The sequence below is a fragment of the Capsicum annuum genome, chromosome 5, assembly GCF_002878395.1.
Source record: "Capsicum annuum cultivar UCD-10X-F1 chromosome 5, UCD10Xv1.1, whole genome shotgun sequence".
Lineage (NCBI taxonomy): Eukaryota > Viridiplantae > Streptophyta > Magnoliopsida > Solanales > Solanaceae > Capsicum > Capsicum annuum.
Window position 1 is genome coordinate 217,837,276 of NC_061115.1, and position 72,089 is coordinate 217,909,364.

General features: G+C 33.4%; 2 protein-coding genes across 4 annotated transcripts; both read right to left on the reverse strand.

The window, feature by feature from the left end:
- Positions 1-10,455: 10,455 nt before the first annotated feature.
- On the reverse strand, positions 10,456-13,013 carry LOC107870233 (putative pentatricopeptide repeat-containing protein At2g02150). Its single transcript, XM_016716691.2, has one exon. It carries the CDS (start codon positions 12,881-12,883, stop codon positions 10,619-10,621), a length of 2,265 nt encoding a protein of 754 aa, XP_016572177.2. The 5' UTR covers positions 12,884-13,013; the 3' UTR covers positions 10,456-10,618.
- Positions 13,014-26,269: 13,256 nt separating this feature from the next.
- On the reverse strand, positions 26,270-34,790 carry LOC107870234 (protein INVOLVED IN DE NOVO 2). Of its 3 annotated transcripts, none has more exons than XR_001674057.2 (9): positions 34,554-34,790; positions 30,286-32,896; positions 30,023-30,204; positions 29,497-29,583; positions 29,113-29,391; positions 28,545-28,754; positions 27,323-27,590; positions 26,450-26,894; positions 26,270-26,344 (listed from the first exon to the last, which is right to left on the reverse strand). XR_001674057.2 is itself a non-coding variant. In XM_016716692.2 (8 exons), the coding sequence occupies exons 2-7, from the start codon at positions 32,852-32,854 to the stop codon at positions 27,363-27,365; spliced, it is 3,555 nt and encodes a 1,184-aa protein (XP_016572178.2). In that variant the 5' UTR covers positions 32,855-32,896; positions 34,554-34,790; the 3' UTR covers positions 26,270-26,894; positions 27,323-27,362. The 3 variants fall into 3 exon arrangements, 1 of the variants encoding a protein (XP_016572178.2); XR_007055585.1 differs by having other exon boundaries at positions 26,270-26,374; XM_016716692.2 differs by having other exon boundaries at positions 26,270-26,894.
- Between the last annotated feature and the right edge of the window lie 37,299 nt (positions 34,791-72,089).

The following is a 72,089-nucleotide window of genomic DNA, read 5'->3' on the forward strand; positions in this document are numbered from 1 at the left end:
ACCTTTTTTTATTTAAATTTTTTTCGTTATTGATGTGAAAATAAAATTATAAAGTGCATATAACTTAGAATTCTACTATTATTGTCTTGTTATATAACACAAAAAGTGGACCACATTGGTTAGAAGAAGTGTAGACCAACTATATCTTAACCACTTCTCCTTTGCTCACCACCACTATTCTCTTCATCCATCTCTTACCTTTTCGTTTTCCGGCTCGATGTCTGATATTCGTATTGAGATTAATAAAATTTGAATTTACGAATAACATGACTTAATCTTTTACCTCCGCACTTTCAATATGAGTTTTTATCCCTTTTATTATTCGATATTTGGTATTCAGATAGGAGTTCGACTAGATTTAAATTCGTGCGGAGAAATCCCACGTTGGGGGTTAAAGCGCTTCCTAACGAAGTTGATTTCGTACCGAGGAGACTCGAACTCAAGATCTCTGATTAAGGATAGAGGAGTACTTATAGCTCGACCACGACTCTTATTGTACGAGTTTTATCTATTTTCAAAGGTTCTGATTCGAAACCTCTAATTAACAACGAATGAATCTTAATTATCTCATCATAGTTTACTTGTTATTCAATATCTATATGAAAAAATTGATGAAATTTAACTTTGTGTATTGGAGGACACATCTTTTGTATAAGAATTTTATCTATTTTCAGCGGTTTGAATTCGAAATCTCTAACTATGTGTGTGAAGAATGTCCTCATCTCTTACCTAGTATAGGTTCTTCCTTCCACCACGTGTATATTTTCTTTTTTATTATTATTCTTATTAATTAAATTAAAGGTTCACTTTAATAATTCCTTTTAAAAGAAAAAACTAAAATAAAGATTCTTTCTTATAATTATATATAAGTCTTCTAATTGATCAAATCGTATTAAGTATTATGTATTTTTTAGTTTTTTCAGCCTTTCAAATTTAATTGAAAATAAGTGTTATTAAAAACATAATTAAGAAAATAATAACCTCCCTTTTAAATTTATCCATTATTAAATAAATAATCTTAAATAATTATTTTCAAACAACTATTCATATTTCTTGATTAATGATTAGAAACAATAAAGAAATTAAGTGAGATAATATTTTTAATTAATCTTATTAAAGTAATTTGTATTGTTTTTTAATGGATGTCAAAATCATAAGAGGGAAATAACCCCACAAAAGGAAGAAAAGGATAGGAATAAGATAAAATAATAATAATAATATACCCCACACTTAACAAATTCATTTGAAATCTTATCGAAATTTTGACCCACTATTTTAGCAATTTTTGTAATTTATCAATTATAGAATTTAGAAAGCCAAAGAAAAAAAAATCTTATAATAAAAAAAAAATAGAAGATTCAATTACTATGAATTTATTGAACTAAGATATCAGGGAAAAGAAATTCTTCAAACATGACGAAATTATCAGTTACACATTAAAAATAAAAACAAATATGAAGATCAATTAAAAATAATTTACTTACAGTCGACTCAACACTTTTTGCCAGTGTATGTGTGAAATAATTCAATGAAATAAAATATGAACAATTAAAAAAAATTGTTTAGTGTTTCTATTTTCGTTAAAAATTGAATTTGAATTCTCATAATTCTTAATTCATTTCATAATGATATTGCATTTTTTTAGTTTATTCAGTAATTTATATTCACATTGGAAAAAGTCAATTAAGTTAAATTCACACCTCGTAAGTTTATTTAAAGAGAAAACTCGTTCTACAGTAACAACATCTTTACATAACGCAAGTCAATTTAAGAAAAAAATGTTACCTAATGTTTTTTCATATTCATAACGTGAATCTAAAACATCAAATTAAAAACGAAGAAACTTTATTCTGTCATAACACCGAATCTTATCAATTTATTATTGGATTGTTTCATGTAGTATAGTTTATTTATAATTCATCGTACTACTTCTATGATGACACAAATCCCTATCTCCATGATTAAAAAAAGTATTAGGATAAACACAAATTAAAATAAATATTATAATTCTTTCCATATTAGTATTAGAATATTTTAATAGAGATATAATAATTGTACATTTATACTATTAATATATTTTATCTAGGTATAGTAAGTCGCTTTAACTATTTTATTTCGTCTTAAGAATAATTTTGTAAATTCAAAATTAAAAGTGAATGTATTTTTATTTTTTTTTGTTCAAATTATATATTTTGCATGCATATATAAAAAAAATAAATTAAAATATAGTCAAACAATATATAAGAATACAATAACTCGTTTAAAATCTAAATTTTGAATTTGCTCTGGATTTTATTTATATTGAGTATATTTAAGTAAAACACAAAAAAAGAAAAAGCAATGAATTTAAAGGCACATGGTAGTTGAATTGACTTCTATATACCTTTATATCCTAATTTTTTAATTTTTTTTTGTATTTATTCCCTCCATTTCAAACTAATTGAACATCTTTTTAAAAATATTTATTTTAATTTAGTTGTTTCTTTTATAAAATTAAGAGAATTTTATTATATTCTTCCAATACTACATTTATTATCAAATTACTAAACAAAGCATATATATTAAAATATATATTTTCAAGCACAATTAATAAAACTAATTTAATAAAATAAATACCTAATAAATATTTTCGTAAAAGAAGTGTCAAATCAAAAAAGATCAAATACTTTGAAACGAAGAAAGTACCTTTCTTACTAATTATTTTGAGACTTCTGATTGGAGATGATAGAATGCTTATTACTTTACTATAAAAATTCATCCACACAAATACAATATTTGTATTAAATCATATTAATTTATTATGATCAAGTTACAAATTAATTAATTACTATTTTTTGTGCTAAAATTATATTTAAAATTATGCTACATGCATTTACTAAATTATGTGGTTAGATTTTTACTATCTTTTTGGTGGTCATTGAAAAAACCAATGAGCTTCATGGTCTACACCATTCAACCAATAAATTTTTTAGTGGCATATAGTTTTGGACTTTGGAATATTCTCTTTGTATTTTAAGAATATATAACTTAAATATTTTTTATATTTTTGTAGTAGGCATTAGGCCATAGATCTTAAATATTTTATTATTATTTAAAATTTATATCATTTTTGTACAAAAATATATTTAAAATAATATTCATGTTTGAATGTACTTAAATACAGTTTCAAAAGTAAAAGTGAATTTAATAACATATTATAAGCAATTTTTCAATTTTAAAATACAATTTTAAGAATTTTTCATTACTAAATACTAATTTAAAATAAAATAAAATTTTATTTCTGAATAAATAAATATTTTTTTATGGTGAAATGAGTCATAATATTTTAGAGGCTAAATAGGACAGGTGAAGCTTAGCAATACCAATAATAAAAGAAAAAGAAAAAAAAAAGAAACTTTATAGTTATTGAAGCAATGGGATTTGGTCCATTTGGAAAAGCATAAAAGAATATTTGACATGAAGGTCTAAATCACAATTCATGAAAATAGCCAAAAAAAATATATATATATATATATATATATATATATATATATATATTTAAATAACATAAATATACACCTTAATTTATTATATTTACACAAATTTTCACTCTTACAAAGTAATTATAAACATCTCAACTAATTATATATCTTCGACGAATGTATTAGGGAGCTAATAATGTATCCTGACAGATTCAAAATAAAAAAAATTGTATTAAGAGCTAATTATGTATCTTTACAAGGAATAAATATATCTTCGTTTGATGTATTATGTATTTTTCGACAGACTCAAAATTGAAGAAAATGTATTGGAAACTAATTATGTATATTTACAAAATAAAAAAATATATCTTCGTTGGATATATCAGGAGTTAATTATTATTTCGATAGACCCAAAATCAAAATTTCCAATAATTATACAAATTGTCGGAATTTTCTACAACCAAACTCTAAACTGTCAAGATTTATGTTGTTTTCACTATTTTTTTTTTTTTAAGTTTTTCGCTATGACATTTGATACTCTTTTCGTTTCATTTTATGTGACACCCTTTGTTAATATGTTAAGACTCAATAAAATCCAAATTCACCCATAAAAGAATTAGCATTGGGGGTAAAGCATTCTTCGACTTAAGAAACTCCATATTCAAGATTCTAACTCGAGACTTCTAAATTAAAAAAAAATAAAAAAATTGTACCATGCATTCACTATTTTTCATTTGGCAATCTTTTGTTGGTAAACTTACTAGACACAAATTTCAAATTATCAAGAATATCAATCCATTTAACTATTTAAAAATTAAAACTTGTATTTCAATATATTAATTTTCTACTAAATAAAAGGGCAGTTCGGTGCACTAAAGCTACCGCTACGTATGGTGTCCGAGAAAGAACCCCACCACAAGAGTGTATCGTACTATTAATGAAATATTCTACTATTAATTTTCAATATATTAATTTTCTACTATTAATGAAATATTCTATTTCTTCATTATAATGCTTTGCTCAATCAAATATCATCATATATAAAAATAAAATTTTAAAACTATTTTCAATATTTTTTAAAAATTTAATTATTGAAAAGTTACATCCACCCATAAGCCTAAAAACTTCTAGTAAAAGAAATGAGTGGACAAAAATGCCTAATGCCTATTAGTTTGCTTTACTGGTCCTCCTCTCCTTGCTATTTCCTTTTCAAGATAATATAAAAAAGTGCATTCGTCCGTTAAAATTTATTGATTCGATTAATTCAGATTCACGTTAAATAAATTTAGTGAGTTGCTATCCAGACAATTTTTTTCTTTTCAACACTCATATTATATTCATTTTCTTTATTTCTTAGCGATGTTCGATATCTATATAAGAGTCCAACTAGATTCAATTTTGCGTCAAGAAGTTTCACATTAAAAATTAAAAAAGTAAAGCATCTAGTATCCCTAAACTATGATTAAATTTGCTACGATATATTTCAACTTCACGGGAATCTTATTACTCTGAAATTAAATTTTACCGTACTTTTATCAATCTTTTTAGCTGACGTAGAACCTTTGACGTGAACCTCATTTTATGTAATAAAAGTGCTACATCAGCATAAAAGGATGACAAAAATATGTTAAAATTGAGTTCGGGAGGGAGGGGGAGGTAATAGGAACCATGTGAAGTTGGAGTGTATCGTTGAAGTTGAGTTTAGAGAGGTACTGAATGTTTATCTCAGATAAAAATGTTTTCTAACAAATACAACACTTTGTACTCGACACAAACCTTTTTTTTTGTTTGTTTTTCATTCCGTGTTCGATACCTGCATTGGAGTCTCGACTAATTCGGATTGTGCATTGCAGGACCCATTCTGAAAGTGACGCTCCCAACAGAAATTTTTTCATACCCGAGACCTCTGATTAAGAATGAAGTAGTCCCATCACTACACCACGAATCCATGATGATGACTCGAACCTTATACTGCTGGAATTGTAGCATATGTAAGATAAGATTAAATGCAAAGTCTTGGATCACTCACCTACCAGGGGGTTTGGGGAGGGGGTGGGGGTGGGGGTGGGGGTGGGGGAATCACCCACCTACCCACGACATTTTTTATTACTTTTACGATTTGCTATATTTTTCTAAAGTATTTTTGTTGAGTAAAATTCACAAATAATCACTTATTAGATCTTATAATTGCAAATTATAATCACTATTACAGAGTTTCAAATTTTACAGGCGAATCTACACCGTGACTATTTTTCGACTACATAATTAAAAATAGTCAATATTATTACTTACCAAAAAAAAAAAAAAAAAACATCCCACGGGAATTACAATGTTTGGTTTGAGAGATTATGAAAAATAATGCTACTTGGATAATTAATGCAACTTTTGGTATTTAGTTGTATAGAAAAAAAATAATCCCCAGATAATTAATCAGTGTTTAGCTAAATATTTGAATAATACACATTAAGTCAAGTCATACGAGACTATGTAATGGAAAATAACATAAATGTACACCTTAATTTATCATATCTTCATTGGATGTATCGAGGGCTAATAATGTATCTCAACACACCAAAAAAAGAAAACAATGTATTGGGAGCTATTTGTGTTTTTTCTTTTTACAAAAGAAAACATGTATCTTCATTTGAATATACTATATATCTCGCCAGACCCAAAATCGAAAGAAATATACCGGGAGCTATCTTCATTGAATATATCGAAAACTGATTATGTATTTTGATAGACCCAAAACTGAGATTTTCAGTAATTATGCAAAATGCCGAAATTTTCTATAATTAAGCTTCAAACTGCCAAAATTTATGTTGCTTGCCCTTATTAGATAATCGTGCTGTCTGAATCAACTTACGGGCTTCTCAACTAATTTTATAAGGTAGTTGCTACTTCGTATCAACACAAGTACCGAATAACTTAGTTCATTAAGGCTACACAAGATGGTAAAATATAGTTGATATACTAGAAGAATAGTATCACATTTTCTTCTTTAAAGGGCAACCCGATGTACTAAAATTACCTCTATGTGTAGTGTCTGGAGAAGAGCCCTACCACAAGGGTGTATCGTACGCAGCCTTATCTTGCATTTCTACAAGACGCTGTTTCCAAGGCTTGAACCCGTGACCTCCTGATCACGTGACAATAACTTTACCACTTACTAGACCAAAATGTTTAAAACTTTGATAAGACTAAACCATAGAAGATCTGGTTAATCATTTGGTACACACCTTTATGGTTGACCATAGAATTATTTGTTGCAGCCAATCTTGATATAATTTCTTCAGTTTGGGAACTCTGGAAAGATTTTCTAGATTGTTTTATTTTGAGCGTCTATCGGAAACAACCTCTCTATCTCACCGCTCCTCTGAGGTAGTGGTATGCACTTACCGTCCCCAGACCCCCACTTGGTGGAAATATACTGGGTATGTTGTTGAGAACTGTAGAAGGAAGGCAATAGCAGTAAATTAGAAAACTCCGATATCTCAACCAGCTGCTATTATTCAACAAATTACGGACTAGTTGAACGGCTGTTCTCAGCTTCTTGACATCAGATCATCTTGGACGTTTACTAATTCTCTTCAGGATGCGCGCTACCTTCATCAAGCTTGTAAACTCGCCATTGACTCCAAAATCACTGTTTGATTGCTTCAATGAAAAATAAAGATGCCCTTAAAATTACCCCTATACAAACATTATACAATAGCAACAACCATTCATCAAACCCAATCATTTTGGGATTGGCCTTTTTCTTTAAAAATAACCGTGGTGTCTGGGCTAGCTTACGCACACCTTGACTAATTTCATACAATACCTGCCACCTCCCACCTCCCACCAGCACCAGGTACCAGGTAACTCCGTCCACCAAGACTAAAACAGATGAGATTGGCTGTATGAATACTCACTATCCATGACGTTCCATTTGAACTCGTCTCAATCAAATATAACAGGAGATTATAAATCTATAACAAGAATAAAGTTTTACTGAAATTGAAGAACATAAATGACTTTCTTGCTGATAACTGAGGTGTCCGAGTCAGCTTTCGTCACATCTCGACTAATATCACGAAATACATGTCACCTCTCGCTAGCAACAGGTACCCGGTAATGTAAGAACATAAATGGTAGGACCTTTCTATTGCTAAAGTAGTTCGCACATGTTTGACTTCTGCCCAATGGCAATATGTTATCCCATCAAACCTAAGTTGCACGAACTCTTCACTTTTGATGCCGCACCCGTGTCGAATTATCCAAAAATACACTAGAATCCGACACGCACCCACAGACATTTTTGAAGAGTCCGAACAACATAGCATTAAACAAACTTGATCGTAAATAAGAAGATAGGATAATGATCTCTCTACCAAATGCCAATTATTGAATGTGTTGACTTCAACTTATGTTTGTGAGATCAACTCTTTGTCTGGGTGCTCAACAACTACTTTTTCTGCAACAAAGACCCCATAATGCTGTTGCAATCTCTATTCAAATTCATCAAATCAATCTATAAAATTGAGCATAACACACGCGAATTTAGAAAAATACCAACCTGCGTTAAGCAGCTCGAGCTTGAGCTCGTGCTCCTCCCCAGCTTACGCTCCCTATTTCACAATTCTCCACTTTTATCGTCTGTCCCGGGGACTATATCAATGACATGTTTGTGCTCCTCTAAGATGAAATGCAACTTTACAAAGAACAATCCAGAGAAAACAGGAGTTTCAGTTGGGAGATAAATGCTATGAAAATGATATTTCGATATTTCTAAATCAGGAATTCCGCTATAATCATTTTTGTTTTGTCTACTCTCTGTGCTCGAACTCATATTTCAAAGTTTGTGAAGTTGCTGCCGACGAAAATATCATAGCAAGAGAAATGCTAAAAAACGTTAGGTAAAGCACACGGAAGCATCCAACATTCAGTCGAGTTTCATTTTCTTTTTCCAGAGGTTTAGTAACATAGTAACTCCGTCCTGCAGAGTAGCTTTCTCACCAGCTTTATAATTCCACAACTCCGAAACGATGTATCCTCCACTTGGGTTATATAAATTAATTCATCTTCATCGTCTATTACAGCCTGAAACAGCGTAACGGATTTTAATATAATAAAACTCAGTATAGAAAAAACTGGTGAAAGTAGATCAAGTAAGAAATTGAAGTGTGTTTTGTTTATTTTTTATTCAGAAAGTAACAAATGCATATGATCAACATTCTTGAATATTCAAATCTATAACGATGCATGATACATATATACACATATAAATATTATTAGATCAACTAGTATGAGATGCATGACAACAGATGTGTGATAGATTACAACAACATACCCAATGAAATCCCACAAGTGGGGTGAGGGGAGAGTAGAGTGTACGCGGACTTTACCACTACCTTGTGGAGGTAGAGAGGCTGCTTGCGGAGGACCCTCAGCTCGAGTACAACAAATCGAAGCAAGTATGAAAAGGGGAAAACGATAGTGAAGAAAACATAGCAACTAATACGGAAGCAGTGACAACAACAAAATAGTGTGATAACCGAAACAACACATGATGATAGAAATCAAAAGCCAGACACTATAATACTAAAGTTAATACTATGACAGACATCACCAAGCCTAATCCGATCGGTAAGCAAGACAATACTCCACTATCTACTGACCTTCTACCCTAATCCGCGACCTCCACACCCTCCTATCTAAGCTCATGTCCTCGGTAGGCTGAAGTTGCGCTGGGTATTGTCTAAGCTGAAGTTTGCGACAAATTGATATACGTAATTTGACTTCCAATAATATACGATAGTAGCCTAGATGTTTATGCCACGGATGAGGAAAACGAACTAAAATCAAGTAGCAACCAGACTGCAATAGGAACAAGAGAAGACACACAGACATCTCTAAGGTGTCCACCACATAGGTCAAGTATATCGAATAAATTCTCACAAAATGATCAGAATCCGAAAGTACACATCACAACATATCTGTGGTAGAAACTAAAACAAATGGATGCAAAACTACTTCTCTTCTAATTTAGTAATATGAGTTAAGCAGATCCAATGCCATGAACCAGAATAAGATAAGCATACCTGATGTTTCCCGTTTATGATGACTACTTTAAAGGGATGCCACTCAGGTCTCTAAGGCACTCCTCCCACAACGAACACAACTCAGGAGCTTTCTGCTCAGCTTCTACGTCATTATATCTCCTCTTCATTGCTTCAAGAAACACTCTCGACAAGCCCTATAGAGAAATTTAACTGTCAATTCCTCAGATCTTGTCATTAAATGCTGAAGCCAGCCGAACTCCTCGACCCACCAAAAAGAGATTTTGATCCAGAAAGAAACAAAAACCAAAGCAAAAGGGAAAGAAAATTCTCAACATTACTACCCTGACAACAAAATTATACGCCATTCATTAAACCATTTTGGGCTTGTGGTATAATGTGCATCTATCTTCAAGTATACGGAATGAGCTCATAATGAAGGACATGAGTTGTTCTACTGCTCCGCCTACCTAAGCTCGCCAAAACACGCTACAATATGTCATTAATAGTCTTCTTATTTTTAATGAATCATGCTATTTGCAGTTTTAATAAAACACACTCAAATATCCTGTAAAACGACAAGCCATTGTAGGCCTCCTTACATACATTAGCCATTTCTTTAAGTTCTTCCTGCAGCTCGTCATTGCTCTTTTGCTCCTTCAGAATCAAGGTTTGGATCAATGCCACAATTAAGCAGTGCGTCAACGTTTTCCAGAACTTCCTGATCGCCCTTTTCGTCAATGTGTTTCATAATCACTCGCAATCGCTCATCTTCTGTTTCACCTGCTGGTTTTGCATCGACTTGTTTCTCAAGCTTATAATTCTCTTATGGAGTTCCTCCTTTTGTTTCTGCAGACAACAAAATGACACCTTAACGACATGTTATATATCACGTGAACATAAGAACTAAGATAATGTCAATAACAAGCAAAAGAGGAACCTGAAAAACATACCTTCCGTTCTGCCAATTTTAGTACTTTCTGATCAGCGTTCTTTTGCTCTTCAACCGCAGCAAAAAGGGATGTTTTTAGGATAGCATTCTGGAGGAACAAGAAAGACTTCATGATAACCATCTTCAACTCAAATAAAGATAGTCACGTAAGAGTCCTTGATTCCTTAGCCTTTAACTATCGTAAGGCCTCTTTTGATCATTTGATTTTGCAATGCAAGAACTTCTTCTAGATTGCCAATCTCTTGATATTTTCTTATAAGACATGAAAATACAACCTCATCAGGTTTAACACCCTTCTCAATCATCTCATCAAAAAAAATTCTCGCCCGAGGCACCTCGCCATTTTTTGAAAGCCCACAAATCAAAGCAGTGTAGGCATGAAGGTCAAGCTCCAAACCACTTTCGATCATTCTCCTTCGTAAATCTAAAGCATCTTCAATATTTCCTTGCTTTAGATTTCCATCTATCAGCGATGTATAAACTATTTTATCTGGACATATCCCTTTGTCGAGCATTTCATTGAACATTTTTTCCGCAGCTTCTAGACATTTATTTCTACAGAAGCCATGAATTAAAGCTGTATACACAACGACATTAGGCTGCAAACCCATTTTTGGCATAGAATGGAAATGGTGCATTGCTTCCTCGACAAATCCCAGCCGACACAAGCCATCGATCAATGCAGAATACGTCACAACAGTAGGGGAAATACCTCTTTCCTGCATTTCACTTAGCAGAGTCTGTGCTTCGACGGATTTTCCAGCCTTAAAGTAAGCGTCGGCAAGTATTGTGTATACGACATAGTTTCCCTCGATTCCAAGACCCTTCATTTTATCGAATAAAGCTTTGGCTTCTTCAAACTTATCGTCAGAGCAAAAACTCCATAAAACTATTCCATAGAGTAATGCGTCTGGTCTGATATTATTTTCTTTCATTTGTTCCATAATAATCAAAGCATCCACTAGCCTTTTCGACTTGATATACCCATGGATAAGAGCAGTATAAACTTCTAAATTCGGGACAATCCCATCCTTCAACATGACCCTAAAAACTTCTTCAGCTTCCTTGATTTTCCCCTCGTTACAAAGTCCATCGACTAATGTAGCATACGTCACGACGTTTAACTTAACTCCTACCTCTACCATCTCTTTAACAAGCTTCAACGCTTCGTCAACTTTACCAACTTTAAAATGAGCATCAATCAACGAAGTATAAGTAAATTCGTTAGGAGCAAGACCAACCCGTCTCATGTCTACAAAGAACTTAATAGCTCCTCGTAACATTCCTTCTTTAGCAAAAACATCAACAAATATGCTATAAGTAACCACGTTGGGCTTCAACCCACTTTTCTTCATCTCATTCAGATACTCAAATGCTACCTCCATCCTTCCACATCGACAAAAACAATTAATCAATGTATTGTACGTTACTACATCAGGTCGACAACATTTAGATTCCTTCATTTCATCGTAGAGAGTAACCATATCTTCAAGCACCCCATGTTTACCAATTCCATCAATAAGAGAATTATACGTAACAATATCCGGCTCAATCCCTCTATCCTTCATCTGCATAAACAACCTTTTCGCCACATTCAAATCCCCATCCTTACATAAATAACCAATCATTATATTGTACGTATACACATTTGCAACAATTCCCAACTCATTCATATCATCAAACAACTTCAACGACAACTTCTTATCACCTAACTTTGTCATTCTATGCAAAAGATAATTACAAGATCGTGCTTTCGGTAGAACACTAAAACCTCTTGTCATCCTTAAAAAACACTCATTCGCCTCCTTAAGCAACCCCAACTCAATCAACGCACTAAACAACGCGTCAAAAACCCCATACCCATTACCCCCCGCGAAACTACAAATAGTCCTCGCTGACCAAAGAACATCTAATACATCAACTACATGTACTACATCCCCATTTTTACCAACAACACCACGCAAAGTAACCAACTCTTTTAGAACATTATATGTATCACTATACATTCTAGAATAAAACAAAATGTGAGCTACTATACAATAATCCTCAATAGTTAAACTCTTTTTCACCGAAGCCCATTTGAAAAACTTGAACACTAACCTCGGTTCATTTCTCAATGCTAGCAAGATTTTGTTAACAAATGATGATACATCAGAATCAATGTGTCTAAAAATCCTAAAATGACCTTCCCATTTCTCTTCCTCTTCCTGTATGATTATTTTTTTAATCAAATTAGGATTGAAATACACCTCCTCAGCCTCGTTTAAATTGAAAGAATCAAAACTATTACTGTTATTTGTTGTGGTGGTGGAAAATAAGTATCTGAATAAAGAAGATTTGTTGGATATGGTACGATAAAATTGGCCACGAGCAAAAATTAACATGGCTTGTAGAACATAGAAGAAAATTGCTTCGCTAATTGACTCCATTCATTGCTCACCTTGCAGGCTCGTTGAGTGAAGTTTTAGGGTTTAAGCATAGGAGAGAGAGAGAGAGAAAAGGCCCAAAATATTTCACTTAGCTTTTGGGTTTTAGAGTTTAGACTTAGGGTTGTTTGGTTGGGAAATAGTTATTTTAAAATAATTAATTTTATAATTAATTATTTTGGGATAATTTAGTCCATCATATGAGATAACTTATTTTATCAGAGATTGTTTGATGTGAGGTAATTTCGGGATAAAATAATAATCTAAAGATAAAAATTTTAATATATATTTGATTGTAATATTTGAGATAATTTATTTCGGGATTAATAAATAGTATCGGGATAAATTATCCACATATTTGGTGGGATAACAATTCCACTATTATTTATTCTTGAAATAAAATTAGAAAACGATAGAATTACTCCCAAACTCTTTGTCTCACATACTAGAAAATATCTGGGATTTTACGGCTTATTGAGACAAATGCGTATAATTAAAAGACATGAAATATTTTATGTGGTTAACTTAACTACTTAATAGATGAATGAGAACACATGTAAAAGAAAATTGAATGAAAAATGTATAATTGAAACACTTTATCAACAGTTGAGGTATTGAATTAAGCAAATTGCGTTATTTTTTGTCCTGTAAAATGTGTTACTTTTTTAAAAAATATATATTAGCGCGATTTTCTCCATTTTACTATCACAATTCAACCCGTACTGTGGCCTTTACTGTATCGCACTTCAAAGAAAGTTTTTATTATATTTAATAATTATAAAAAAGATAATAATGTATGATAAATGTGCTTCAAAACTATGTTAGTTATAAAAAATTCTCTTATTTATTTTTCATGAATATGGCCAATAAATTCCCTATCTTATTTGACAATTACTAAATTTAGAAGTTAAATGTAGTAATTGTTGTCAAATATATTTTGTTAAAAAAAAACATTAAAAGGAACAATGAAAAAAGCAATTCTACGTCAAACGACATCATAAAAACTTACCAATACTCTTACCAATACAATTTTCATAAAAAGTTAGTTTAATAATTATTTTTATCAATACACTTTTCATAAAAATAATTATTAAACTAAATAAGGTAAGAGTTATTTTTGTAAACACACAATCTATTCTTAAAAAGAATCCCATGCATATTATTTTTAATACCACAAACCAAACAATCACTAAAAAGTAATATCAGGATAACTAATCTCTGTATAACTAATCACAGTATAACTTGTTTCCCAACCAAACGACCACTATGGTATAAATGATGGGATAAGTTATCCCGGTATTAGCTAATACCTCCAACAAATATGGGATAAAATAATCTTTTATTTTATTTCAGGACTACTTGTCCTTTATACTTCACACCAAACGACCCATGATTGGATAGATGAGGAATAACTAATCTCGGGATTAATTTTATGATGAATTTATTTTATGTTTGGTTGGGATAAAATGCATAGCATAACTCATCTCGAGATTAGTTATTTTGAGATTATAGTGTTATTTTTGTTTTTTTTTGAAAGGTGCATAACTAAACTCAGGATAGCTAATTTCGAGATAAGTTAATCCCAAGATAATTAGTTTCAAACTAATTATCATGAGATTAATTATTTCGAAATTAGTTAACTAATCACACCTTCGAGAAGGATAAAAATAACACTACAATCTCATGATGACAAATTTCGGGATGAGTTATTCTATGCATTTTATACTAACCAAACACGGAATAATTTCATTCTAAAATTAATCTTGAGATTAGTTACGCATTATTCCTCCTACCAAATGACTCCTAATACGCGGTATAAGGTGGCATAATAGTTTTTTAGAAAAAAGTAAGATTGTTTTATTTTATATTTGATTGGAGGTATTCGTTAGTCCTGTATTATTTATCTCGCTATTTATACTAAATGATGGGATAATTTATCTCATATACATGATAAGATAAGTTATCCCATATCTCAGGATAAATTGTTCCCAATCAAACGAATATTGGTATAGGGGATAACTAATCTCTAAAATTAATTTTAAAATGAGTTTATCTCGCTATGATCGTGGAACGCCCCGAATCTGATACCGAAATGCTACACGGTGCTCATGACCCCGAAGGACCACAAGCTAACCCATGACTGATAACTGTACCTGAACACTGCATAATATACTGTATAAATGCGATAATAAAGGTTTTAAGGCCGTAAGGTTCAAAACTGAGACATAATATCTAATAAAAAGATAACATCTGGGTGGGGTATGAAATACCCAAAATAACTGAAATAACTATCTGAATATGATAGTCTGGAAAGCCTCTAACAAATTGAACTGTCTGAATAAGGAGTTGATGGGACATGTCCCCAACTAACTCCAACTACTGAAACAAATTAATTAATGAGATAATAAAGTAATGGTCATGTCCTCGAAGTATGATGACTCACTGCTAACTCTGACTGCTGAGACTGGAATACTACTGATGCTCTAAAGCTCGTGCTTCTGAACCTATGGTATAAAACACCATAGCGTAAATGCGTCAGCACGATTGAATGTACTGGTATGCATGTGAGGTAGGTTGGATGCAAAGGGTTCACATGCATGAACTCTACTAACTGACTGAATAACATGAACGTGAGAATACATGCATGAATACATAATAACAACTGAATCTGAGTACTGATAACATGAGATGCTGATAACTGTATAACTGAAATAACTAATACCGAGCGACTGTATCTGACAGTCTAGGTTCTGATGGAACTAGCTGAGTTCCGTACTGTTTTGAGTTGACTGTATCTAACAGTCCTGAATCCTGTAGAACTATCTGAGTTCTATTACTGAGATTGAATGAATGTGTCTGACAGTCCTAATCTGTAACAAAACTGCGAGAAGTAGTCATCTAACCGACATGCCCTAAATAACGCAATATAGCTGAATTGGGGTCCAATCTGTAACCCCAATTGGAAGGGTGTCAATACTGCGCCACTAATAAGGACAATCTGTGAGTAATCCTCATATAATAGGTAACTCTAGTGAGAACGGTAGGAACCCTCGTATAGCAGGTTAAGCCACCTTATCTACCCTCATATAACAGGTTATGACATCTCAACCTATGTTGGCTACGTAGTTCTGGAACGCAAGGATTGCTTCTAAGAATCACATCCTCATATAACCGGTGGGTTTTCGTCCCTGGGTTCACTCGGTGTTAATTTCTACTCCCATCTGAATAGACACTGAACATGATTAACTGAACTGAACTGAGTTAACTGAGTTCCGTTGACTTACGAAATACTACTGAGATTATTGAATTTCTGAGATCTCTGAGATTACTGGGATTACTGAGTTTACTGAGTTTTCCTTAGTTATGAGACTGACTGAATTCTATGGATCATGGCTTGACTGAGAGTATCTTGAAAACATGACACTGATTCTAGGCACACAGCTAAATTTTCAGGTACAAGTACCCCCAGGACTCAATAGAAGGAAACTGACAAGGCATGACTTTCTTGAATACATGACCAACATCAACAATCCATAATACAATAAGTTGGATATTTCATGAAGTACAAGTTCTAAAGCACCACAATAGCTACACATATATCCATAATTCATTGACTAAGACATTCTATCAAACACTTGACATGCATAAACTTGTACATGAATGAGGATTTCATATTATCATACTAGCATGATACTTTTCCTTCACATAGACATTTAATCAAACACATGGGGAGCATGCTTTGGTTATACAATCATCAACACATCTAATAATCATGGATACATCAATCAATGCGTAAATTTAAGGGTTTATCATGATTATTATGCAAATCACCACATCCTAGGGTCAATTATTGGAATATATAATTTAAAACATGAATCAAAATCCCACAACATCATGAACATGGATTTCAATTCAATTTAAATCATGAACATTCATAAATACACAAATTTTGAATTTTGAAAAGAGATTCTTGAGCTTCATGGGTGAAAGGGACCCATGAATCAACACATGACACACCTTGATTGAATTTCTTGGACTTGAAGAACTTGGAATCTCTTAGTTTCTTGAAGAAGGGTTTGGATCTTGTTCTTGAGGATTATCTTTGAGAGGAAATCCTAGTTTGATGTTGTAGATGGATAATGTACTTATGAGCCTTGGTTTGATATAACTAGGTATAAAAAAGGGTGGTAAAAGACCAAAAAGCCCTTTTAAAAACGACTTAAAATAGCTGAATGAATATGCGATGGTGGGTGCGACGGTCCGTCGCTGGGTCGACTGTCCGTCGGTCCTGACCGTCGCACCTGGGTAGACTAGGGGTTCACTGCCTCTCTTACGACGGCTTGGGCGACGATCCATCGCTAGCTCGACGGTCCGTCGGCCCGAGCCGTCGCCCTTAGGCAGAATGTGGTCTCACTGCCTCCGCTGCGACGGTTTGGGCGATGGTCTGTTGCTAGCTCGACGGTCCGTCGGCCTTCACCGTCACACCTGGGCAGTTTTGACTGCTTTCTGTATTTGGACATAACTTTCTACCCCGATATCAGATTTGGACAAAATTGGTATCGTTGGAAAGCTAATTCAATTTTTCACTCAACAAAAAGTGAAAATCTTAAAAATTCCATGTGTACAAAAATGGATTCATCTTTCAAAGTAAGTTTCTAACATTCTTGAGATGATTTCAAGCTAGGTAGAAGTACGGGGTATTACAGATTGGGATAAAATACATGAATAATATATTTCAAAATCAATTCTTTTTAGATTGTAGTATTATTTTTATTTCAACTTAAAAGGTGGGATACCTAATCGAGAATAACTTGTTTCCCAACTAAATGATCTCATAAAGTCTATCCCTTTTCTTTTAGAAAAAAAGGTCAAAAATACCCGCTCTATAGATAAATATCTGGCACTGAGGTGACATGTCATGTGACGTCTACGATAGCTCATGTGAAAAATTATTAAAAAAAGGGTAGTTTGGTACGCAGAATAAGATGAGATATCTCGTGTTAAGTTTGGTAGTATTAAATTTATACCATATTTAGTTGATGGTATAAATTTATCCTGGGACTAACTTATACTATCAACCAAACATGGTATTAGGATATTCAACATGAGATTACTTTATACCACCTCCTAACGAGATTAGAATTTTGGAATGTTTTACTGAACATACCAAACGACCCTTTAGATTGTGTTTGGTATGAAGGAAAATATTTTTCAGATAATATTTTTTAATTTTTTCATGTTTGATTGAAGTAAATGTTTTCAAAAATATTTTTCAAATGAATTTGTTTTCCTAAATTTTAAGGGAAATGCTTTTTCTTCAAAAATTAAGAAAAGCATTAATCGAAACTCTTTTTCAACCTAACATTCCAACTTTTCACCCTAACTTGAGTCTCGGGTATCAATTTTTGATATTAACTCGCGATATAACTCCCGACATTGACTCTCGGTTATCGACTCGGGACCCGACTCCCAACCTCGATTCGAGACCTAACTCCTATCCTCGATATCAGACTTCAATTCGAGACCCGACTCCCAACCTCGATTCAAGACATAGGACCCGAGATTCTATCTCGACTCCAGACCTGACTCCAAAGTCCGACTTGGCTCCATAATCCTGAGGTTGGATGTTACGGTCGGGATCAAAGTCAGGGTCAGGGTCGGATTAATAGGGCCAAGTAATATAAAATAGAGTGACTATTTACAAAAAAAAAATAAAAAAATAGGACAAAATATAATTATATAATTCGACTTAGTGCACGTTTGAATGTAAAAATTATGAAATTTGAAATAGTAATATTATTGATTTTCAAGTTGGATATGATGTCTAAAATTGGAGTTGTACTTAGATATGAATATAAAAAGGAGATCATTTTCTATTTTTTGTGAGTAATTTAAATTGAGAACTGTAAAAATAACTTTTGGACTTTTTTATTTCAAATTTCAAAAACTTAAAATAATTTTATATCCAAATAATTTTTTGGAATAACATTTTTAAAAAATAAAATATATCAGTTATAGCATTACCATTCACAAAAATTGTGTTCATTTTTTTGAATTACATGTACTAATTTAAACACAATACACAATATTTTATCATTTAATATCTCCAAAAATTATCAAAAAATACAATAATTATTAATCTCATGTCATTTTGTAACGATAAATTTTAATTTATTATTTTTCCACATTCAGTACGTATATAGTAGTAAAATTTCAAATATAATTTCTTTCTTAAAGTTAATAAACAATGAAAAGGATAAACAATACGCAATTTCATTGTACATTAAAATTATAAGATTAGAACCAATAAATAAAAAGTTTAGACTAGTAAAATTCTCAAAATTGAATGAACATTCACCGATCTGCATCTAATATAATATTTTTTTCTTATTTATTTTTTACATTAAACTAACATAATATGCTATTATAAATTAAATAATAAATGAGGTTAAAAAAAATGTGCGATAATTACATATTTGTCCTCATCGTTGCTCTCTTCATAATATTCATCTTCAAAATTTGCAAATCGCATTCAATTTTCTTCTTCTTCTTCGATAACCCAAAGCCTATATAGTCCACATAACAAAAAGAAATAGATTTAGAGCCCGTTTGGATAGGATTAAAATCTGATCAAATTAGCTTTTAATTTCTTTTTTTAGCTTTTTAAGATGTTTGGTAAAATAAAAAAATACTTTAAAAAGCTAAAAACTGATTAAAATAATAAAAAAGTGAGAAGTTGGGTACCCAAACTTTTTGTTTTTTAGATTAAAATTCTTTTAGGTTTGACCAAAATATTTACCTTTTTATCCCTTATATTTTCCTCCAATTTCAACAATATCCCGAACTTGTAGCCCTTAAATATATAGTTTTTTTTCTTTTTCTCTTTGCCGCTTCGCTTCATCTCTTCCCTCCAATTTCCTCTTTATCTTTCTTCTTTGTTTTCATCGAATCCGTCGTTACATCGGAGATTTATTCAAAAATTTATTTTAGAATAAAAAATTATAAATAATTCACCTTATTTATGGTGTTAAAAACTTTAAGGACATTTAAGTCATTTTAACAACAAAAAAGTGTTTAACATCACTTGTTTCAACACTTTTATCCAAACATTTATTTGCTTAATTTATAAGTACTTATTTTAAACTTTTAATCAATTAAGCTAAAAAACTATTTTTTTAATCCTATTCAAACGGGCTCTTAGTCTCATGAATAATAATGTAATTAATTAAAAGATCCAAACAAAAATTCAAGAGAAAAATCATATGAATCGACGAAACAATTTCTTTTTTTTTACGTTGAATAACTAAGATCTAGCTAGCTACTATTTCTTTACATTTTTTTTTTCCCCAAAGATATGGCAAATGATATTTTTCCAAATAATATTAATGATGCTCCTAATTAAACAATTTGCTTTAAAAAAAAAAGTTGTTGATACTGCTAAAAGATCCATCACAAAACTTATTTGTGAACATTTATTTCACACTACTGCGTAACATATATCTGAAATATTTATAGATCTCTAAAAAAGTATTCTTTTTTTTTTTTGTTATTAGATATCCACAAATATTTTCGATCTATGTTACATACCAGTATGAAAAAAATACCCACAAATAAGTTTTGTACCGGACCCTTCAACGTTATCAACAATTTTTTAAAGGCAAATTGTACCATTAGTAGCATCGTTAATATCATTCGAAAAAATATGATAAGTCACAACTTTGAAGGAAAAAAATAAAGAAAATTAAAGAAGAGAAATGAAGAATGAAGTGAAAAAAATAAGCTAAATTTCAATATTATTTATAGGAAAAATTTTAACACTTATTAATTAAATTTCTAAAATTGTAATCTTTTCTTTTACATGAATTGTGTTATTGGTCAAATGATAATATGGGATGTAAATGAAAATTAAATAAAATTTTAAACATTGGTTAATTAATTTTCTAAAATTGCAATTTTGTATAAGATTCTTTTACTATAAATTATGTTAGTGGTCAAATAATAACATGGAATGCAAATGAAAATAGAATAAAAATTTAAATGTTAATTAACTAACTTTCTAAAATTGCAATCTTGTATTAGATTCTTTTACTATAAATTGTGTTAGTGGTCAAATGATAACATGTAATGTAAATGAAAATTAAATAGTATTTGAAGCATTGATTGATTATTTTTCTAAAATTGCAGTATTGTGTTAGATTTCCTTACTATGAATGTGAGGTGTGTGTTGTGACAAGTATGTGAAAATGCATAGCATAACTAATCTCGAGATTAATTATTTTGAGATTATAGTGTTATTTTTGTTTTTTTTTAAGGGTTGGATAACTAAATCCAGGTGTTGTTTGGTAGGGAAACTAATTATCTTGGGATTAACTTATCTCGAAATTAGTTAATTAATCCCATCTTCAAGAAGGATAAAAATAACACTACAGTCTCGTGATGAGTTATTCTATGCATTTTATACTAATCAAACACGAAATAAGTCCATTCTAAAATTAACCTCGAAATTAGTTACTCATTATTCCTCCTGCCAAATGATCCCTAATAAGCGGTATAAGGTGGTATGATAGTTTCAGGAAAAAGGTAAGATTGTTTTATTTTATATTTTATCGGAGGTATTCGTTAGTTCTGTAATATTTATCTCGCTATTTTTATACTATATGATGGGATAATTTATCTCATATAAATGGTGAGATAAGTTATTTCATATCTCAGGATAATTTGTTCTCAACAAAATGACTACCAGTATAAGGGACAACTAATCTCTAAAATTAATTTTAGAATGTGTTTATCTCGTTATGATCGGGATAAAATACATGAATAATTCATCTCAAAATTAATTATTTCGAGATTGTCGTATTATTTTTATTTCAATTTAAAAGGTGGGATAACTAATCCCAGAATAACTTGTTTTTCAACTAAACGATCTCCTAAAGTCTATCCCTTTTCTTTTAAGAAAAAAGGGTCAAAAATGCCCCTTTATAGATAAATATCTGGCACTGAGGTGGCATGTCATGTGACGTCTACGATAGCTCATGTGAAAAATTATTAAAAAAATGGTAGTTTGGTATGCGGAATAGATGGTATAAATTTATCCTGAGACTAACTTATACTATCAACCAAACATGGTATTAGAATATTCAGCATGAGATTATTTTATATCACCTCCTAACGAGATTAGAATTTTGGAATGTTTTACTCCATACCAAACGACCCTCTAGATTATATTTGCTACTAAGGGAAATATTTTCCACATAATATTTTTCAATTTTTTTGTGTTTGTTTGGCGTAAATGCATTCAAATATTTTTTAAATGAATTTATTTTTCTCAAATTTAAGAGAAATGCTTTTTCTTCAAAAATTAAGAAAAACATTAATCGAATAACTTGTTTTTCAACTAAACGATCTCCTAAAGTCTATCCCTTTTCTTTTAGGAAAAAAGGGTCAAAAATGCCCCTTTATAGATAAATATCTGGCACTGAGGTGGCATGTCATGTGACGTCTACGATAGCTCATGTGAAAAATTATTAAAAAAATGGTAGTTTGGTATGCGGAATAGATGGTATAAATTTATCCTGAGACTAACTTATACTATCAACCAAACATGGTATTAGAATATTCAGCATGAGATTATTTTATATCACCTCCTAACGAGATTAGAATTTTGGAATGTTTTACTCCATACCAAACGACCCTCTAGATTATATTTGCTACTAAGGGAAATATTTTCCACATAATATTTTTCAATTTTTTTGTGTTTGTTTGGCGTAAATGCATTCAAATATTTTTTAAATGAATTTATTTTTCTCAAATTTAAGAGAAATGCTTTTTCTTCAAAAATTAAGAAAAACATTAATCGAATAACTTGTTTTTCAACTAAACGATCTCCTAAAGTCTATTCCTTTTCTTTTAGGAAAAAGGGTCAAAAATGCCCCTTTATAGACAAATATCTGGCACTGAGATGACATGTCATATGACGTCTACGATAGCTCATGTGAAAAATTATTATAAAAATGGTAGTTTGGTACGCGGAATAAGATGAGATATCTCGTGTTAAGTTTGATAGTATTAAATTTAGGAAAAAGTCATCAAAATTACCCTAAACTATATCCGAAAAGTCACTTACACACTCAAACTATTGTGATGGACTATTACACACTACCTAAAAGTGAATTTATTTCCACCTCAAAAGCTGATGTGGCAAAAAATTACAAAGAAAAGGGAGAAAAGCGCGTCCAAACATGGTATTAGGATATTCAACATGAGATTATTTTATACCACCTCCTAACAAGATTAGAATTTTGGAATGTTTTACTCCATACCAAACGACCCTCTAGATTTGTGTTTGCTATGAAGGAAAATATTTTTCAGATAATATTTTTTAATTTTTGTATGTTTGTTTGGCGTACATGCATTCAAATATTTTTTAAATGAATTTATTTTTCTCAAATTTAAGAAAAATGTTTTTTCTTCAAAAATTAAGAAAAACATTAATCGAAACTTTCTTTCAACCTAACACTCCAACTTCTCACCCTAACTTGAGTCTCGGGTACCAATTTTTTATATTAACTCTCGATCTAACTCCCGAAATTGACTCCCGATCATCAATTCACGACCTGAATCCCGACCTCGATTCGAGACCTAACTCCTATCCTCGACATCAGACTTCGATTCGAGACCCAACTCCCAACTTTGATTTAAGACAGAGGACCCGAGATTCTATCTCGACTCCAAATAATTTTTTGGAGTAACATTTTTAAAAATTAAAAAATATCAGTTATAGCATTACCATTCACAAAAATTGTGTTCATTTTTTTGAATTACATGTACTAATTTAAACACAATACACAATATTTTATCATTTAGTATCTCCTGTAATTATCAAAAAATACAATAATTACTAATCTCATCTCATCTTCTAACGCTAAATTTTAATTTATTATTATTTTTATATTCAGTGCAGGAAACATAAATATTAAATTAACCAATTTACATCAAAGCTTTAACATCCAAGGCTTGGGGGAAGGTTTAGAGTACCTACTAATAATTTAATTTGATATAATATATTATTTTTTTCAAATATAATTTTGATTTGAATTCGAAAAGTTTTCGATCCAAAAATTATAGAGATACTAATTCTTTATGTTTTAATATTGTGGTATGAAGAAGGTCCATTTCCTCTTCGATCGTTAACGTTAACGGCTAATGAAAATTTCAAATATAATTTCTTTCTTAAATAATAAATAATGAAAAAAATTAAACAACATGCAATTTCATCGTAAATTAAAATTTATAAAATTAGAATCAATATAGAAAAAAATTCCGACTAGTAAAATTCTCTACATCTAATATAATAATTTATTCTTACCTACTTTTTATATTAAATAATAAACGAGATAAAAAAAAATACACGATAATTACATATTCATCGTAATATTCGTCCTCATCGCTACTCTCTTCATAATATTCATCTTCAAAATTTGCAAATCGCATTCAATTTTCTTCTTCTTCTTCGATAACTCTGGAATTCAGATCGATCATTTTATCCTGAGAGCGTTGAACTCAAAACATATACAGTCCACATAACAAAAAGAAATAGATTTAGTTTCATGACTAATTAATTCAAGAGAAAAATCATATGAATAGAATAAAATAAATAATTCTTTTTATGTTGAATAAAGCAAGATCTAGCTAGCAACTATTTCTTTACATTTTTTCCCCCCAAAGATATGGCAAATGATATTTTTCCAAATAATATTAATGATGCTCCTAATTAAACAATTTGGTTTAAAAAAGAGTTGTTGATACTGCTAAAAGATCCATCACAAAACTTATTTGTGAACATTTATTTCACACTACTATATAGCATATATTTAAAATAGTTACAAATCTCTAAAAAATTACTTCTTCTCTTTTTTTTTTTTTTTTTTTTTGTTATTAGAGATCCATAAATATTTTAGATCTATGTTACATACCAGTATGAAAAAAATACCCGCAAATAAGTTTTGTACCAGACCTTTCAACGTTATCAACAATCTTTTTAAAGCAAATTGTACCATTAGTAGCATCGTTAATATCATTCAAAAAAATATTATTAGCTATAACTTTGAAGAAAAAAAAAAATAAAGAACACTTAAGGAGAAATTAAAGAAGAGAAATGAATAATGAAGTGAAAAAATAGGCTAATTTCAATATTATTTATAGGAAAAATTTTAACACTTACTAATTAAATTTCTAAAATTGTAATCTTTTCTTTTACTATGAATTGTGTTAGTGGTCCAATGATAATATGGGATGTAAATGAAAATTAAATAAAATTTTAAACATTGGTTAATTAATTTTCTAAAATTGCAATTTTGTATAAGATTCTTTTACTATGAATTATGTTAGTGGTCAAATAATAACATGCAATGTAAATGAAAATTAAATAATATTTTAAACATTGATTAATTATTTTTCTAAAATTGCAATATTGTGTTAGATTTCCTTACTATGAATTGTGTTAGTGTTAAAATGGTAACATGAAATGTAAATGAAAATTAAATAATATTTTAAGCATTGATTAATTATTTTTCTAAAATTGCAATATTGTTTTAGATTTCCTTACTATGAATTTTATCAGTGTTAAAATGGTAACATGAAATGAAAAACAAAATATGATATGTATTATTTATGATTATTTTTTATTTTTTTAAAAAGTCAAACAAATAATTTTAAAATTAATTGATCTACTAAAATTGCACTTTTGTATTAGATTCTCTTACTATGAATTTTGTTAATGTTCAAATGATAACATGGATACATATTATTTATGATTGTTTTTTTTTTTTTAAACGTAAATCAATGACTATAGAATTATTAATATACTAAAATTGCATATTTTTGTATTAGATAATCTTTTTATAAAATGTTCTAATGTTAACATGGAATGTAAATCAAAATCTGTATATTCAAACAAATAATTTTAAAATAAATTGACCTACTAAAATGGCAATTTTGTATTAAATTCTTTTACTATGATTTTGTGTTGGTGTTCAAATGATAACATGGAATGTAAATCAATATCCTATATTATTTATGATTAATTTCAAATGTTTTAAAAAGTTAAAAATAAATCATTTTAAAATTAATTGAAATAATACTACCTCATTCAAATAAATCTGATGGCTGCAACTTATTTTAAAAGTGGAACAGTACCGTCCACGTGCACTAAAGCTCCCGCTATGTGCAGGGTCCAAAGAACTTAACGACAAAGGTCTATTGTACGCAGCCTTACCATGCATACGCATTTCCTAGGTTGTGCAGACTCTTCACTTTCGATGCCACACCCATGTTGGATTCTCCAAAAATACATTAGTTTTGGCGAATCCGGCAAGCACCCATTAACTTTTCTGAAGAGTCCGAGCAACATAGAGCATTTCTGTTAGAGGTTGTTTCCAAGTCTTGAATCCGTGATCTCTTGATCACCTGACAATGACACCAACTTTACTAGCGTTGCTGCATTTCTATTCAAATTCATCTAAGCAATCTATAAATCGAGTATAACACGCGCGAATTTAGAGAACAACCAACCTGTGTAAGCAGCTAGAGCGCCTCTTCATGCTCGTCCCCAACCTAAGCTCCATACTTTACGATTCTGCACTTCCATCGTCTGTCCCCGGCCATACTAATGTCATGCTCTAAGATGAAATGCAACTTTACATGGTGAAGGATTTTATTCAGTACACAAATAAATGAGCTCAAATGCGGGGTCGGTGCTAGACCTCAAGTTACAGGTTCGATAGAACTCAGTAGCTTTGACTCGAACTGTTTATATATATATATATATATATATATATATATATATGTATATCAAGAGATCCACTAACTATGTACGCAAATTACAGTTACTGAAGTTGAGGTCACTATTCTACAATTTAGAATCCATACAGTTCAAATCCCGAATCCGCCTCTGCTCGAATGGAATGTGATGCGACATGAGGTTCTTCTACGTACAAGCATCGGAATATCTTGAAAACTGTTGACGTAGAGGAGCAAGTGTTTCAGTTGGGAGATAAATGCCATCTAAATGATGTTTTAATACGCTAAATCAGCTATTCCGCTATAATCATTTTCTTTCGGTCGCTCTTTTTTTTGTGTTCGATCGCATTTCCTAAAAGCGTGAAGGGTCAAAAACACACCCAAAGCATCGCGGTTTTTTGAGTTTCATACGGAAAATATTGTGTGAATTTCCTATCTGAACTATCACCAGTTGTTATCGAAACACACCTCAACTATCTGTTGTTCACTTTGAGGTGTGGTTCGATAAACATTTAGCGATACTTTAGATAGTTCAGGTACGAGACTAAAAAATCGGGATACTTTAGGTGCGTTTTTGACCCTTAACAATTCAAAAATTGTGAAGTTGTTACAGATGAAAATATCATAGCAAGAGAAAGGTGGTACCTAGAGAACGTTAGGCAAAGCTCAAGGAAGCATCCAACGTTCAGTCGAGCGTCATTTTCTTTTTCCAGAGGTTTAGTAAAACGGTAACTCCATCCTGCAGAGTAGCTTTCTCGCCAGCTTTATAATTCCACAACTCCGAAATGACGTATCCTCCGCTTGGGTTATATACATTAATCTCGGTTAAAGAGGTTGTAACAGCTTTATACACTCCTTCGCCGTAAGTTTTCTTCAAGTCTTTCAGTTTTTCATCTTCATCGTCTATTACAGACTGAAACAGCGGCACAGATATTAATATAATAAAACTCAGTATAGAAAAACTGGAGAAAAGTCGATCAAGTAAGAAATGTATACAATCTACGTTCTTGAATATTCATACCTATAAAGATGCATGATACATTTCTATACGTATAAATATTTTTTAGATCAACTAGTACGAGATGCTTGATAAAATCAGAAAGTTCTGCGGCCACGCTGTTTAGAATGTTAAAAGAGAACCCGTAGAAATTTTGGTCCTAATATTTATCACACCAAAACTCCCTACCAATGACTAATACTGTAAAGTAGTCTGGCGCATTAAAGCTACCGCTATGCGTGGGGTCCTGGAAAGGGCCGAACCGCAAGGATAGATATATATATATTTATATAATACGGCAAAGCAGTCTAGTGCACTAAAGCTACCGCTATGCGTGGGGTCCTGGAAAGGGCCGAACCGCAAGGATATACTGTATGCAGCCTTACCCGGCATTTATGCAAGATGCTATTTCCAAGAGTTGAACCCGTGACATCCTGTTCACATGGCAGCAACTTTACCAGTTACGCCAAGGCTCCTCTTCCCCCACCAACGACTGATTAAAGTATGACAGGTTTACGACAACGTGATACGCATAATTTGACTTCCAACGATATCAAATAGCAGCCTATACGTTTATGCCACAGATGACGACAAATAACTACAAACTCAAGAACCAAACAAACTGCAATAGGAACAAGAGAAAACACACGGCACACTACATATCTGAGGTGTCCACCACATAGGTCACACCACTACATTGGTCAAGTATATTGAATAAAGTTTCACACAACGATCAGAATCCGAAAGTACACATCGCAACATATATGTGGTAGAAACTAAAACAAATGGAAGCCAAACTAATTCTCTTCTTATTTAGTAAAATGAGTTTAAACAGACTCGACGCAAGGAACCAGAATAAGAAAAGGATACCTGATGTTTCCCGTTTATGGCAACGACTTTAAAGGGATGCCACTCAGGGTCTCTAAGGTACTCCTCCCACAATGAGCACAACTCGGGAGCTTTTTGCTCAGCTTCTGTGTCATTATATCGCCTCTTCATTGCTTCAAGAAACGGTCTGTTGTCGAGCTCTCCCATCCTCTTAACACCAATAGGACCTTTTCTTGGTAATTCCTTCAAGCCCTATAGAGAAATTTAATTGTCAATTCCTCAAACCTTGTCATTAAATGTTAAAGCCAGCCGAACTCCTCGACCCAGCAAAAAGAGATTTTGAATATTACTATCCTATCAAAAAAATTATAAGTATTTCACTAAACCGATTTGGGCTAATGGTATAATGTGCATGTATCTTCAAGTAGACGGAATGAGCTCATAATGAAGGACATGAGTTGTTCTACTGCTCCCGTTACCTAAACCGTCCAAAATATGCTATGATACGTCGTTAATAGTCTTTTTATTTTAATGAATCATGCTATTCATATTTTCATTACGATACATTCCAATATCCTGTGAAACGACAAGCCATTGTAAGCCTCCTTACATTAACCAATTCTTTAAGTGCTTCCTGCAGCTCATCATTGCTCTTCCGCTCCTTCACAATCAAGGTTTGGTTCAACGCCACTAACTCTTCGTATTTTTCTTCCTTTTCTCTTAAATTTTTAAGCATTGTGTCGACGTTTTCCAGAACTTCCTGATCACCCTCTTCTTCAATGTGCTTCATAACCAACCGCATTTGTGCAACTTCTGTTTCTCCTGCTTGTTTTGCAACGAGTTGTTGCTCAAGCTTAATAATTCTCTTATGGAGTTCCTCGTTTTTTTTCTACAAACAGAAAAATAGCACCTTAGTGATATGTTATATAACACGTGAACATAAGAATTAAGATAAACGTCAATAACAAGCGAAAGAGGAACCTAAACGACAGACCTTCAGTTCTTCCGCCAATTTCAGTACTTTCTGATCAGCATTCTTTTTCTCTTCAACGGCAGCAAGGGATGCTTTTAGGATAGCATTCTGGAGGAACAACACGAAAGACTTAATGATAACTATCTTCAACTCAAATAACGATTGCCACATAAGTCATCGGTTCCTTACGTGACGCTCCAAATAATTCCATAAAAGGTGCTTCTTTCAAAAGCATTTTTTTTCCAAATCAACATGCAAGTAAAACAAAGAAAAGCATACATGAAGACCGGCATATGCATGATAACTATGTACATTGAATTTGAAGGTTCAGCAATTGTTATAACCATGCATACACTACTTGTAACTCCATGTTGTGAGCACTAACTAGAATATTTTGAGAAAGTTTCGACTAGCACATCCACATATATGAACATGAAACCATGACCTAACTTTTCTTCCTTTGTGAAAAATTTAATCGTTTAGCTTTTGCAAATGACATGTTCAAACCGAAATCGGATTCAGCATAGGAACGACTAAGCAAGTATACCTGTGCATGATCGAGGGATAGTTTTTCCATCTCCCTTTCAATTTGAGCCTCACGTTTCTGCAGTTCTTCATGTCGGAGTTCAAGCTCCTTTTTTTGAGTTTCCAATTGCAACTTCAACTTTTCATGATTACTAAATGTCTGCTGGAAATGGTCACGCGCGCTCGACTGGATCTTCTTTATTTCTAATCACACAAACAACCATGTTATGACATCAAATGTAAAGTATCCAAAGTTCCTAACCGCACACGTATGCAATCACTAACCTTCATTGTTTGCTTGACGAAGTTTAGCATTCACCACAATCAACTGTTCGACGGACTGGGTAGTCTCCCTTAATTTGTCCTCTATCACCTTTATGTGCAGCTTCTTGACTTCAATGGAATTGTTCAAACTAGAAACAAGTATACTATTCTTGCGAGATTCTTCTTCAATGATACTAGAAATAGTTTTTAGGTCTCCAAATTTGCGGAGCTTTTCACCAACAACATTAGTGGCTTTATAATCATCAGCTCGAGCTATCCATGCATAAAGATCAGATTTTTGGCCATTATTGTCTTCCCAATCCTTCTTTCCATGATCATCGGCCACATAGGCCTTCTCAAATGATATGGCATTACTGAACCCAAACCAATCTTTCTTGAATTCAACAAGAGCGATTCCAGAATGGCCTAGGTCATTCCATAGAGTGCGCACTCGTGTTGGATTGAAACCTCTTTTTATCAAATGATCCTTCAGATTAGAACCACTTTCTCCTACATAACGTCCATCCTTGAATTCAGTTGGAAGGTTCACAACAACCCCAATCCATGGCCACACAAACATCTCCGAAAGGTCATGATCCGTAAGGAAATCAACCTGAATATCACCCAGAGTATTACATTTTGTTGGACTAGCAGCACTTGCAAAATCATTTTCAAAATACTTGCCGAATGTAAGATGGTTAGCCTTATCTATTGCCGTTCGCTTGTTGAAGCTACAGTTTCCTACTTCACTATACAAAAGATCTCGCTTTCTTTTCTTTGGACAATAAGCAAAAGTATAAGCCCCATAAGGTATGTTGAAAGAGTTGTTTCCACTCTTCGACTCTTCACAAGATATTGACTTACTAGGACCACCTGCAGCATCACTCGACAAGTACTTGGCCAATGCAAGATGATTGGCCTTATCTTTTGCCGTTCGTTTCTTAGAGTTGCAACTTCCGACTCCACCAGCATGTTGCAAGAGATCCTTATAAGAAAAATCTTTGTTTCTACTCTCGGGACAATAGGGGCAAGCAAAAGCCACATCTAAATTGTTAAAAGAGTGATTACCACTCTTCAATCTTTCGTATGGCATTGATGTACTGGCGGCACTGGATACATCATCTTCCAAGTACTTGGCAAAATTTTGTAAGTGCTTGGACAAGGCAAGATGGTTGGCCTTATCCGTTGCAGTTCGTTTCTTAGAGTCGCAGCTTCCTACTCCAAGTGCATGCTGCCAGAGATCTTTGTACGAAAAGTTTCTGTTTCTCGTCTCTGGACAGTATGCACAAGCAAAAGTCCGATCCGACATGTTAAAAGAGTGTATTCCACTTGTCGACTCTACATAAGATGTTGATGCACCGCCAGCAGCACCTGCTACATCATTTTCCAAGTACTTCCCATATGCAAGATGGTTGGCCTTATCTCTTGCAGTTTGTTTCTTAGCGTTACTGCTTCCTACTCCATTTGCATGCTGCAACAGATCCTTGTGCGAAGAATCTTTGTTTCTCGTCTCTGGATAGGCACGAATAGAAGCCATATCTGATATCTTTAAAGGGTAATTTCCACTCTTCAACCCTTCATAAGATTTCGATGGACCAGCTGCACCTGCTGCATCATTTTCAAGGTAACTGGCTAATGCAAGATGGTTGGCCTTATCACTTGCAGTTCTTGTTATAGAGTTACCGGTTCCTACACAATGTACATGCTGAAAGAGATCTATGTACGAAAAATTTCTGTTTCTTGTCTCTGGACAATAGGGGCAAGCAAAAGCCATATTTGACGTCTTAGGAACATGGTTTCCACTCCTCCACTCTTCATGAGATTTTGATGATCCGGCAGAACCGACTACTTCATTTTCCAAGCGTTTGGCTAATGCAAGATGGTTTGCCTTCTGTCTTGCAGATCGCTTCCACGAGTTAGAGCTTCCTATTCCATTTGCATGCTGCATTAAATCCTTATAAGAAAATTTTCTTTCACTTGTCTCCGGACAATACGGGCAAGTAAAAGTCATATTTGATATCTTAAGAGGTTGATTTCTACTCATCGACTCTTCACAAGATTTTGCTGAACTGGTAGAACCTGCTACATCATTTTCCAAGCGCTTGAATAACGCAAGATGGTTCGCCTTATCTGTTGCAGTTCTCTTCATAGAGTTACAGTTTCCTATTCCATGTGCGTGCTGCATGAGGTCCTTGTAAGAAAAATCTCTTTTCGTTGTCTCCGGACAATACGGGCAAGCAAAAGCAGCGTCTGATATTCGAAAAGAGTTTCCTGTCTTCAACTTTTTATTAGATTTTGATGGACCAACTGCACCCGCTACTTCGGTTTCCAAGTACTTGGCCAACGCAAGATGGTTCGCCCTATCTCTTGCAGTTCGCATGTTAGACTTTCCTATTCCACTTGCATGCTGCCAGAGATCTTCGTAGAAAAGGTGACGGCCGCTTTTATCAGGACAATAGGGACAAGTGTAAGCCACGTCTGATATCTTAAACGATGGATTTCCACACTTCAGCTCTACATAAGCTTTTTCTTTATAGTCATCAATCTCCAATTCAGTTATATCAGCATCTTCTCCCGAACAACGCTCCATCAAAGATCCTTCTTGATATATTTGAACTTATGAGGATGGAACCTAGAGATCAAAAGACATAGCTCATTAACAGTCGGTCAAAACCGGTATCATTGTCAATATACCTAATACGTGATAGGAGATTTTGAATTAAATGTGAGTTACCAAAAGGCAACAGTCTAGTTGAGATTAACCCCAATATATGCATGTATATATACTAGATGAGAAGCTCCATGCCAACACGGATACAACAAATCATACTAAAAGTGGCCTTACGTACATTTTCTGTCCAATTTATGTGACACGTTTTCCTTTTTCTTCAGTTCCAAGAAAATGACACACTTCCTTATTTGACAAATGTTTAACGACGTTATCAACGTTTTACCCATGTTGGGTCCCACTTATTTGGCAAAGAATCTTTCATTGACGTGGACCAAACTATCAGTAAAAAAGCAAATGTAAGGCACCTTTAAAACATAGACATTCAAATTCCAAAATATCCTCAGCATGAAGCAAGCACGTCGACAAGGAGATTTGAAGAATAAGAGCCTGACGGAATTGAAGAATTTACTCAAGTTCATTGTTAACTGTTAGCTTTGCGGGAGCTAACGGATCGATGGAGAGAGGAAAAGGGTCAAGGAAAGATAACATCTATCGGAACGTTAGAGAGTACTGCTTAGCAAACTCCAAAGCACCAATTAACAATCCTAACGATTTCTCTAACGAGAATGGAACATCCAGATTAGCTCACAATAAAGCTCAGCCATCAGTTCATATCCGATGAAGATTATGAAAAGGAGAAACAAAGACTACTTACCCCGATAGTTAGATAACAGGACGTAGACATTGCCTGTGTTTTGGTAACAAAATGGAAGTCTGCTGACTACACCTTTTCGAGGCAGATAGCGGATAGTTGGTCGATAGAATGGATGGCTTCCTCGGCGAATTGAAATACCGGTTTTACATTAATGTTTATAGGAGTTTATACGCCTCGCGCTAGAAAAAAAAGGAGGGAGCTTTGGCAAGCATTGGGTGCTATAAGAGGATTCAAAAGCTAAGTTGCTTGGACTCTCCAAAAATGTTGCTGCACCCGTATCAAATCGTTCAAACACAGTGGCGGAGCCACCTTTGCTCCAGGGGATGCATCCGCTGCTTCGACGGAAACTTATACTGGTTTTATACTACATGGTTAAAATATTTTTTATGCATACATAGTAGATGTTGAACCCCCTTCGACTATTTCGTATATATACTTCTGAACCCCTTAATGAAAATCTTGGCTCCGCCACTGTTCAAACATACACTATTTCTGGAGGATCCAACATGCACCTATCGACATTTTTGAAGAGTCCGAGCAACACAGATTCTTTTAACTCTCGAAGTTCTCTACATTTTCTACTGACATATAAATCAAGATTAAAACATCAAAAAAAACAAAAAATAAATAAACATGGAGCATAAGGGAGCTACATTTTAACTATACAAAAAAGAAACAATAATTATATATCCATTTCCCTATCTTTCCTCAATTTACTAAACACATACTATAACACAACATGAAGCAACAATTATCAATTGTTTCTAATCGTATTAAACACCCAACAATCCAAATAACACACAACACAAATTAAATTACAAAAATTTAAATTAAACAGATCTACTAGTAATTCTCAGCTTAAAAAAAATAACTTGAAAAACAAACAGAAGTAGAAAAATAAACCTTGTTGTTCATCAAATTGATCCAAATTTTTCCCAGTAAGCTTCAATTTTCAAGAAAATTATAAGTAGATGATTTTCTTGAAAATTAAATGGGCAATTGAATTGGGTGTGTTTTTTTTTTTTTTTTTTTTTTTTGTTGTGATGAAATGAGAAACATGCAGTTGACACATAGTGGGTATACAACTACATTTGCCGTTTGTCTTTTTTTTTTTTTTCTTTTTTTTTTCTTTTTTTGATGTGTTCGTATTTGTAGTGAGGTTGGATTAAATTTAAATTTTTAATCAAGGATCAATTTTTTAATATATTTTTATATTTTATTTGATGTGTTTGATATTTGTATTGAGGTTTGATCAAATTTAAATTTATACTTTTTTAATATATTTTTATTTTTTACTTGATGTGTTTGATATTTGTATTGAGGTTTGATCAAATTTAAATTTATACTTTTTTAATATATTTTTATTTTCTACTTGATGTGTTCGATATTGGTATTGGGATTCGATCGAATTTAAATTTGTAGGAATTATTTTTAAGGACCATGCTTCTCAATATATTTTTATTTTCTAGTACTTGATGTGTTCATATTTGTATTGAGGTTCGATCAAATTTAAATTTGCAGGGCTTGTTTTTAAGACAAAGCTTTTTAATATATTTTTGCTTTTTACTTTATGTGTTCGGTATTTGAATTAAGATTTGAACCACGCTTCTCAATATATTTTTATTGTCTACTTGATGTATTCGGTATTTGAATTAAGATTCGATCAAATTTACATTTGTATGACTTGTTTTTAAGGACAGAGCTTCTCAATATATTTTTGTTTTCTACTTGTGTTCATATTGGTATTGGGATTTGATAGAATTTAAATTCGTAGAACTTATTTTTAAGGACCACGCTTCTCAGTATGTTTTTGTTTACTACTTGGTGTGTTCGATATTTGCATTGAGCTAGGTTCGATTAAATTTAAATTTATACATCTTATTCTTAAGGATCACGGTTCTCAATTTATTTTTATTTTCTACTTGGTATGTTCGGTATTTGCATGGAGGTTCGATCAAATTTAAATTTGTTGGACTTGTTTTTAAGGACCACGCTTCTCAATATATTTTTATTTTCTAGTACTTGATGTGTTCATATTTGTATTGAGTTCGATCTAATTTAAATTTGTAGGGCTTGTTTTTAAGACAAAGCTTTTTAATATATTTTTGCTTTTTTAGTTTATGTGTTCGGTATTTGAATTAAGATTTGATCAAATTTGAATCTGTATCACTTTTTTTTAAGAACCACGTTTCTCAATATATTTTTGTTGTCTACTTGATGTGTTCGGTATTTGAATTAAGATTCTATCAAATTTACATTTTTATGACTTGTTTTTAAGGACCGAACTTCTCAATATATTTTTGTTTTCTACTTGTGTTCATATTTGTATTGGGATTCGATCGAATTTAAATTCGTTGATTTTTAAGGACCACGCTTCTCAATATATTTTTGTTTTCTAATTGGTGTGTTCAATATTTGAATTGAGGTTCGATTAAATTTAAATTTGTACCACCTATTTTTAAGGATCACGCTTCTCAACATATTTTTGTTTTCTACTTGGTGTATTCGATATTTGCATTGAGGTTCAATCAAATTTAAATTTGTAGGACTTAATTTTAAGGATCACGTTTCTCAAGATGTTTTTGTTTTCTACTTAATTTGTACGATATTTATATTGAAATTCGCTCAAATGTAAATTTATAGGAGTTATTTTTAAGGATCAAGCTTGTAATTTATTTTATTTCCATTTTCTTTGTAATGTTTTTTATTTGTATTGAGATTAGATCAAATTTAGATTTGTGCGACTTGTTTTAAGGACCGAGCTTCTAACGACAATAATAACATTTTTAGTATAATTAGTAGAATCGAGAAAGACAGAATATAAATTAATTTTATCCTATAGAGAAAATATTTTCCATAAATATTCGGTTTAAATAAAGTTTTTTTTTTTTAAATATTACTATTATTGTTGGAATATGCTTGAACTTGTTAAACAAATTTTATCTAAAAAAAGTGTTTACTTACATAATTAAACCACATAAGCATGAATTAAATATGAGAGAGATTTTTAATTAAGTATTTTTATATTTTTTTCGTCTCGAAATAATTGACATAAATAAATTTTGCATAACTTTTACGAAAAAATCAATAAGGAGAGTAAATTGACTAATGACCTTTTTCTAAAATTTGTATTGTAATTGCTAATTGTTTTAGAATTAAGGGTAGAGACTAGACTTGAAAAAAAATATTTAATTGTCGCTTATCTTTTAAATATATCAATTATTTTGAGATAATTTTTTTTTATAAATATGTCAATTAGTTTAAAATGGATGGTATGGACGTATGGTAACATGGAAAAATGAGTAAAGATATTTCTCAAGTTTGCATTTTTTTTTTTTTATATAACAGATGTAGCCCTTTTTTAAAAAGTGGTGTACATATTTTTCTTTTCTTAACACATAATGACATAAGTTATATATGTAGTGATGTCTAACAAATGATGTATATTTATTTTTTTGGCTAACAAATTAGATTTAAAAATCTTTAATTGATCTTTTAATTTCAAAAATATCATATGACTTTTAAAAATAGTCTTATCCATTTTTTTTTACCTCTTCAGGCCAGACCCAACTAGAAAAAAATTCAATTTCTTTTTTTTATTCGAAAAAATGGTCAATTACCCCTCCAACCTTTAGTCGAAATCCCAACTACACACTCAACCTTTACTAGAGTCTCATTACCCCTAGACATTTTTTTACTATATTTTATATCCCTTCCATTGCTGACCTGTCATGGGAGGTGAGAATACTCTCAATAGGCGCGTGAGTTGAAGCATTAACCCTTTAAAATTATTATTTTAAGTGCCACGTGTATAATACACGTCATTATAACTTTTAATTATTAATAATGTTGTCTTCTCCAATTAATAAAAGACCCCAAGTAATCCTTCATCTCCAAGACTCCAAACGCCAAATCTCATCTCCAAACGCCAAATCAAATTTCACCTTGAATCGAACATCACAAATGAACGAATCTGGCTCTTGTCTACACCTATTTTTGTTCTTTAATAACCCACGCCTAAACCCACGAAATCGAGAACAAACTGTATCAAATTTCACACGCGAACAGATCTGTTCCATTCGTTTTACAGAACTGGTGGATTTATAGCGAAATGGGTTTGTTTCATGCATTTTCGTCGTTAATTTGGTGTTTTCGATTGTTTTCTGATGGGATTTGATAAAAAAAATGAGAAAAATAAGTTGGTAATTTGAATTTTAAAGGTGATTTCACCGAAGTTATTCCGGTGAAATTTCGCCGGCGAAAGTTAACAGGTCAAGGAGGAGTCAGCCAAAAGTACTTTGACAATACGTAACTACAAGTTGGCCTATAAATTTTTAATCCTCTTACGTTATTGGTCTTATTTTGCTTTGACAATTCAGCACCAGCTGTTTGTCTTCTTCTAGATAAGTCTTCAAAAGTGACTCAATTTGGCATAACTGATAATGACTTTTTTTATATTTTTTATTTGGAGGTCAATATTCACATTGAAATTTAATTGATTAAATTTGGCTTTTAGCATTATAAACAGCCTCACTTTTTGGAAAAAGAAGTTGTTGTTTTTTCCCGATGGACCTCCTCTCTCTGTTTTTTCCTCTTTCTTTCACTGTTTCTCCCATCCCTCGCGTTTGGCTATGTAGTAGTCTGTGTATTGTGTGTTTTTTTCTGTGTGTTGTGTTGTAGGTATGTTGTGTTGTGAGGGTGAGTGGGTGTATAGAGAGCCGAGAGATATGTCATTTGTGTGTTATCCATGGAAATTGTCTATTTTGTTTTAGGAGGAAGTGAAAAAGTAGGAGGGGGACCAGGCGCGTATATACGCGTATGTGTTGTTGTTTGATTTATATTGACAGCTCAGCAATGAGAGGGGTATAAAACATAGTAAAAAAATATTTAGGAGGGTAATGGGACTCTAATAAATGTTGAGTGTGTAGTTAGGATTTTGACTAGAGGTTAGAGGGGTAATTGACCATTTTCTCTTTTTATTCTAAACTAAAGTATACCCAATTTTATAACTGAGTAAAAGAGGAATTATGTTTTTCTTATTTGGCAGGTTTGGGTTGATCTAAAGGAACTAAAAAGAAAATGAATGAGGTAATTTTTTTCTTAAATTTACGTGAACGAGGTATCACAAGGTGTGCCCTAATGGTCAATGAAGTGCATTGAGAATTCAAGGTATCTGAAATTTTTTTTTAACCCCAACGAAGAAAAAAATAATCCTAAATAATTTTTTTCTGAACAGAACAACGTTCCCTTAAGAATCCAGCAATGGGAGATGTCACTATTTCCTCAGTCGTGTCAAGCACTACAGTTGTTGCTTCGACCACCCCCATGACGACTTATTCCCCAATTCCTAACCTTGCTCATCAATTACCCGTGAAGCTTACATCGTCAAACTTCTTGCTATGGAAGACACAGTTTCTTCCAATGCTTTGTGGGTGTGGTCACAACCATCATATTGATGGTAATAAATCTGTTCCAGATAAAATTATAGTAGAAAATCAATTGAATCCAGCCTATAAAGCATGGGCTCGTGAAGACCAACTTGTTTTAAGTTGAATTGTTGTGTCAGTATCCGAGAATGTGCTGCCATAATTAGTTAGTGCTGAAACTGCCCGTGCAGCATGGAGCAAATTAGTTGCATCCTATGTAACCGGATCCAAACCACAAATTCGTGAGCTCAAAGTACAACTTCACATTTTTAAATCGTGACAATGCAAGCATTGAGACTTATGTCCAAAAGGCAAAAGGGATTGCAAATAGGTTGGCTGCTTTGCAGCATCCCGTCAATGATGATGATCTTATCGAATTTGTTCTTGCAGGGTTTAGGCCCTCATTATCGTCCATTTACCAGAGCACTTGAGGCACGTCAAGAAGATGTCACCTTTGATGCTTTTATATGGCATGTTGTTGTCCGAAGAAAGACAACTAAAAAAGGATAAAGCCCTTAATGTGATTACTCCTTCAGCTCAATATATTCATAGCTTAATCCCACCGCACGTGGTCGTGGTAGAGGTAGAAGTGGTTGAGGTCGTGGCCGTTCTTCTAATCAAGAATTTACACATTCTCCTTAAATTCGCAACTTTCAGAATTCCCATCAATTTGTACCCAATATTTATAATAGAGATTATTACTACAGTAATAATTTGTAATTATCCATTTTTTTTACATTAAATTAATATACTATACTAATTAAATGATAAACAAGATAAAAAATACATGATTATTACATATTTGTTATAATATTTGGCCTTATCGCTGCTTTTTTCATAATCTTCATCTTCAAAATTTGCAAATGGTATTCAATATCCTTCGTCTTAAATAAGTTCGCAATTCACATATCATTATCGCGAGCGTTGAACTCAGAACCTATACATTTTATACAGCAAAAGAAATTTAAAAATTAGACTCGATGAATTAAAATGCAGATTAGAACTAATTTTTTTAATATTGAAAAGAAAAAAGAAAAAAGATATTTGTATAATGAAATAGGTAAGGTGTTAATGCGCGTCAAACAAATAAAATTGATCGAATGAGATGAGATGGTACAAATATATAAAATTTTGTGGAATTTTTTTATTGTTTCTGATCGAATATTTTATCCTATTGATTTTACCTTTTTACCAACTTATTCAAATATTTTAATTCAAAAGATCAAACAAAAAAAAAATATAACATGATTTATCATGATACATATTTTTTTCTTTCTCTCTCAATGAGCTGGTAGAAAGTAAGGGATTCAAACAAAAATTCAAAATAAAGTCATATGAATTAAATAAATAAATTTTATATTGACTAAAGAATGATCTATTTAGTTACTAATTTTTTATTTTTTTTGTCAAAGCTATGACTGATAATGTTTCTTCAAATGATATTAATGACGCCCCTAATTGTACAATTTATTTAGAAAAAAGTTATTGATAATGCTGAAAGGTTTATTAGCAAGTTTAGGTGTGAACATTTCTTTCATACAGGTAAGTAATATATATCTGAAATATTTACATATATTTGTTTTATTACTAGAGATATATAAATATTTTAGATCTATATGGCATATCAGTATGAAAATAATGTTCACAACCAAGTTTGATAACAGACCTTTCAGCGTTATCAACAATTTTTTCTAAACAAAATGTACAATAAGTGTGATTAAAGAGAAAAGTGAAGAATGAGGTGAAGAAATACTTTAATTTCAACATTATTTATAGGTTAAGCACTAATTAATTAAATTTCTAATATTATGATCTTTTCTTTTACTATGGACTGTGTTAGTGGTCAAATGACAACATGGAATGTATATGAAAATTAAATAAATCTTAAACACTGACTAATTAACTTTCTAAAATTGTAATTTTGTATTAAATTTTTTTGCTATAGTGGTCAAATGACAACATGGAATGTAAATGAAAATTAAATAAATTTTAAACACTGATTAATTAACTTTCCAAAATTGCAGTTTTGTATTAATTTTTTTTAACTACAGTGATCAAATGATAACATGGAATGTAAAAAAAAAATTGGAATTTTTAAACAGTAATTAATTAATTTTCTAAAATTGTAATTTTGTGATAGATTCTCTTACTTTGAACTGTGTTAGTAGTCAAGTGATAACGCGGATGTAAATGAAAATTAAATCTGTATTATTTATGTTTAATCTTTTTATTTTTAAAAATTAAATATCAAATAAATTTAAAATTAATTGGCCCACTAAAATTGCACCTATGTGTTAAGAGTCTTATTCTATGAATTATTATCATTTGAATCATTTTTCAAATGATAATATGTAATAATGTAAATGAAATCAGTTCAGTAATTCAGTATCATTTATGGTTAATTTTCTATTTTAAAAAACTAAACATATCATTTTAAAATTAATTGACCTACTGAAATTGTACTTTTGTATTAGATTTTTTAACTATGAATTATGTTAATATTCAAATTATAACATAGAATGTTTATGAAAATCTGATCCGTATAATTTATATTTATTTTTTTTATTTTTAAAAGTAAAATAAATGATTTTAAAATTAATTGATCCACTAATTGAACTTTTATATTAGATTCTTTTACTATGAGTAGTGTTAAGTGTCCGGATGAAAACATGGAATATAAATCAAAATCGAATCAGTATTATTTATGATTAGTTTTCGATTTTAAAATAAATGATTAAAATAACTAACCTCCTAGTATTGCACTTTATATCAAATTATTTTACTATGAGAATTTGTAGTGTTTCAAATGGTAAGATACTAAATACATAAAAATTAATGTGTGTTATTTATGACTAGCTTTTATGATTAACTTATCATAATTAATATTAGTTATTTGAGAATTATTACTCCACTCACAGGGCTCGTTTGGTGTGAGAGATAAAGAACAATTAATCATAGGATCGATTTTGAGATGAGTTTATCCCTAATTTTGGTTGGGGTAAAATTACGGAATAACTTGTTATAAGACTAATTATCTGAGGATTATAGTGTTATTGAAATTCCATATTGAGGGTGAAATAACCATCTTGGAATAACTTCTTTCCCAACCAAACGAGCTCTGTGAGTGGAGTAATAATTCTCATAATGTGTGTTATTTATGACTAGCTTTTATGATTAACTTATCATAATTAATATTAGTTATTTGAGAATTATTACTCCACTCACAGGGCTCGTTTGGTGTGAGAGATAAAGAACAATTAATCATAGGATCGATTTTGAGATGAGTTTATCCCTAATTTTGGTTGGGGTAAAATTACGGAATAACTTGTTATAAGACTAATTATCTGAGGATTATAGTGTTATTGAAATTCCATATTGAGGGTGAAATAACCATCTTGGAATAACTTCTTTCCCAACCAAACGAGCTCTCAATGTGTGATAAAAATAACACACCAAGTTAGCCCTCAATGTGTGGTAAAATTAACTAATTTCAATATAAATTATCCCACCATTTATCCTACCAAACATGCGACAAACTCAGTCTAAAATTAATCTCAAAATTAGTTATCTCTTATTTTTCATATCGAACAAACTCTTAGGATAGTTTGATATAAGAGATAAGCGATAATGATTTTAGGATAAAATATAAAATAATTCTATTTAGTTTACAAAATTATTCTATTTCCAATGGTCCATTTTGCCTATTTATATATTTTTTTCATAATTTAATATGACGGTCTGTTATTTTGCAACATGATTTTAATTTTGCAAATTTTTTGGTCTGTTAAAGCAAGAATGCTCTAAGACTTTCCAAGTTAGATATGCAACTCAACAAATTCATAAGCGCTGAGTTGTAGCTCAAATCGAGTACTTGGAGTTTACTCATGTATTGAAAGAAAAATCCCAGGAAACAACATCTAGACAAAAGTAGGGTTGATAATATGCAGTAATTGGGGCAACAGACAAAATTGTCTTTGTTTTGTTGACATTTTTTCTTCTGCTTTCTTTTTTTATATTCAGGTTTCCGCTGGTTCTTTATCAACAAACGTTTTTTCTTAAATTTAGGTACCCACTATGTATGTGGGGCGAATACTTTATGAAATGGGTGGAGTAACAGAAAATATAGCCAGAAGGGCTATTTCACTAGTAGCATCCAAAATGCCTATACGAACTCAATTCATTATTTCGTAATGTAATAGACAAAAATGTAGAAAGGGCTCTTAGATATGAAACAAAACCACATGTTTCTTTTTTTTTGGACAAACGATGACACATGTCCAAATGTTAGCCCATATGTTATTGGGCCTTTAGTTTATGGACCTTTAGGTTATTAGCTATGTATATATATAGCCTACTTTTGTTTTAGTTAGTTTTTTATGCTTTTCAGATTATATTGTAAACCTTAGCCTTTCTTTCTTTCAATAAAGTTCTATTAACATGGTATCAAAGCTAGTTTGATCCATGTCCTTTGATTTGTTGGTTGAAGATTTTGTAGCAGGCACCTACTGCGCGGATCGAACTCTGCGGTGAGTTCGCTGGGGGGTACGGGGGGCAGCGCGCCCCCGTCCGGGGTTCGGGGCGGAGCCCCGAATTTTTTTGAGGTGCTGCTGTATTCGTTTGCTGTCTGGTATTGTTCGTCTTTCGTTCTTTTGCTTGCTGCCATTGTTGTTCGTTCGGAATTGTTCAACCTAGGGTTTTGCATCTTTTTGTTTTTTTGAATTGTTTGTGTGTTGCTGTGTTTACAATGACTGGAAAGGATGATTCTCTCCAGTCCATTAGTACTCAATTAGATGGTAAGAACTATGCCTATTGGAGTTATGTCATGAAGAATTTTCTTCGTGGGAAGAATATGTGGGGTTATATCACTGGAGTAAAACTAAGACCTATCGATGATAAAACTGAAAATTTTGATTTGTTGGTGGACTTATGGGAAACTAATAACTCCAAGATTATCACTTGGATTAACAATTCTGTAACTCAGTCAATTGGTATGCAATTGGCTAAGTATGACACAGCAAAGGAGGTCTGGGATCATTTGGAAAGACTGTACACTCAGTCTAATTTTGCTAAGCAGTACCAGTTGGAGTATGATATCCGTGCTCTTCAACAGCATGATCTCAGTATTCAAGATTTTTATGCTGCCATGTCGGATTTGTGGGATCAATTGGCACTTACTGAATCTGCAGAGTTAAAAGGTTTTGGGCCGTACATTGCTAGACGGGAAGAGCAACGCTTGGTTCAGTTTTTTATGGCACTACGTTCTGACTTTGAGGGCCTACGTGGAACAATCCTTCATCGATCTCCCCTCCCTACTGTTGATTCTGTGGTTCATGAACTGATTGCAGAGGAGACTCGTATCAAGTCTCAAGTGGATAAAGGGTCTAAAGTAACTACTACTCCTGTCGTGTTTGCTGCTTCAACTGATCAGTCTAGGCCACCACGTACTCAGACTCGACAATCTCCTAACGTTGCATTTGATGAGTGTGCATTCTGCAAACAGAAAAATCATTGGAAGGCTCAGTGTCCGTTGTTACTTAACAAGGTCAAACAGCCTCAATCTGGGTAGCAACAGAAATATGGGCAGCAAAAGTCTCCGTCACGCTCCTCTGGTGCTCCTCCATGGTCATCTCGTCCTCCACAGTTCGCTGCTGCTGCACCATCTGTAGATGTTGAGTCTGTTAGCACTATGCCACCTTCTGCGTTGGATCCCCAGGTTTTCGAACAGTTCAGACAGTTCTTCGTTTCTAATCCTACGGCCATGTCAGCATCTATGTCTCATTCGGGTTCAGTTTCTTCTAGTACCTAAGGTATTCCTTCCTCCTTGTGGATATTGGATTCTGGTGCGTCTCATCACATGTCCATATGTTATCGTTTGTCATCGTTTGGTTCTTTGTCACCCATTTCACCAATCTCTGTTATGTCCGCGAGTGCTGTACCTATGTCAGTCGAGGGTGTTGGTTCTGTTACTACCCCTCACATTGTCCTCTCTGATGTTTATTACATTCCCAAACTTGCTTTAAATCTTGTTTCGGTCAGTCAGTTGTGTAAGGCTGGTAATTGGGTGTTTTTTTTCTGATTCTGTTTGTGTTATACAGGACCAACACACTCAGAGGGTGATTGGGACCGGCCATAGGTTGGGGGAACTCTATGTCTTGGAGAATCTCAAAGTGTCTGCAGTTGCTGCCTCTAGCATAGATTTATCTTCTTTTCGTTTGAGTCCTTTGTCTTCTCAGTTTTATCTTTGGCATTCCAGATTAGGACATGTGTCAGTTTCACGTTTACGTTTTTTGGTCTCTAGTGGTGCTTTGGGTCATGTGAACACTAGTGATATTTCAGATTGTAGTGGTTGTAAACTGGCAAAATTTTCTGCCTTACCGTTTAATAAAAGTGTGTCTTATTCTGTTGCTCCTTTTGATATTATTCATTCTGATGTATGGGGACCAGCGCCAGTATCCACTAAGGGTGGATCGACCTATTATGTTTCGTTTATAGATGACTATACTCGTTATACCTGGGTGTATCTTATGAAACGCAGATCTGATTTCTTTGGCATTTACAACAACTTTAGAGCCCTTGTTAAAACACAACATTCGGCTGTGATAAAGTGTTTCAGGTGTGACTTAGGGGGTGAATATACCTCTAATGACTTCACTCAGTTACTTGCCTCTGATGGTACCATACACCAGTCATCGTGTACCGACACTCCTGAGCAGAACGGTCTGGCAGAAAGAAAACATCGTCATATTGTTGAGACAGCACGCTCTTTACTTTTGTCTGCAGAGGTTCCTAGTATTTTTTGGGGAGAAGCAGTCCTAACTGCTGTATATGTGATTAATCGTATTCCTACTGCATTAACTTCAGGGATGTCTCCGTTTGAGAAACTATATGGTCACCCGCCGAATTATTCTGCATTACGAGTTTTTGGATGTACTTGCTTTGTTCTTCGTCCTCATGTTGAACGAAATAAGTTAGGGTCAAAATCAGCTATATGTGTGTTTTTGGGGTATGGTATTGGACAAAAAGGATATCGTTGCTATGATCCTGTAAGTCAGAAATTATATGTTTCACGACATGTCACTTTTTTGGAACATATTCCTTTTTATTCCATTCCAGCTAAAACCCATGATGTGACAAAGTCAGATATTCGGCTTATTGATCCCTTTGGGATTGACATAGAGGTTCCAGTTCCGGATCCATCCATGCCTTCTGGTGTGCCACCTGATAGTGCTTCAGCCTCGCCTGTGCCTGAGTCTGCTCCTTCGACTGTTGAGACTGGAGACCCACCACCTCTGAGGAGGTCTACTCGACCTTGTAAGTCCACCAAACTGCCAGATTTTTCCTATTCTACATATTCAGCCTCATTTGCTTCCTTTATTGCAAACATACATCATTTGTCTGAACCTGAGTCGTATAGAGAGGCTGTGTCTGATCCTCTTTGGCAGAATGCTATGGCTGAGGAACTTGCTGCTCTTCATCATACACATACATGAGATTTGGTTACTCTCCCACCTGGTAAGCATGCGATTGGTTGTCGATGGGTGTATAAGATAAAAACAAAATCTGATGGGTCTGTTGAGCGATACAAGGCAAGACTTGTGGCAAAAGGGTACTCACAACAATATGGTATGGATTATGAGGAGACTTTTTCCCCCGTAGCAAAGATGACGACTGTTCGCACTATGATTGCTGTTGCATCCGTTCGACAGTGGAAGATATTTCAGATGGATGTCAAGAATGCTTTTCTGAATGGTGATCTCCACGAGGAAGTTTATATGACTCCTCCCCCAGGTATTGACCACCAGCCAGGTGAAGTTTGTCGGCTTCGAAAAGCTTTATACGGTCTCAAACAAGCCCCTCGTGCTTGGTTTGAGAAATTCTCCACTGTTATTACTTCCCTTGGATTTGTCCCGAGTAACCATGATTCAGCATTGTTTGTTAGATGTACAAGTGCAGGGCGAATTCTATTGTCCTTATATGTAGATGATATGATTATTACTGGTGATGATCATAGTGGTATTGAGTTATTGAAGCATGATTTGGCTCATCGATTTGCAATGAAGGACTTGGGCTTGCTGCGTTATTTTCTGGGTATTGAGGTGGCTCAATCTAAGAAAGGGTATCTTCTTTCTCAGACTAAGTATATATCTGACTTGTTTACACGGGCGCGTCTTTCTGACAACAGGACTGTAGATACTCCCCTTGAAACCAATGCATGTTACTCTCCTAGTGATGGTGTTCCATTATCAGATCCGAGTCTTTATCGGACTATTGTGGGTAGTTTGGTTTATCTTACGGTTACTCGTCCAGATATAGCACATGCAGTTCATGTTGTTAGCCAGTTTGTTACTGCTCCTACTTCTGTTCACTGGGGAGCTGTACTTCGTATTCTAAGGTATCTTCGTGGCACTCAGTTTCAGAATCTCTTGTTTCCCTCGACGTCATCTCTCGAGTTGCGAGCCTATAGTGATGCTGATTGGGATGGAGATCGCAATGATCGTAAATCCACCACTGGTTTTTGTGTGTTTCTTGGAGACTCTTTAATCTCGTGGAAGAGCAAGAAACAAGATGTTGTCTCTAGATCTTCCACGGAGGCTGAGTATCGTGCTATGGCTGTGACTACATGTGAGATTATTTGGTTACGTTGGCTTCTTGCAGATATGGGGGTTCACATTTCTATGCCTACTCCCCTGCATTGTGATAATAAAAGTGCGGTACAAATTGCAAAGAATTCTGTCTTCCATGAGCGTACGAAGCACATTGAGATTGATTGTCACTTCACCCGTCATCATTTACAGCTCGGGACCATATCGCTTCCTTTTGTTCCATCGTCTTTGCAGATTGCTGACCTTTTTACGAAGGCTCAGTCGGCGTCTCGATTTCGTTTTTTGTGTGACAAACTCTCAATGCTTATTGCTGTTGCATTGTGAGTTTGAGGGGGGATGTTAGCCCATATGTTATTGGGCCTTTAGTTTATGGACCTTTAGGTTATTGGCTATATATATATATAGCCTACTTTTGTTTTAGTTAGTTTTTTATGCTTTTCAGATTATATTGTAAACCTTAGCCTTTCTTTCTTTCAATAAAGTTCTATTAACATTTCTTTCGTCATGCAACATCTTTTCTCTATAGTGATTTTATCTTTCTTAAGCACTCTAATACTTATTAGAAAATTATGTAATTATTAAGATGTATTTTGAGATTATGTGTTTGTGTAGAAGGCTTTATTTAAAGATATTTTTCTATCACCAAAACTTAAAAGGAAAGTTCTACAAAATGGTGAATTAAATCGGTTATATTGTATGACGGGGCCATGACCTTAGATAAGAGGTCATAGAGGACAGGGATTAGGGAGGAAAATTAGTTAGACAGTAGTGAATCCTATTTGATTTTCTTGTGTCTCTATATTTGATGCGCCATCTTTCTTAAGTGACTTTTATAGACCTCTTTTTCTAAAATACGATAATTTCGTTTTTGAGACCCCCCGAATAGTCCGATTTTTCCTCCACTTCAATATTTTCAAGATTATGTTGGGCTTAATGCTATGCTTGAACATTGTTGAAGAAGGAAGGAAGGAAGGATTCTGCCAAATTCTTGGCGGTTCAGGGAACTGTTTAGGTGAAGGTTTAAGTTTTATTCATGTAGAGGTAATTGCCAGTGTTTAAAATAACAAATTAAATGAAATGATGCACCTAATTGTTCTTTGAGGCTACAGTAATCATGCAATTGGCAACTAAGTCACATGACAATTAACTGACTCTGAGAAACAAACAAGTTATTAATGAATAGGGAGTAATATTATACATGGTCCATTAGGTAGGGCTAGATAAAAATATATTTAATTTGGATCCATCCATGTGATGAATAATGAAAATATTGTCATGACTAGATATGGATTACTTTGTACAGTATATATTGCGAAGTGTACATTAGTTATGGGCTTTATATTATTTCGCAGCATTCAATAATAAGGATATTAATTTAGTTATCAGCCATTGCATACATTAGAATATAATAAACTCAATTTCAAAACTAATATTATATGATTATTTTTTTTAAAAGAATTAATTATTGAGACAAGACACACGCACAATGCGTGTATGTCCACTTCTTTTGGTACAAACTCAAAAGATTAAAACATGCCTTGAGTGCTTTTTAAAATACTTTGATATGTGAAGAAAAATTTAATAGTATAAGAAAAATGTGCAATAGAAAAATAATTTTGGTCAAATATTAGAAATTTAGAAATTGAGATTTAATAATTAAGTAGTTCAAAATGAAAAAAATATAATTTAAAAATTAAGAAATCCTAAAATACATGATAAGACATGGTAAAAGTATTATTAACCTATACCGTGCTTCATCAAAGTTCAAGAAATGGACCTTGGGCCTAACTCAACCTCAAAAGCTAGCTCAAGAGGTGAGGATTACCCAACTCCATATAAGCAAACCACTAGTCCATTCCCCAACCAATGTTGGACTTTTACCCACTCTAAGACCCCCTCACGCCCAGGCCCAACTGGCACTGGCGCCTGGACTGGGAACCCTGACTTTGATACCATGTCAAGAAATGGAACTTGAGCCCCTCAAAAGCTAACTCAAGAGATGAGGATTACCCAAGTTCATATAAGCATTCTTTTTCACATTCGAACATATTCCAACAAAGGCTACTGTACTTGTTAATTCTCTTACATTCTTGGCAAAAATGTGAGTTGTATATTTTTACGTTCTTGAAATTTGATGTTTCCTTGCTTGATAATTCTTTACTTGTTTGGTGCAGGTTAATGAATTCTCATTTGTTAATAAATTTAATTTTATCAACACTAATAAGCTGCATATAGCTATCTTGTCGATGAAGTCTCATTTTAACTCAGAGCCCTATTTTTACATGTGGGTGAGTTTGAGTGCAATTAAGAGACTTGTAAAAGCAGATTCACTTAAGCTGAAAATTTTTTTCAGTATCGGTTTTCTGCTTGGCTATGGTGTCAAAAGTTTACATACGACAAGTGCTTGATTTAGCTAAATTTTCATCCTGCTTGGTGAATGCTACCTCATCCGGACTAATGTCTGACTCGACTAACCCATCCATTGAGTTGGGATAAATATATATACAAATAAACAAAATTAATACTGTAATAATTTAAAGTTGTCTTTTTTAACTCTTGCATATTAATTATTTTTGATGTAGTATTTTTAAAACACACACAACATTTAACTTCACATATTAATAATTATTAATAAAAATAAGGACTAATTCTAGTAAATAAAATGTTAGACATTTATTTGTAATATATTAACTTGAATGTTAGTGTTAAAATTTTATTTATTGATATGAAGTTTTGAATTGTTTAGTTCAAAGTTCTGAAATATTTTTGATAAAAATTATATAGTTTTTTCTTTCTTTATTATTTTTTTTTTTAGTACATAGTTTTTCTTTCTTAATTTTTTTTCGACGTATTTCACAATTTTCATTATTATTTAAAGTGAAATTGAAAATTATAAAATTTACTATTAAAATTTTGGGAAAAAGGAGGAAAGTGGTCTGTTGGCCAAAAATATCCCTCCAAAAATGACTCATGAATTGCAAATTTCATATGTAGCCATTGGGCTGATGCATGTCCTTTTTTTAAAAAAAAAAATTATCTATACAATTGTATTTAATTGTTTTTTTTAAAAAATATTTTTTACCCCAACAAAAGTAGCAAAAAATAATTTTTTTTTAAAAAACTGAACGAAATAAAAATATTTCCTATAGCTAAGGCTGGTGTTGGTTCTCCATTTGCTTGAAACATGTTCAGTTCATTTTCATTTAGGCACTATATTTTCTGAAACCCCTGCAAGGATGTACAGATATGATTAGTGGCTCCCGAATCTATAGCCTAAAATTGGGCAGAAACAACCGCTAAAAGTGTTTCAACGACATATGAAAAAGATGTACCTTGATTAATTAATTTTAGAACTTGACCACTGTAATACCCCGGGAAATTTTTTGTTGAAATTTTGTGCGTAAACGTGTTGGGTTCTATCTTCTAGAACGAATTATAAATTTTTCGTGCGGAATGTCTTAGATTATGACCCACCATTGCGTAGAGTATCGAATAAGCTTTCCAACGATATGTGGATCATCCAAAACGGACACCCGAGCGACGAGTTATGAACATTCCGATCGAACCATGAATAGTAGTGAACAGTAAAACGTGCAGGAAAAAGTACTGAGGCCTGGCGTATTTTTGATCCAACTTTAAACAATCATAACTCCTTGTACATAATGATCTGGGTGATCTACTATATATTAACGAAAATCTCTGCGAGTCCTCTTTCCAATGAAATTGGTTTCATCCAATTTGTCTATTGAAGCAAAAAGTTATGGTCGATCTACTTCAGCCTATCAAAAGTGAATTTTTGGTCAACTTCAAATGATCATAACTCCTCGTACACAATGATCTGGGTGAGATACTATATATCAACGGAAAGATATGAGAGTCCTCTTTCTAATGAAATTGGTTTCATCCAATTTGGATATCGGAGTAAAACGTTATGGTTGATCTACTTCAGACTATCAAAACAGTCCACCAAAGGACAGATTCGAGAATTATTTGATTTTTAGGGGCGTTTTGGTCATTTTTCCTCACCCAAAATCCATCCAAACCCTATATTAAAGCCTATTAGAAGCATTATATGTTATATTTCATCAAATACCCTCAAAAAGAAAACCCTAAGCTCCTACATCCAACTTCAAGAACCTCCAAAGTTCATCATTAATTCTGCAAATTTATTCAAGATTCCAAGTTCCTAGTTCAAGAACTCCAAGAACCATCATTCAAAGTCACGATTAACATCTCAAAAACGAGTATCGATCTAAAGTTCATCATTCAAGGTATGTGGGGTTTTTCAACAAGAACTCTCTTTCGTTCTTGTGCCCAAAAGTAATTTTCTTTACAAAGGCATGATTTTTATTTGATTTTTACGAATTTAAAGCATGAACCCATATCTTATGATGATTATTATGAAATCTTGATGTTTATGATTTTGAAAGATGAATTTACATGTGTGGAGATATAAAGCATGAATCTTGAACGATATTTATCATGATTTTGATATTTGGGTCGTGAATCCCCATTGAAAATTGTGTTTTTTTGAGAAAGTGTGTGTTATAAGCACGTTGATGTTGAATATTCGAGATATTTTGACTGATTTGACCTTTTAGTCTTAATGGAGTTGTTTTGAATTGGAGTGTGAAAGAAATCCACAACGTGATTGATTTTGATAGATGGGAAGCATGATGGCTCCCGAAGTATATTTATATATTACTGAAATTATTTTGTTGTGGATTGTCTTTGAAATGATCTGAGCTAAGTCCGGGAGAAATCTTTAGCACCGAGTGGGAGGTATAAAGCGACCTTACTTCCCTAGAGGGGTTTTATTTTTGCTTCTATTGTTATATTTGGTTAGGAGAGTTTGACACCAAAGGCTAGAGGGGTTCTTTGAAAGCCTCCAAATCAAGCTAGCATGAAGGACTCTATTCCTGGTTTCACTTTTATAGAGTCCTAGCCCTTCTCTGCATTTGGGTTTAGTAAGAACATCCCAGTTAAGGAGGTGGAGCTTTTTTTTTTTAGGGTAGTTGCCCTAGACAAAATCTCTCTGCATTTTGTTGAGATGTTCATTAATTTTTCTAGGGATCTTGATGTATTGAATGATGTGGGTGGGAGTACTACTTAGAGTGAACTAAGCAAGAATAGTCCTACCAGTCATGTTGAGGAATTTGATTTTCCATCCAGCTAGCCTATTATTCGTGTTATCCACAAAAGAATTGAAAGTCAATATTCTAGGCTTTTGATGAAAGATGGGGTATCCTAGGTATTTTTCAAAATTTTGGCTATCCTGAATATTGAGGATCTAGGAGCACGGGTTAGCGCTTTCTACAAGGCAATTTTTGGAGAAGACAATTTTTCATTAGAGTTGTTTATGATTTGTCTAGAAAGCTGGCTGAAAATATCTAGCATGTTAACAATTGTATGGCGATTGTTAGAAGTAGCTTCGACCAACAGGTTGAGCTCATCAACAAAGAATAGGTGGGAGAGTTTAGAGTCACCAGTGGTAATACTAATGGGTCCTATCTCCTACCCTTTATTTCTACATCAATACTACCCCTAGAGAGTTTTTCCATGCACATGATAAAAAGGTAAGGGGACATGAGGAGCCCTTATCTAATACTTCTAGAAGGGTTAAAGAACACAGTTTTCTTTCCATTCATAAGGACATCTATGGAAGAGGTGGTAGAGGACATAATGAGTCTGATTAGCTTATCAGGGAAGCCAAAAAAAAAATGAAGGGTGTCTTCAATGAAAGATCACTAAATTTTATCAAAGTTTTTTTCAAGATCAGGTTAGGAATTTTTCCTTTTATCTTGTTGAAGTGAGGATATACTCTTGAATGATTATAGCATGGTCAGAGGCTATTCTATTGGCCAGGAAGCTTTCTTGGCTTGGTCCAATAATGGAGGGAAGGGAAGGATTGATCTTGTTAACAATGATTTTGGTGACCAATTTATAAGTGGTATTGCAGAGGCCAATAAGTCGGTAAATTTTCATAGTGACTGCATTTTTGAACTTAGGGACTAGACTAAAGAGAGTAGCATTGTTAATAGGGGGCATGGAGCTGCTAGAAAAGACTTCTTCGTGGTATTCAATGATTCTAAAACTATTGAAAGAAAAAAGGGTGGAGGTCATCAGGCCTAGGTGCCTTGAGAGGTTAGAAGGATTTAAGGGCTAAAAGAATTTCTGAATCTCTAAAAGGGGAGTTCAAGTTGGATTTCATAGCTTGGGACAAAGTACGAGAGAGATTGGCAGGTATGAAGTGGTTGTTAAGGCTAGGGGTGGGCGTTCGGTATTAGGTTTGGTATTTTCATAATTCGGGTTCGATAATTCGATAATCGGTAAATGAAAGTAGATACCAAATACCATACCATTAAGCTTCAGTTCGGTAATTCGGTAATCGGTAAATTAAATTTTGGTTCGGTACGGAATTCGGTATTATCATATTAAAGTTGGACATGCTTATAGTGATCCAATTTGGTGATAATAGTGGTGATTTTCAACCAATGTTTTGAGAAAAATTTAATTTTGTTTGGTAGTTTTACACCTCTGAATACACAGTTTTATACCAGAAAAAAATAATTTTGTTTGGTCTTGTTACACGTTGATATGTGTGGCTCAATTAATGAAACACCTTAAAACCTATGTTATTGTAGTTTGATCTAGCTCCAAGGAGGGGAGAACTAGATGTAACACGAATAACATTTACATCAAACTGGATGTAACACGAACTGAATGTAAATGTGATGCAAAGTCATAAATTACTTCTTATAAATATGATGGAGAGCAATATATGTTATGTTGTCTTCCAAGTGCTGAGTTTTTCGATAATTTCCATCGGTTGTTGACATGTGAACACAAGGATTAAGATGGCTTGACCAAGTCCCCTTGGTTAAAACCATATTCCGACCTATGTTAGGAATATTAGAGTTGGGCAAGTGCAGCCAGCAATGGTGTTATTTATCATGTCATGAAGACTTCTTTTCTGTTGTTCCCTTCCATGCCCTAATTTTCATTCTTAGCATGATATTTTCGTCAAAAGTCGTCACATGTTGGTTGCAAGAAAGTCTGCTGTGTAAAGTTAAGAGTCTACTTTATGTCTATGTTTAATAGTTCGAAGTTTGCTTGAGCAATATTCACACAAGTATGTGGCCTTTGGAGTGTGGACTAGGTATGTGGCCTATGGATAACTTCACTATTATTGGATATTCGGGAAATACCAAATACCAAACGGTAGTAATATTTTTTACCAATCCCAAACCCAAATACTGTAATTTTAAAATTTTACTCCCAAATACCAAATTACCGAATACCAATTGCAAATTTTTCAATTCGGTACGGTAATTTGATTTTTGGTATTTTATACTCACCCCTAGTTAAGGCTACTAGAGTGAATGTCAGTTTCCCCAATGTCGGCATTGCCAGCCTCATCTTGAAGCTCAGTGATTCTGTTCTTCTTCTTCTTCTTCTTCTTCTTATTCTTATTATTCTTCTTCTTATTATTATTATTATTATTATTATTATTATTATTATTATTATTATTATTATGGTAGAGGCATGAAAGAAGGAGATATTAGCATCCCTCTCTATGAGCCAAGTAATTCTAGGTTTAGCTTTCCAAAAATCTTCCTCACATTTGAGGAGATTGACATACTCACAAAGAAGGTCTTACTCCAGATTTTGGAGGAAAATGTTTGTGTGGTAATTGGCTGATTTTTGGATTTCATCAAGTGTGGTTAGGGTAACTTTCAATTTGTAAAAGATGTTACCAAAGATGATGCATTCCAGGTGGTGGAAGTGGTTTGAAAGTAATTGATGAAGTGGTGGCGACGCTTTGGGTCTGCAAAGCAACTCTCAACCAGCCCTCGAAAGGATGGGTAATTATACCATATAGGTTCAAACCTAAAAGGTTTGTTATTGTGTCCTTGGTGTCTTTTTGAGAGGGACACAAGTAAAGGGCAGTGGTCTGATTTGGTCCTAGGTAAGTGGGTGATAAGAGGGTCAGAGAAGTGATTTATCCAGAAGGTATTTGCAACACATCTAGACTCTCCAGGATAAGGTGTATCCTATTATGGTGTCTCTTAGTGGTCTTATAGAGATGTTGATTCTTTATATTTTTAACGATGTATCATGCTATATGAAGAAGGTACATTTTTCTCTTCAATCATTAATGGCTAATGAAAATTTTAAATAGACTTTTTTCTCTTAAAATTAATAAATTATGGAAAAGCTAAAAAATTATAGAGTTTCATTGCAACAAAATTAAAGATCAGAACAAATCAACCAATAAAGAGATCTGTTTTAGTAAAATTTCTAAAATTGAATGGACACTCACCAACCTGCACCTAATATTTACAGAACAAATCAATCAATAAAAAATTCTCTTTTAATAAAATTTCTAAAATTGAACGGACACTCACAAATCTGCACTTAATATTTACATCAAAGCTTATTAGTATGGTAATAATTATTTTTACCTACTTTTTACATTACATACTATACTATTATTAAATAATAAATGAGTTAAAAATGCACAATAATTACATATTTGTCCTTGTTGTTACTCTCTTCATAATCTTCATCTTCAAAGTTCGCTATCGCATCCAAACTCCTTAATTTGGACAAATCATTTTACTTTGAACCTGAAATTCATAATCTATATTATATGCATAACAAAAAACAATAGATTAGGATATATACATTGAGTTAAAAAGAAAAAAAAAGGATATTTGTATAACATGAAGTTCAAATTTTTAGATGAGATGAAAAAAAAAAATACAAAATTTTGTATTTAATAATTTGTTGTTTCTACCCAAATTTTTCATCCTTTTTATTTTACTTTTTCTACCAACTTACTTTTATCTAAAATATTTTTTTTAAAAAAAAAATCTAACTATTACACGATTCATTGTGATATATGTTTGTTCTTTTCTTTCATGAGCATGGAGAAAGTAAGAAATTCAACTTATAAATCAAGAGAAAAATCATATGAACCAGATAAATATTTGTTTTATGTAGAGTAAGGAGGAATCTAGCTAGCTATTAATTTAAAATCTTTTTCAAAATTATGGCTAGTAACATTTCTTTCAAATGATTTTATTGATGCTCCTGATTGTACCGTCTGTCTAGAAAAAGTTGTTGATGAGGTTGGAAGGTCTATCACAAAACCTTTTGCGGCCACTTTTTTCATGCTGATATGTAATATATATCTGAATATTTATAAATCTCTAAAAAATGACTTCTTTTTGTTATTAGAGATCTGCAAATATTTAAGATCTACATTATACATCAGTATGAAAAAAATGACTCCAAAGAAGTTTGGGGATGGGCCTTTCAATGTTATCAACAACTTTCAGTAACATCGGTAATCTTATTGGAAAAATATTATTAGCCATCGCTTTGAAAAAAAAAATTAAAGAAGAACCCTTAAAAAAAATTGGAGTATGATTGAAGCAAAGAGGTGAAGAAACAGACTTAATTCAACATTATTATTTATAGAAAAAAATTATGTATTGATTAATTTACTTTCTAATATTATAATATTGTGTTAATGTTCAAATGACAACATTATTTATAGGAAAATTTTAAATACCGATTAACTAACTTTCTAAGTTAAAATATTTTGCTAGATTTTCTTACTATGAATTGTGTTACTACTAAAATGGTAACATTATTTGTTGAAAATTTTTGAATACTGAATGATCAACTTTCTAAGATTGTAATAATGTGTTAATGTTCAAATGATAACATTATTTATAGAAATTTTTTAAATACTGATAGACTAACTTTCTAAGATCATAATATCATGCTAGATTTTCTTACTATGAAATGTGTAATTGTGTTACTACTAAAATGGTAACATTATTTATAAGAAAATTTTGAATACTGATTAATCAACTTTCTAAGATTATAATATTGTGGTGATGTTCAAATGATAACATTATTTATAGGAAAATTAAGATTATAATATTGTGTTGCTGTTCAAATGATGACATTATTTATAGGAAATTTTTAATTATTGATTATCTAACTTTCTAAGATTACAATATTGTGTTAGATCAAATTTAAATTTCTAGTACTTGTTTTTAAGGACAAAGTCTCTAATTCTTTTTTTTTTTTTTTTCGTTTTATTCCTAAGTGTTTTGCAATTCGTATTGAGGTTAGATCAAATTTAAGTGTCCGTTTGGATGGACTTATTTTAAGTGTTTTTCAGTCAAAAATAGCTTTTAAGTCTTTTGATAGTGTTTGGATCGAATTCTAAAGTGCTTAAAAATACTTTATATTAAGTTAAAAAAGTACAAATAAGTCAAAAGCCTAAAGTCAGAATTTCTAAACTGTCTCCTTAATTGTCAAATACCATTGATATTTCAAGAAGTAATTTCAGCCACTATTATTAATAGTTTAAAAAACTTTAAATTTTTTTTTCAAGATTTGGACAACTGTAGACACATAATTTTGTCCCGTCAATAATATTTCTTATTTCTTATCACACAATTTAACCCCATTTTTTATAATTTTTCTCAAGAAAATAAATAACCACCTCATCTTTTACTTATTTATGTATTTATTTTTGTTTTGTTTTATCCAAATAACAAGTCATAACAAACTTTGTCTCATTCTAATATTCCAACAACCCACTCAATCAAAAATAAACACTTAACCTCTACCTCTCCAATTAAAAGACAATACCTCACCACCCAATACTCTCCTAACTCACCCCCACTCACGTGACTCCCCCCTCATCACATTTCTTGCCCACAAAGGAAAAAATGGATATACATACACCTAGAAAAAAAAAAAAAAAGGGATAGATAGAAAAGGCAACTTCCAGGAAATTTCCATAGAAGAGACCCACACCCTTTACACCTACCCAGGGGTCCCCTTGTTTTTTTTTTTTTTGGATTCTAGAAAATATATAGAGAAGAGTACACGAAAAGAGGAGGATTTTTTTTGGCCATTTTTGGGCTTCTGGAAAGGGGAGTCCATTTTTTAGAATTCCTTTTTGCTTCTTCTTCATTCATCATCACTCCCACTTACCATTTTCCTCACGCACACACAGTCATTGACGTTCACGAGCACCGAAACTACACACACACGCACGACAACCAAAGAGAGAGCGATTAAGGAGGTTGTGACAGTGAAGAAAATGAAAAAAATGGACTGAAACCATCGAGTTTTGATCGAAACAGTGAAACCGGTAAGGGATCCGGTCACTTTCGAGCCTCCTCCGGTGGAAAAGTCACCAGAATCAGTCCCCGTGTATCAAGTCGACTAATTCAGTTCCAAAATCTCCGAAAATCCCTTCGTTTCTTTGGTCTTCTTAGATTAATCTAGCCGAAAAACACTAAGATCGCCGGAATCAACTTCGCTCCAACCGTTTTCTTCTCGGTTATTTCCATCATTACCTCACCGGAGCTCGAATAGTATGGGTTCCTCAGTTTCTTTGGTAATTCCCTGATTTCCGATCTGTTTTTGCCTTTTTTTCGAAGATCTCAAACACGGTTTTCTAGGTTTTTGGTATTGCCAGTCTTCGACTTGAGTGATACTTCTTCTTTCTCGGGATTCAAGTCAGTTCATGTTATTATTTCTCATTATTGAGTTGGTGTGGCTCGTTATTGAGGTTCGATTCGAGGTTCTTTGGTGCCGTTTTTATCTTCAATATATTGAAAGCTCAAAGTTGACGTCCAATTCTAATCTTATCTTCTTTTACTTCATTATTTATTGTGTTTGGTGCATCAGATTGAACATTTGTTGATTGAGTGATCTTTGTTGTTGGTGAACGATTGCTCGTGTTATTTCTTCAGTTATGAATCATGTGATGAAGTGAACCTTCTTGAGAATTAAAATTGTTGATCTGGGGCGGAATTGAGGAATTGCTAAAAGGGTGAATTTGGATTGATTAAAAACTTTTGGTTTAATTTGGTTTAAGTATAAATATGGTCGAAATGTGATAGAATCATGATAGGTCGAGTCGGGTAGGCAAATAATAGGTTCGGGTAGGCAAAGTTTAGAATTTATGATTTTGTTGAGTGTTTGAAATTTTGCTGAACATTTGAAATTTTGTTGAATGGTTTGATTTTCTCGCATTGAAAAATTGTACTCATTTGGTCGAGGAATGCCCCGAGGGATTTGTATTGATTTATCTGGGGAATGCCCCGAAGTACCACGTACTTAAAGACGACGCACGATCAAGGCCCAAATCGTCTGGTGGAGGAAGCAATGGAGTGTAGTATAGAATTAGCTTAGAATAGAGTAGGTTTATATTTTCACATTTTTCTATTTCGGGATTGTAATAATCGGACTGGACATTATAATTTTGGATTTGTTTTGTTTGTTTGTTTGTTTTGTGTGATTTATATATTCATAATGTCAAATTAGCCGATACGCTCCACCAAGCGATCGTGATCAAACCACGGGACCGAGGGGTGCCTAACACCTTCCCCTTGGTCAACAGAATTCCTTGGTCGAAATCTTTGTTCGCGGATCAATTTTACAGAGTCAAAAATCGTTTTGGAAAGGGTTTTCCAAAGGTGACTTGGCACACCGAATTATGCCAAGTGGCGACTCTGAGTTTAGAATAAAAATGAATCCTTTTCGAAACAAATCGTTTTCTTTTGTCACTTAATAATAAAATCCTTTCAAAACTTAAAACGATCTTTTTTTTTGGAGTTAAAAAGGGTGTGACAGCTCTGGTGACTCTGCTGGGGAACTTTTCATAATTCGAGCTTATTTTTGGAGTTGCATCAGCTTAGTTTGACATTATGAGTGTACAAACATTGTTTGTGTTTATTTTATCATTGTTGAGTGCTTACGTGCTACGTGTTTACAGTTTTTCTCTTGTGTGTTACCGCTTTATATCTGGCATCATGTGCATAACCCGCGTTAATTTTTCTGCAACAAGTCCTGGAGTGCATGTCGTGCATGCAAACTCTAGTTGAGTCACCCTTATTTTAGGAGGGAGAGCCGTCGGACGTATGAAGTGGGTGGAAAGCAAAGCAGACACTATCGACCATATGCTCCCCCGAACGGCCTTGTTAGTAAGCTTCAACGTAGGTCAGCCTTTAGGTCATGTTTATCTGCATCATATTGAGACCTAGCGGGACCCACTTGGTTCTTTGTAGGAGACTCACCTCTAAAGTATCCCTACGTGCTAAATGTTGTATCTTTGAGGGTAACGTGGTCATTTGATGGACCAATTTGGGGAAAGCCTGTGTTAGAAGTAAAGTGTGTAGACAAGAAAGTGTTGAAAAAGAGAAAAGGAATAGTGAGTCAAAAAGAAAAAAAAAGAGTTTCGTAAGTTTTTAGAGTTCTTTATGGCTTTTGATTTTTTTCTTTCACAATTCAAAAATTCAAAAAGATTTTTTATCTTTCGCACTTATTTTCTCAAAAAACATCAAAAAGATTTTCCTTTTATTCCTTTATCATGCATTCATAATTCAAAATTTTTAAAAAGATTTTTTTTTTAGATAGGATCTTTTTATAAGAGGAAAATTCAAAAAAAGATGATAAAAGATTTGTATATTTCATATCAAAAATATAAAAAAGATTTTTCTTTCATGGTTGTAGGTGCCATTTTTATATGAAGTGTCAAATTAAAAATCCAAAAATAAAATTATTTTCATCGAGTACTCATGTCTCTCAATCCAAGGTTTTGTTTGTTCTATAATCCTTAATTATCCAATCTGGACGAACTACGCATACCTGATTCCCAACCCTCGGTGGGTCCGGTAATCTTTATTTTTGGCCTTTGTCTTAGTCTTAGCCTAGGTTTTTCTCCCCGTAATCTAGTGTTGTTAGTTGTCTTAGCCAAGTAGGTTGATTTTATTCAGTGGTACTGTTCGGCGATTTGGAGTCATAAAGTGGCATGTCCCTTCGACATGTCCGCGTCAAAGTCTCAAGGGTTGGTAATTTTTGCTCCTATCGAATTTTTGAGGTAACGTCTTATGTGTTATTACAGGATGAATCTGTCCATAAAGTCTAGAGTCCTTATGGTTGTCAAGGTACCCAGAAAGTTGATCAAGTGGTGGGGCACATTCAATTACTCTGAAAAATACGAAGTGAGGAAAGTCTTAGGCAATCTGGTAGCACTTCTTGATCTCATGCCCCGTCCAGATATAATAGAGGTTGTATTGACTTTTTGGGATCCAAACAATTTGGTGTTTAGGTTTGGAAGTTGTGAATTGACACCTACTCTGGCCGAAATATCTCATTTGTTTTGATTGCCTTATATGGGTCAACGGATGATTTTACCCCGAAATCATACGGGTAAGAGATTTCTTCGACTTTGTGGGTTGAAAGATAACAAGAATTTAGGGTGTCTCAAACAATCATGGATTTCCTTTGACTATTTATTTGCTAGATTTGGGTCCTCGGAAAGTTTTGACTACTTTTGGGATGAATTTTGTGCTACCAAGGAGAAGCGGGAACAACGTCGTCTCGAGGTTTTTTGTTTGATTCTACTGGGTATCTTAGAGTACCCGTTAGATGAGAGGCGTATCAATACGCGTTTACAATCAGTGGTGTATGGCTTTAGTCATGAAAAAGGAGCAAGTTACCATTGTACCAATGATTGTCACGCCCCTTTTTCAACCAAAAAAGATTATATTAAAGTTTGAAAGGGATTTTGTTATTAAAGTGATAAAAGATGAAAGTTCGTTTCGAAAAAGGATTGTTTACGTATTTTATTCAGAGTCGCCACTTGACATAAATTGGGTGTACCAAGTCACCCATGGATATCTTTTACAAAACAATTTTACTCTTTAAACTAGTTTGTGAACAGAGATTCCAGCTAAGGAATTCTGTTGATCTAGGGGAAGATGTTAGGCACCACTCGATCCCGTGATTTGACCACTGTCGCTTGGTGGAGCATATTGAATAATTTGACACTATGAATGTATAAACCACACAAAAACAACCTATCAAACAAACAAACAAAACAAATCCAAAAATATAATGTCTAGTCCAATTATTACAAACCGAAATAAAAAATGCGAAAATGTAAACCTACGCTAACCTACACTAGTCCAAAACTGCGCTCCAATGCTTTACCCGATGCCTCGGGCCTTCATCATGAACGTCATCCGAGTACAAAATACCTCGGGGCATTCCTTGACGAATAAACACAAATACCTCGGGGCATTCCCCGGCCAAATGATACATATGATCCAAAAACCATAAAACCAAGCCATTCAACACACATTTTCAACATTCAACAATCCACGAGTTCTAAATTTGCCTACCCAAGCCTACTATCTGCCTACGCCTTTGACGGTTTTATCATGATACTACCGAATTCATCAACATCAATGAATCAAAAACAAATTAATACTTGTTTTTTATCAATTTCTCAATTCCGCCCCAAATTTTCTTTTAACACCAAATTTCCACAATTCACGATTCTATTTTTCAACAATCCACAATCACTTTTCAATGAAATTAAGCAACAAGTCAATATCAAAATAGCAATTCATTACCAGTCAAGATCAAACAACACACAAAATGCCATCCAATACATCATATTCTATCAACAATGAAATAAAAGAGGAAAAAAGTAAAAATGGACCTCAATGATGATTTTATTTCAAATATCAGTCAATCAAAAAGGCGAATCTGCATGCCAAAGAACCCTGAATTAGCCTTGAAGAATACCACAACTACGAACCAGAATCCAACTCGATAATCGAGAAATTGAAGCCTGAAAATGATCATGATGAATAGATCGAGACAAACGGGACCTAAATTTCAAACCAGTAATGAAGCACGATTAACCCAAATCAAGAAACACAGCAGAACACAACCCGTACGCAAAACTATCACAAAAAATGTGTTAAAAATAGGGTTGATTTCAGTAAAAATCCATTGTTGGTTCATGTTTTCATCGAATCTTAGTGTTTTACAACCAGTTCTACCTAGAAATCTAAGGAAACAGGGAGATTTCTGATTCTGGGACTGAACCGATCAAAATGAAGAGTTGAAAACCAATTCCGATGAGATTTTGCCAGAATTCCAAAGAAAGATAACCAATCTCTCAAATCCTCTTCATTCTCGATTTCTCGCTCAATGTGTGTGCGTGCCAGATCTGTGCACGTCTGTTGGGAACCCAAAATGGAAAAGAATCAAGAGCCCCCCCCCCCAAGTCGTCTGCATGTGTATTTTTAATCGAAATTGTATGTGTTGTATGTTTGTAGATATATGAAGATGATGGCTTCCCTGTGAGTGCCCCTTCTCTGTTTGTATTCAAAATGAATCAGAGAATGGAAAAGAGAATGAAATCTTGGGAAAAATGGAGTGGGTCCCCCCTCTTTTTTTGTCTTGCCTGTATATATTCTGTAAATTGAGAGTGATGGTGAGAATTGTGTGGTAGTTGGGGTAGTAAGGTGTTGTCTTTTAATTGGAGGGGTAGAGGTTCGGTGTCCATTTTTTATTAGGTGAGTTGTTGGAATATTAGAATGAGACAAAGTTTTTTATGACTTGTTATTTGGAGAAAACAAAACAAAAATAAATACATAAATAAGTAAAAGATGAGGTATTTATTTTCTTGGGAAAAATTATAAAAATGGGGTTAAATCATGTGATATCAAAATAAGAAATATTTTTTATGGAGAAAAATTACGTGTCTACATCATGCCTCCTTTGAATGCAAACGCTTAGTGTTTTCAAACAAAGAAGTAGACGACGAGGCAGAATTTATCCCGATCATTATTCGAAGAAAGAAACAGAAGGAAGAAGGGCAACCGGATCTTGACGGACATCCTACCTACCCAAATTATGAGGGAATCAAGTGGCTGGTATCTTACAAGATCGAAAGGAGGTGGACTATACCGAGTTGGAGAGTCGAGTGAGGTTCCATCGAGGTTCTGATCCGCGGCTCTGTCATTACATCAAAAATGGAAATTACAAGTTAAAACATAAATGTAATTACAAAATCCTATCTATGCAGCTTCTTTTGGACACCTGACTTATGTTCCATCACCCTATTCTTCAGGTGGGTTCCTGAATTGCAATTTCTTCAACTTATTGCTTGGCTTGCAATTGGTTTACCCTGTTCTTCAGCCGGGCTCCTGACATGCTATTTTTTTACTTTTGATTTCTTGGCCTTGTTGCTTGACTTTAATTTTTTAACTTTATTACTTGACTTCCAATTTCATCCCTTTGTTGCTTGACTTCCAATTTCTTCACTCTTTTCTCCAAGCGAGCTCCTGACTTGCAATTTTCTCACCCTATTCTTCAGGCGGGCTCCTGAAACTGGAATCAAAACTAGAACAAAACTTATCTCGAACTAAGATTATGGTAAAGAAGGATTTCATTGTGTTGAAAGTATATTCCCATTCTTCAGGAGGGTCCTGAACATAAGGTAACCTCCTATTTTTCAGGAGAGTCCTGAACATAAAAGTAAATTCTCATTTTTCAGGAGGGTCCTGAATAGAAAGTAAAGTCCCATTTTTCAGGAGGGTCCTGAACAAAAATTAAAATCCCATTTTTCAGGAGGATCCTGAAAGGAGGGTCCTAAATAGAAAGTAAAATCCCATTGTTCAAGAGGGTCCTGAACAGAAAGTAAAATCCCATTTTTCAGGAGGGTCCTGAACAAAAGTAAAATTCCATTTTTCAGGAGGGTGTTGAACAGAAAGTAAAATCCCATTTTTTAGGAGGGTCCTAAATGAAAACTAAAATCCCATTTTTTAGGAAGGTCCTGAACAAAAGTAAAATCTCATTTTTCAGGAGGGTCCTGAACAAAACTAAAATCTCATTTTTCAGGAGGGTCCTGAACATAAAGTAAAATCCCAATTTTTTGGAGGGTCCTGAACAGAAAGCAAATCCCATTTTTTAAGAGAGTCCTGAATAGAAAGTAAAATTCCATTTTTCAGGAGGGCCCTGAATAGAAACTAAAATCCCATTTTTTAGGAAGGTCCTGAACAGAAAGTAAAGTCCCATTTTTCTGGAGGGTCCTGAACATAAAGTGAAATCCCATTTTTCAGGACGGTCCTGAACATAAAGTGAAATCTCATTTTTCAGGAGGGTCCTAAACAGAAAGTAAAATTCCATTTTTCAGGAGGGTCCTGAACAAAAAGTAAAATCTCATTTTTTAGGAGGGTCCTGAACATAGAGTGAAATCTCATTTTTCAGGAGGGTCCTGAACAAAATGTAAAATTCCATTTTTCAGGAAGGTCCTAAACAGAAAGTAAAATATCATTTTTCAGGAGGGTCCTGAACATAAAGTGAAATCCCATTTTTCAGGAAGGTCCTGAACAGAAGGTTAAAACCCATTTTTCAGGAGGGTCCTAAACAGAAAGTAAAATCCTATTTTTTATGATGGTCTTGAACAGAAGGTAAAATTCCATTTTTCAGGAGGGTCCTGAACAGAAGGTAAAATTCTATTTTTCAGGAGGGTCCTGAACAAAAGGTAAAATCCCATTTTTCAGGAGGGTCCTGAACATAAAGTAAAATTCCATTTTCAGGAGGGTCCTGAACAGACGGTAAAATTCTATTTTCTAGGAGGTTCCTGAACAGACAGTAAATTCCTATGTTACAGGAGGATCCTGAACAGAAAGTAAAATCCCATTTTTCAGGAGGGTCCTAAACTGAAAGTAAAATCCCCTTTTCCAGGAGGGTCCTGAACAGAAAGTAAAATCTTATTTTTCAGGAGGGTCCTGAACAGAAAGTAAAATCCCACGGATGTGCTTTTTCCAATGGTAACTGAATCAAGTGAAGCGAATCTGCTCCTGTTTCAACAAAGAAAACTTGTTAATTAAAAACTTAGTGGTGGCTTGCAGCACTTGGCTTCCTAGGCATCTGCTCTAGCAGTTGTTCCTTTCATCTTTGTTTCAGATCGCTGACACCTGCCTGTCGCGTCATTGACCCAAAAAACTCAGATTATTAAGAGTGACTCTGAAATAAACACAGTATCTCTGCTTTGCTATGCTTCTCAGGCAAACTCTTTAAACATTGGTATTTTCATGAGTTCCCAGATTTGCATGTTGACAGAGCTCTCTGCATGCCTTTTTTGGCTCACAATCATGTCTTTTTCATGTGCTGACTTTTGTCTTGCTTTGTGCAATTGAAGAAGCTGGTAGCTAGTTTTGAAAATTTTCTCATTTGTTTTGACGTGGACTTGATTGAAAGACAAGAGAAAAGTGACAACAATTTTTGTTTTATTTGGATAACTGACTCAAGAAAATAAAGATATAACTAAAGAGAAGAAAGAAACGACAATGAGTGTCCCCTTTTTAAAAAAATGAAAGAAAAGTTTATCTGAAAATAATAGTCAACTCTAATGATTTTGACGTGCATATCGGATTAAACTGCCTAATCTTTCTATCCAAGACTTTCTACCAATTGTTGTTGAGTTAACCGTCTTCAAACTGAGTTGCTTCTTTAGGTCAAATGCATTCAAGACCTCATTCGGCTAGTGACACCTTGAAGGGTTTTCGCCAACAAGCCTCTCTCATTTTTCTCTCGGCTCACCATCGCCTTATGGTGCCCATGAGGGGTTTTCACCAATAAGACTCTCTTATTTTTATCTCTCTTAACTTACCAGCGTCTTACGGTGCCCGTGAGGGTTTTTACCGATAAGACTCTCTTATTGTTATCTCTATCAGCTTACCATCGTCTTACGGTGCTCATGAAGGTTTTCTCCAATAAGACTCTCTCATTTTTATTTCTCTCCTAATTTCTTATGCTGAGGAAGACAAGTAGTTCCCAAAATGCATCATCACATCCATTGCATGCTTAGCCTTAGCATTTTCAAAGATTGATTTGACGGTCTTTCTTTGGTTGTAACTTGGCTTTTGGATAGGATTAGAAAGAAAAGATGGCATGGGGCCCAAACGACACTTGAAGTGGGGTGGGACTTACAACTTTTGGAATCGACTCAAACAATGAGGATTAACTCATACCTAGTTTCTCTTAACTGGGCAATTCTAAATTGTTTATTTGGTTGGGCCGAGCCCAGAGTAGGGCAGCCTATGTATCTCCCCCCGAAAAGAGGAGAATCAGGGCACACGTAGGTTTGGCAGCTTGTTTTACATGATTTAGACTTTTGATTCTTTTTCTTTTATTGACACTCTTTTCTCTTTGGATTTTTCTGACTCTTTTTGTCTTGACATTTTTTTTTTTTTTGGACATATTTTTTTTCTCTTCTCTTTTTTTTTGAACTTTTTCTGACTCTATTGTTTTGCTCGACACTTTTCTTTTGAGCTTTGCTGACTCTATCTTGACTCCAAAAGAGGAGTATGAAAGAAAATAGGACTAAAGCTCAAATGGGGTAAACAAAGGATGACATGATGTTTGGATAGCAGAATGAAATGTCTTCGTCATATTAATCCATACAAATGCAAGTACATATCGTGCAATATGAAAGTGAGAGATGATGATCATTTGTGACATTTTTTAAGCATTAAATTTAACTGAGTCGGTGTGTCACTACTCTTGCAATTTGTTCAACATATCACTCCACTTTTGTCGTACATTCCTCACATCGAATGACTCATGCTTTCGTGGAGCTAATTTTCTTTCTGTTCATGCAGCCACTATTTGACCTAATTGAGCCATGTCTTTCAATTGATGACCAAGTTATTCTTGTGATTCTCAAAATAATTGCCTTAATTTTCCAAGAAGGCTTGAACTTGTCCCCAAATGTCTTAGCACTCTACCTATTTTCTCAGATGTTCTCTTTTTCTAACTTTAACCCTCTGATTCAATGTTCATGCTTAAACTGGATTTTAAGATCCGACTGAAAATTTTGTTAGCATGTCATATCACTAGAGTCAACATGAAATGTAATGTGGAAAGAAAACAAACAAAACATATTTAAAACACAAAGGAGAAAGGGACACTTCATTTAATTAAAATAAAAGATAGAAGGGTTTGAACATAACGACAAATGGACAAAACAAGATGGATCCCGAACTACAACCATGAAATAATTCAGATAATAGAAAATAAAATAAAACAAACTACCAGACATCTTCCTAGTAGGGAGAGGGGTGACTTCTCAATTGCTCAGCCTGACATCTTAGCCACTGGTTTGCATATCAGCATAACTAGAGTTATTCTCACTGTCAATGTTCTGCACCATAATCAATTTATCTTGAATCATTTTTTCAATTTCTTTTTCAAAGCACGACAATCTTCAATACTGTGACCCTGAACATCAGAATGATATGCACATCATACATTAGGATCAAAACTTCTTCAATGCGGGTCAGGAGTATACCCAAGAAGAGGAGTGATCATGCCTCGCTGTGCCAATCTCTGAGGCATATGACTCTCCAATTGGTGTGAAACTATCTATCAATTTCTGCCTTATTTCATTATTTAACTTGGATCAAACATCGGGCCTAGAAGGTATTTGGTATGTTTGGGGAATCGGAGGATGACTTTGAGTAGTTGGTACGCGCCATTGTGGGTAAGGAGGTAGTTGAACATATGGTTATGTGTAATATACTAGATATGGAGGTGGGGAAACAGGGTATAATGGATTTTGGGAGTGATTATGGAGAGCTTGGGTATAAAATTGGGCTTAAGACTGACGACAATGTCGATTTCGTCTTCTTGGATATGCCCGTTCTCCAACTACAATAGCAGTGCCATCTTTCTCATTTTTTTTCCCTCCAGGTTTTCTTAATTGATTGCATTATTGTCCTAAATATTTCACGGTTTCCTCATGCCCATCTTGCTCCTCAAATTTTGATATCTCAAAGATTGGAGGAAGGTTAGCGCTTGAAGGCATGCCTCGGTCTTTGTATGAAACATCTTTTTTACCCGCAGGTCCTAGAGAATTTTTTATAGCATTTTTTGCACTCTTTATTTTTTCAACCATTTTCTCCGACTCTTCTGGCACACTGGACTTCTTGTGAACAAATTTTGGCGGTCCATTTAACTTAAAAGCAAGCTCAGGGGTATAACAATGATCACCAAGAGTATTGAATATATGTTTACTAGCAGCATGGGGACGCACAACCGTTGGGCGAGCCAGTGTGGAAGTCCTAGTAGAGGATTGAGCAACAAGATCACAGTCGGCATGTGGTGTTGTGAATGTAGCAGGCTTATGCTGAGGAGCTAGAGGGAAAGTGGTGGAAGTATTGAGATGTTTTTGGCTTGGAATGAATTCTAAGTCATGTTGCAGTGCATCAACAACAGTAGAAAACTGACTTTGAGATTTTGGTGGAAAACTCGAGGTATTTGTAGGATCAATAAAGGAAAATGGAGGAGGAAGAAACCCACTGGCCCAAGCTCGATGGATTTCTCTCATTTGTTGTCTTAGCCTCCTAATCTCTTACTTCAAACTCTCATTTTCCTGATTCTTTGTTTTCTCCATGATGTCACTCTCTATATCTTTGTTGGACACAACTAACCCTTTGGATTTGGTGTGAGAGGTGAAGGATCAGCCAGAATGCCACAAACTAACCACCTTAAACTAACTCAACAAAAAACAACAAATGTGTTAGAGTTAAACACTTTTTCAAAACCTCTTTTCCCTTTTTTTTTAAAAGATCGCCGAACCCGAGAAGGGCTCCTACGTATCTCACTCCCGAGAGAGAAAAATCAGGTGTGCGTAGTTCGTGAAGTCTTGCCAAAATGGCCAATTAAACTCTTTTTCTTTCTTTTTTTTTCTTGAAACCCTAAGAAGAAAACAAAATAATAAATTGTTAAAAGAATTGACGAGAAATCTTTTTTGTGTGTGTGTGTTTTCAGTTTTAACATCCCTATACAAAATGAAACCTATGATTACCAAAGAAAAATCTTTTTGGGTTTTCAATTTTGAATTTTATATGAAAATGAAACTTGAACCTATTAAAGAATTTTTTTTTTATCGTTTAAAGATTTATATGAAACATCCACTCTAAATGGAGAGAGAAGACAACCTCTTTTTTTTTGGGATTTTGAAATAATATCCCCGAACCAACAATAGGTTGCCTACGTATCTCACTCCCGAGAGAGGAGAATCAGGGGTGCGTAGTTCGTCCAGATTGGACAATCAATGATTAAATAACAAGCTAGACCGTGATTTAAGAGATACAACCAAAGATGGACGATGAACCACGTTAATAAAATCTTTTGAGTTTTCATTTTGACACTTCAAAGAATAATGACATCAACAACTATGAAAGAAAAATCTTTTTGGTATTTTCGTTATACGAAATGTAAAAAATTTCTAACATCTTTTTTTTTGCATTTTTCTTTTATAAAATCTCTTATGAATGAATTTTTTTTTTTGAAGTTTTCGAATTGTGAATGCATGCTAAACGAGACAAAGGAAAATCTTTTTGATGCTTTTGAGAAAATGAGTCCGAAAGGTAAAAAAAAATCTTTTTGAATTTTTGAATTGTGAAAAATAAAAGCCATAAAAACTCTAAAAACTACGAAACTCTTTTTTTTCTTTTTAACTCACTTGTTCTTCTAGTTTTTTCAACAATTCTTGCCTACGCCCTTTACTTCTAACACATGCTTTCCCCAAATCAGTCCGTCAAATGACCACGTTACCCTCAAAGATGCAACATTTAGCATGTAGGGATGCTTTAGAGGTGAGTCTCCTACAAAGGACCATGTGGGTCCCGCTAGGTCTCAATATGATGCAGATAAGTGTGGCCTAAAGGCTGACCTACGCTGGGGTCCACTAAAAAGGCTGTTCGGGGGGGCATATGGTCAATAGTGGATTCCATACAACCCAATGGCTCCTCCTCTTAAAATAAAGGTGACTCAACTATAGGTCGTGTACACACGTGTACTACGGACTTGTTGCATAAAAAAAGACTCGGGTTATGCATATGATGTCAGATATAAAGCGGTAACATATAAAGTAAAAACTGTTAACAAAGAGCACGTAGGCACTCAACAATGATAAACAATAACACAAAACAACACAAACAAAATGTCTATACACCTATAGTGCCAAACTAAGCGATACAACTCCAAAATAAGCTTGAATTCTAAAAAATCCCCAGCAGAGTCGCCAGAGCTGTCACACCCCCTTTTCAACCAAAAAAAGATTATATTAAAGTTTGAAAGAGTTTTTGTTATTAAAGTGATAAAAGATTAAAGTTCGTTTCGAAAAAGGATTGTTTACATTTTTTATTCAGAGTCGCCACTTGGCATAAATCGGGTGTGCCAAGTCACCCATGGATATATTTTTCAAAATAATTTGACTCATTAAACTAGTTTACAAACAGAGATTCCAGTTAAGGAATTTTGTTGACCGAGGGGAAGGTGTTGGTACCCCTCGATCCCGTGATTTGACCACGGTCGCTTAGTGGAGCATATCGAATAATTTGACACTATGAATGTATAAATCACACAAAAACAACCTATCAAACAAACAAACAAAATAACTCCAAAAATATAATGTTCAGTCCTATTATTACAACCCGAAATAAAAAATGCAAAAATGTAAACCTACACTAGTCCTAAAATACGCACCAATGTTT

What these genes read in the sequence shown, in the direction of transcription:
- LOC107870233 (XM_016716691.2), bottom strand. Translation starts at nt 12,883, where the DNA reads ATGGAGTCAATTAGCGAAGCAATTTTCTTCTATGTTCTACAAGCCATG.
- LOC107870234 (XM_016716692.2), bottom strand. Translation starts at nt 32,854, where the DNA reads ATGGAGCGTTGTTCGGGAGAAGATGCTGATATAACTGAATTGGAGATT. An exon ending in TCGTCAAGCAAACAATGAAG is followed by an intron (nt 30,205 to 30,285) that starts GTTAGTGATTGC and finishes TTGTGTGATTAG; the next exon opens with AAATAAAGAAGATCCAGTCG. An exon ending in AATTGGCGGAAGAACTGAAG is followed by an intron (nt 29,392 to 29,496) that starts GTCTGTCGTTTA and finishes TTCTGTTTGTAG; the next exon opens with AAAAAAAACGAGGAACTCCA.